Below are 72,089 nucleotides of genomic sequence, written 5' to 3'. Positions count from 1 at the left end.
CTTGTGATTACAGGGGCCATGGAACATTGTGATGACAAGGGACATGGAGTATTGTGATGAAAGGCGTAGTGGAGCATTTTGAGGAAAGCTGTCATGGATCATTGTGATTACAGTGATCATGGAGCATTGTTATGACCAGGGTCATGGAGTATTGTGATAACAGGGGTCATGGAGCATTGTGATCACAAGGACCATGTAGTATTGTGATGACAGGTGTCATGCGGCATTGTGATGTCAGGGGCATGGAGCATTGTGATGAAAGGGGTCATGGATGATTGTGATGACAGGGGTCATGGAGCATTGTGATGATAGGGCCATGGAGAATTGTGATGACAATGGTCATGGAGCATTGTGATGAAAGGGGTCCTGGAGCATTGGGGTGAAATGGATCATGGGACATTGTGATGACAAGCGCCATGGAGCATACTGGTGACAAGGGCCCTGGAGCATTCTGATGACACAAGCATGGAGCATTGTGATGACAAGTGTTCGGGAACATTGCCATGACAAGGGCATGGAGCATTGTGATGAATGGGATCATGGATCAGTGTGAATACAGGGATCATAGAGCATTGTGATGAAAGGGGTCATGGAGCATTCTGATTACTGGGGCCATAGAGCATGGTGATGACAAAGGCCATAGAGCATTCTGATGACAAGTGTCAAGGAACATTGTGATGAAATCGGTCATGGATCATTGCAATGACAGGGGTCATGGAACAATGTGATTTCAGGGGCCATGGAGCATTGTGATGACAAGGGCATGGAGCATTGTGATCACAATGATCATGGAGCATAGTGATGAAAGTGGTCATGGAGCTTTGTGATGAAAAGGGTCATGTGGCATTGTGAGGACAAAGTTCATGGAGCATTGTGAAGAAAGAGGTCATGAAGCATTGTGATGAAAGTTGTCATGGAGAATTGTGAAGAAAAACACCAGGGAGCATTGTGATGACAAGGGCCATGGAGCTTTGTGATGACAGGGGTCATGGAGCATTGTGATGACATAGGTCATGGGGCTTTGTGTTGACAGGGGGCATGGAACATTGTGAAGAAAGTGGTCAATGAGCATTGTCATGACAGTGCTCATTGAGCATTTTGATTACATGGTCATGGAACCTTGTGATTACAGGGGCCATGGAGAATTGTGATGAAAAAAGCCATGGTGCCTTGTGATGACAGGTGTCATGGAGCATTGTGATGAAAAGTGTCATGGGGAATTGTAATGACAAGGGCCATGGAGCATTGTGATGAAAGGGGTGAGCGAGGATTTTGATGAAAGTGGTCATTGAGCATTGTGATGAAAAGGGCCATGGAGAATTGTGATTACAAGTGTCATGAAGAATTGTGATGAAACGGGTCATGGATCATTGCGATGATAGGGGTCATGGAGCATTGTGATGAAAGAGGTATTGGGGAATTCTAATGACAAGGGCCATGGACAACTGTGATGAAAGGTGTCAGCCAGCATTGTGATGAAAGTGGTAATGGAGCATTGTGATGAAAAGCGCCATGGAGCATTGTGATGACAAGCGTCATGGAGCATTGTGATGACAAGTGTCAAGGAGCATTGTGATGACACGGGCATGAAGCATTGTGATGACAAGAGTTCTGGATTATTGTGATGACAAGGACATGGAGCATTGTGATTAAAGTGGTCATGGAGCATTGTGATGACAAGGGCATGGAGGATTGCCGTGACAAGTGACATGGTGCATCGTGATGAAACTGGTAGTGGAGAATTGTGATGAGAGAGGTCATGGATCACTGTGATTACAGGATTCATGGAGCATTGTGATGACAAGAGTCATGGAGCATTGTGATGACAGGGGTCATGGGGCCATGTGATGACAGGGGTTATGGAGCATTGTGATGAAAAGGGTCATGTGACATTGTGAGGACAAGGGTCATGGAGCATTGTGAAGAAAGTTGACATGGAACATTGTGATGAAAGGGGTCATGGAGCACTGTGATTACAGGGGCCATGGAGAATTGTGATGACAATGGCCATGGAGCATTGTGATGACAGTTGTGTGGAGCATTGTGATGAAAGGGGCATGGAGAATTGTGACGACAATGGTCATGGAGCATTGTGATGAAAGGCGTCATGAAGCATTGTGGTGAAAGGGATCATAGGGTATTGTGATGAAAAGCGCCAGGGAGCATAGTGATGACAAGGGGCCTAGAGCATTGTGATGACAGGGGCATGGAGCCTTGTGATGACAAGGGTTCTGGAGCATTGCCATGAAAAGGGCATGGAGCATTGTGATTACAGGTTCCATGGAGCATTGTGATGAAAAAAGCCATGGTGCATTGTGATGACAGGTGTCATTGAGCATTGTGATGACAAGGGCATGGAGCATTGTGATGACAAATGACATGGAGGATTGTGATGACAAAGGGCATGGATAATTGTGATGAATGGGGTCATGGATGATTCTGACTAAAACGATCGTGGAGCATTGTGATGACAGGGTTCATGGAGCATTGTGATCACAATGGCCATGGAGCATTTTGATGACAGGTATCATGAGGTAATGTGATGAAAGGGGTCATGGAAAATGTGATTACAGGGGCCATGAAGCATTGTGATGAAAAAAGCCATGGAGCATTGTGATGACAGGTGTCATGGAGCATTGTGATGAAAAGGGTCATAGGGAATTGTAATGACAAAGGCCATGTAACATTTTGATGAAAGGGGTGAGAGAGTATTCTCATGAAAGTTGTCATTGAGCATTGTGATGAAAAGTGGCATGGAGCATTGTGATGACAAGGGACATGGAGAACTGTGATGAAAGGGGTCATGGATCACTGCGATGATAGGGGTCATGGAGCATTGTGATGAAAGAGGTATTGGGGAATTCTAATGACAAAGGCAATGGAGCATTGTGATGAAAGGTGTCAGCGAGCATTTTGATGAAAGTGGTCATTGAGCATTGTGATGAAAAGCGCCATGGATCATTCTGATGACAAGTGTCATGGAACATTGTGATGACAAAAGTTTTGGAGACTTGTGATGACAAAAGCCATGGAGCATTGTGATGACAGGGGTCATGGATCATTGTGACGACAGGGGTCATGGAGCATTGTGATGATAGGGCCTTGGAGAATTGTGACGACAATGGTCATGGAGCATTGCGATGAAAGGGGTCAGGGAGCAATTGGGTGAAAGGGATCATGGGACATTGTGATGACAAGCGCCATGGAGCAAACTGATGACAATGACACTGGAGCATTCTGATGACACAGGCATGGAGCATTGTGATGACAAGAGTTCGGGAACATTGCCATGACAAAGGCATGGAGCATTGTGATTTCAGGGGCCATGGAGCATTGTGATTAAAAAAGCCATGGTGCATTGTGATGACAGAAGTCATGGAGCATTGTGATGACAAGGGCATGGAGCATTGTGATGACAAATGGCTTCAAGGATTGTGATGACAAAGAGCATGGATCATTGTGATGAATGTGGTCATGGATTGTTCAGACTACAAGGTTCATGGAGCATTGTGATGACAGCGTTCATGGAGCATTGTGATCACAATGGCCATGGAGCATTGTGATGACAGGTGTCATGGGGCAATGTGATGAAAGGGGTCATGGAGCAATGTGATTACAGTGACCATGGAGCATTGTGATGAAAAAAGCCATAGAGCATTGTGATGATACGTGTCATGGAGCATTGTGATGACATGTGTCATGGAGCATTGTGATGAAAATGGTCATGGGGAATTGTGATGAAAGGGGTCAGCAAGGATTCTGTTGAAAGTGGTCATTTAGCATTGTGATGAAAAGGGCCATGGAGCATTGTGATGACAAGGTCATGGAGAATTGTGATTAAAGGGGTCAGGGATCATTGTGATGACAGGGGTCATGGAGAATTGTGATGATAGGACCATGGAGAATTGTGATGACAATGGTCATGGAGCATTGTGATGAAAGGGGTCATGGAGCATTGGGGTGAAATGGATCATAGGACATTGTGATGACAAGCGCCATGGAGCATACTGATGACAAGGGCCCTGGAGAATTCTGATGACACAGGCATGAGCATTGTGATGAAAAGAGTTCGGGAACGTTGCCTTGACAAAGGCATGGAGCATTGTGCTTACAGGGGCCATAGAGCATTGTGATGAGAAGGGCCATGGAGTATTGTGATGACAGGTTTCATGGGGCCTTTTGATGACAGGGGTCATGGAGCATTGTGATGAAAGGGGTCATGGAGCACTCTGATTACAGGGGCCATGGAGCATGGTGCTGACAAAGGCCATGGAGAATTCTGATGACAGGTGTCAAGGAGCATTTTGATGAAATGTGTCATGGATCATTGTGTTGACAGGGGTCATGGAGCACTGTGATTTCAGGGGCTATGGAGCATTGTGATGATAAGGGCATGGAGCATTGTGATCCCAATGGTCATGGAGCATTGTGATGAAAGTGGTAATGAAGCATTGTGATGGAAAGGGTCATGTGGCATTGTGAGGACAAGGGTCATGGAGCATTGTGAAGAAAGACGACATGGAGCATTTTGATGAATGTTGTCATGGAGCATTGTGACGAAAAGCACCAGAGAGCATTGTGATGACAAGGGCCATGGAGCATTGTGATGAGCGGTGTCATGGAGCATTGTGATGAGAAAGGCCATGGAGCATTGTGATGACAGTTGTCATGGAGCATTGTGATTTAAGGGGCATGGAGCATTTTGATGACAATGGTCATGGAGCATTGTGATCAAAGGCGTCATGGAGCATTGTGGCGAAAGGGATCATGGGGTATTGTGATGAAAAGCGCCAGGGAGCCGAGTTATGACAAGGGGCCTGGAGCACTGTGATGACAAGTGTTCTGCAGCATTGTCATGAAAAGGGCATGGAGCACTGTGATTACAGGGGCAATGGATAATTGTGATGAAAAAAGCCATGGAGCATTGTGATGACAGGTGTCATGGAGCATTGTGATGACAAGGGTATGGAGCATTGTGATGAAAGGGGTCATGGAGCACTCTGATTACAGGGGCCATGGAGCATGGTGATGACAAATGCCATGGAACATTCTGATGACAGGTGTCAAGGAGCAATGAGATGAAATGGGTCATGAATCATTGCATTGACATGGGTCATGGAGCATTGTGATGACATAGGTCATGGGGCTTTGTCATGACAGGGGGCATGGAACATTGTGATGAAAGTGGTCAAGGAGCATTGTGATGACAGTGCTCACTGAGCATTGTGATGACACGTTAATGGAGCCTTGTGATTACAGGGGCCATGGAGAATTGTGATGACAAGTGGCATCGAGCATTGTGATGAAAGGGATACTGGAGCATTGTGAGGAAAGGAGTCATGGATTACTGTGATTACAGGGATAGTGGAGCATTGTTATGACAAGGGTCATGAAACATTGTGATGACAGGGGTCATAGAGCATTGTGATGACGAGTGCCATGGAGTATTGTGATGACAGGGGTCATGGAGCACTGTGATTACAGAGGCCATGGAGCATTGTGATAACAAAGGCCATGGAGCATTGTGAGGACAGGGGTTCTGGAGCCTTGTGATGACAATGGCATGCAGAATTGTGACGACAAGTGGAATGGAGCATTGTGATGACAGTGGTACTAGAGCATGTGATGAATGTGGCCATGGATCATTGAGTTTACAAGGATCATGGAGCATTGTGATGACAAGAGTCATGGAGCATTGTGCTGACAAGGGCCATGGAGCATTGTGATGACAGGTGTAATGGGGTATTGTGATGGCAGGGGTCATGGAGCATTGTGATGGCAGGGGTCATGGAGCATTGTGATGACACGGTCATTGAGCATTGTGATGACAAGTAATCTGGAGCATTGTGATGACAAGTGCATGGGGGCTTGTGATTACAGGGGCCATGGAGCATTGTGATGTCAACTGCATTGAGCATTGTGTTGACAAGGGGTGTAGAACATTGTGATGAAAGGCGTACTGGAGTATTGTGGGGAAAGATTTCATGGATCATTTTGATTACAGCGATCATGGAGCATTTTGATGACAAGGGTCATGTAGCATTGTGATGACAAGGGTCATGGAGCATTGTGATGAAACTAGTCCTGGAGCATTGTGATGAAAAACACCATGGAACATTGTGATGACAGGGGCCATGGAGCATTGTGATGACAAGAGTTCTGGATCCTCGTGATGACAAATGCATGGAGCATTGTGATGACAAGTGGCATGGAGCATTGTGATGAAAGGGTTCATGGAACATTGTGATGAAAGTTGTCATGGAGCATTGTGATGAAAATCACCAAGGAGCATTGTGATGACAAGGCCCATGGAGCATTGTGATGACAAGGGTCATGGAGCACGGTGATGACAGGGGTCATGGAGCATTGTGATGACAAAGGCCATGGAGTATTGTGAAGACAGGGGTCATGGGGTACTGTGATGACATGGGGCATGGAGCATTTGATGAATGGGGGCATGGAGCATTGTGATGAAAGGGTTCATGGAGCATTGTGATGAAAGTTTTCATGGAGCATTGTGATGAAAATCACCGGGGAGCATTGTGATGACAAGAGCCATGGAGCATTGTGATGACATGGGGCATGGAGCACTGTGATGAAAGTGGTCCTGGTCCATTGTGATGAAAAGCACATGGAGCATTGTGATGAAAAGGGCCATGGAGCATTGTGATGACAAGGGTCATGGAGCATTGTGATGACAACTGTCATGGAACATTGTGATGACAGGGGTCATGGAGTATTGTGATGACAAGGGTCAAGGAATGTTGTAATGACAAAGCCATGGAAAATTGTTATGGCATGGGTCATGGAGCATTGTGATGAAAGGGGTCATGGAGCATTGGGGTGAAAGAAATCATGGGATATTTTGATGACAAGCGCCATGGAGCATACTGATGACAAGGGCCCTGGAGCATTTTGATGACACAGGCATGGAGCATTGTGATGAGAAGAGATCTGGAGCATTGTGATGAAAAGGGTATGGAGCATTTTGATTACAGTGGCCAAGGAGCATTGTGCTGACTAGGGCATGGTGCATTGTGATGACAAGTGGCATGGAGCATTGTGGTGAAAGTGGATCTGGAGCATTGTGAGGAAAGGGGTCATAGATCATTGTGATGACAATGGTCATGGAGCTTTGTGATGACAAGGGCCATGGTGCATTGTGATAACAGGGGGCATGGGGCATTGTGTTGACAGGGGGCATGGGCATTGTGATGACAGGGGGCATGGAGCACTCTGGTGAAAATTGTCCTGGAGCATTGTGATGAAAAGCTCCATGGATCATTGTGATGACAAGAGCCATGGAGCATTGTGATGACAAGGGTCATGGAGAATTGTGATGACAGGGATCATGCAGCATTGTGATGACAAGGGAATGGAGCATTGTGATGCCATGGGTCATCAAGCTTTGTGATGACAGGGTTCATGGAGCATTGTGTTGACACAGGCATGGAGCATTGTGATGAGAAGAGTTCTGGAGCATTGTGATGACAAGGGCATGAAGCATTTTGATTACAGTGGCCAAGGAGCACTGTGCGAAAAGGGCATGGTGCATTGTGATGACAAGTGGAATGGATCATTGTGATGAAAGGGCTACTGGAGCATTGTGAGGAAAGGTGTCATGGATCATTGGGATGACAAGGGTAATGGAGATTTGTGATGACAAGGGCCATAGAGCATTCTGATGACGGGGTCCATGGGGCATTGTGATGACAAGGGGCATTGGGCATTGTGATGACAGGGTACATGGAGCACTCTGATGAACGTTGTCCTGGAGCATTGTGATGAACAGCACCATGGAGCACTGTGATAACAAGAGCCATGGAGCATTTTGATGACAGGGGTCATGGAGCATGGTGATGACACAATCATGGAACATTGTGATGACAAGAATTCTGGAGCATTGTGATGAAAAAGGCATGGAGCATTGTGATTACAGGGGTCTTGGAGCATTGTGATGAGAAGTGTCATAGAACATTGTGATGACCGGGATCATGGAGCATAGTGAAGAAAGGGGCCATGGAGCATTTTGATGACAGGCATCATGGGACATTGTGTTTACAGTGGTCATGGAGCATTGTGATGAATGGGATCATAGAGCAATGTGATTTCAGGGGCCATGGAGAATTTTGAATCCATAGACCATGGAACATTGTGATGAAAGTGGTCATGGATCATTGTGATGACAAGTGTCCTGGAATATTGTGATGACACGGTTCATGGAGCATTGTGATGACAAGGGCCATGGCCAATTGTGATCACAGGTGTCATGGGGCATTGTGATGACAGTGGTCATCTAGAATTGTGAAGAAAGGTATCATGGAGCACTGTGATGACAGGGGCCATGGAGCATTGTGATGACAAAGGCCAAGGAACACGCTGATGACAAGTGTCATGGAGCATTTTGATGAAACGGTCATGGAGCATTATGATGACAAGAGTTCTGGAGCATTGAGATGACAAGGGCATGGAGCATTGTCATTATAGAGGGCATGGAGCACGGGGATGAAAGTTGTCATGGAGCATTGTGATGAAAAGCACCCTGGAGCATTGTGATGACAAGAGCCATGGAGCATTGTTATGACATGGGTCATGGAGAATTGTGATGACATGGGTCATGGAGGCTTGTGATGACACAGTCATGGAACATTGTGATGACAAGTATTCTGGAGCATTGTGATGAGAAGGGCATGGAGCATTGTGATTACCAGGGACATGGAGAATTGTGATGCCATGGGCAGGGAACATTGTGATGACAGGGGTCATGTGGCATTGTGACGACAAGTGTCATGGAACATTGTGCTGACAGAGTTCATGGAGCTTTGTGATGAGAGGTGCTTGGAGCATTGTGATGACAGGCGTCCTGCGGCATTGTGATGACAGTGGTCATGGAGCACTGTGATTACAGGGGCCCTGGAGCATTGTGAATTCAAAGGCAATGGACCATTGAGATGACAGGGGTCACGGAGCATTGTGATGAAGGTGGTCATGGATCATTGTGATGACAAGTGTCATGGAACCTTGTGATGACACGGACCATGGAGCATTTTGATGACAAGGGCCATGGCGAATTGTGATGACAGTTGTCATTGGGCATTGTGATGACAGTGGTCTTCTAGTATTGTGATGAAAGGTATCATGTAGCACTGTGATGACAGGGGCCATGCAGCATTGTGATGGCAAAGGCCATGGAGCATTGTGATGACAAGTGTCATGGAGCATTGTGATAACACGGGCATGGAGCATTATGATGACAAGAGTTCTGGAGCATTGTGATGACAAGGGCATGGAGCATTGTGATTACTGGGGCCATGGAGCATTGTGATGACAAGGGCAGGGAATATTGTGATGACAGGGGGCATGGAGCATTGTGATAACAAGGGTCATGGAGCATTGTGATGACAGGGGTCATGGAACATTGTGATGACAAGGGTCATGGAGCATTGTGATAACAGGGGTCATGGAACATTGTGATAACAAGGGCATGGAGCATTGTGATGACATGGGTCATGGAGCATTGTGTTGACAGGGGTCATGGAAAATTGTGATGACAAGGTTCATGAAGCATTGTGATGACAAGGCCATGGAGCATTGTGATGACATGGGTCATAGAGCATTGTGATGACAGGGGTCACGGAGCATTGTGTTGACACGTGCATGGAGCATTGTGATGACAAGTGTTCTGGAGCATTGTGATGACAAGGGCATGGAGCCTTGTGATTCCAGGGGCCATGGAGCATAGTGATGACTGGTGCCATGGAGCATTGTGATGAAACGGTCAGCGAGCTTTTTGATGACAGGGTTCATGGAGCATTGTCATAACAAGGGCCATGGACATTGTGATGACAGGTGTCATGGGGCATTGTGATGACAGGGGCATAGAGCATTGGGAAGAAAGGGGTCATGGAACACTGTGATTACAGGGGACATGGAGCATTGTGATGACAAAAACCATGGAGCATTGTGATGACAGGGGTCATGAGGCATTTTGATGATAGGGGCATGGAGAATTGTGATGACAAGTGTTCTGGCGCATTGTGATGACAAAGGCATGGAGCATTGGGATTACAGGGGCCATGGAGTATTTGATGACAAGGGCATGCACCATTTTGACAACAAGGGGCATGGAGCATTTTGATGAAAGTGGCCATGGAGAATTGTGATGAAAGGGGTCATGGGGCATTGTGATGACAAGGGCCATGGAGCATTGTGATTAAATGGGTTATGGAGCTTTGTGATGAAAGTGGTCATGGAGCATTGTGATGAAATTCGCCGTGGACCATTGTGATGACAAAAGTCCTGGAGCATTGTGATGACAAGGACATGCAGCATTGTATTTACAGGGACCATGGAGAATTGAGACGACAAGGGCAATGACCACTGTGATGACAAGGGACATGGAGCATTGGGATGAAAGTGGTACTGGAGCATTGTGATGAAAGGTGTCATGGATCATTGTGATGGCAAGCGTCATGGAGCATTGTGATGACAGGGGTCATGGAACATTGTGATGATAAGGGCCATGACGCATTGTGATGACAGGGATCATGGGGCATTGTGATGACAGGGAGCATGGACCATTGTGATGAAAGTGGTCATGGAGCATTGTGATGAAAAGCGCCATGGATCATTGTGATGACAAGGGCCATGGAGCATTGTGATGACACTGGTCATGGAGCATTGTGATGACAAGTGAATGGAGCATTGTGATCACATGAGTTCTGGAGCATTTTGATGACAAACCATGGAGAATTGTGATTACAGGGGCCATGGAGCATTGTGATGACAACTGCATTGAGCATTGTGATGACAAGGGGTGTGGAGCATTGTGATAAAAGGCGTACTGGAGCATTGTGAGGAAAGGTGTCATGGATCATTGTGATTACAGCGATCATGGAGCATTGTGATGACAGGGGTCATGGAGCATTGTGATGACAAGGGCCATGGAGCATTGTGATGACAGGGGTCATGGGGCATTGTGATGAGTGGGGTCATGGAGCATTGTGATGAAATGGGTCATTTAGCATTGTGATGAAAAAGGCCATGGAGCATTGTGATGACAGGGGGCATGGAGCATTGTGATGAATTGTGTCCTGGAAAATGGTGATGAAAAGCACCATGGGGCATTCTGATGAAAATTGCATGGAATATTGGACTACAGTGGCCATGGAGCATTGTGATGAGAAGGGCAAGGAGCATTGTGATGACAAGGGTCATGAGTCATTGTGATGAAAATGGCTACGGAGCATTGTGATGCCAAGTGTCAAGGAACATTGTGATCACAGGTGTCATGGAGCATTGTGATGACAAGTGCGTGGAGCCTTGTGATTATAAGGGCCATGGAGCCTTGTGATGACAAGGGTCATGGAGCATTGTGAAAAGAGGTATCATGGGGCATTGTTATGACAGGGGCATGGAGCATTTTTGTGTTAGTGGTCATGGAGTATTGTGATGAAAGGGATCATGTGGAATTGTAATGACAAGGGCCATGGAGCATTGTGATGAAACAAATCTTGGAGCATTTTGATGAAAGTTGTCATGGAGCATTGTGATGAAAAGGACCAGGGAACATTGTGATGACAAGGGCCATGGAGCATTCTGATGATAGGTGCCATGGAGCATTGTGATGACAAATGCCATGGAGCATTGTGATGAGAGGTGGCATTGGGCATTGTGATGAAAGTGGTCATGGAGCACTGTGATTACAGGGGCCATGGAGCATTGTGATGACAAGTGCCATTTAGCATTTTGATGACAGGGGTCAACGGACATTGTGATGACATGGGCCATGGAGCATTGTGATGACAAGGGGCATAGAGCATTTTGATGACAATGTTCATGGAGCATTGTGATGATACGGGCATGGAGCACTGTGATTACAGGGGCCATGGAGCATTGTGATGACAAGTGCCATTTAGCATTTTGATGACAGGGGTCAACGGACATTGTGATGACATGGGCCATGGAGCATTGTGATGACAAGGGGCATAGAGCATTTTGATGACAATGTTCATGGAGCATTGTGATGATACGGGCATGGAGGATTGCGATGACAAGAGATCTGGAGCATTGTGATGACAAGGTCATGGAGCATTGTGATTTCTGGGGCCATGGATCATTGTGATGACAAGGGCATGGTGCATTGTGATGAGAATTGGCATGGAGCATTGTGATGAAAAGGGTATTGAAGCATTGTGAGGAAAGGGGTATGGGGCATTGGGATGACAATGGGCTTGGAGCATTGTGATTACAGGCGTCATGGAGCATTGTGATGACAAGTGCCATTTAGTATTTTGATGACAGGGGTCATGGGATATTGTGATGACAGTGGTCACTGAGCATTGTGATGACAAAGTTATGGAGCATTGTGATGACAGGGGTCATGGAACATTGTGATTAAATTGGTCATAGGTCATGCCGATGACAGTGGTCGATGAGCATTGTGATGTTAGAGGCATGGAGCATTGTGATGACAATGGTCACAGAGCATTGTGGTGAAAGGCATCATGGAGCATTGTGATGACAAGGACCCTGGAGCATTGTGATGATACGGGAATGGAGCATTGTGATGACAAGAGTTCTGGAATATTGTCATGATAACGGCATGGAGCATTGTGATTACAGGGGCCATGGAGCATTGTGATGACAAGGGCAGGGAACATTGTGATGACAGGGGGCATGGGGCATTGTGATGAAAATGGTCCTGGAGCTTTGTGATGACAGCGGTCACGGAGAATTGTGAAGACAGGGATCATGCAGCATTGTGATGACAAGGGTCATGGAGCATTGTGATGACAGGGGTCATGGAGCATTGTGATGACAAGGGCATGGACCATTGTGATGATAGGGGTCATGGAGCATTGTGGTGACAATGGCATGGAGCATTGTGATGAAAAGGGCCATCGAGCATTGTGATGACAGTGGTCATGGAGCATTGTGATGGCAAAAGCCATGGAGCAATGTGATGACAGGATTCATGGGGCATTGTGATGACAGGGGACATGGAGCATTGTGATGAAAATGGTCTTGGAGCATTGTGGTGACAGCGGTCACGGAGAATTGTGATGACAAGGATCATGGAGCATTGTGTTGACAGGTGTCATGGAAAATTGTGATGACAAGGTTCATGAAGCATTGTGATGACAAGGGCATGCAGCATTGTGATGACATGGGTCATCGAGGATTGTGATGACAGGGGTCATGGAGCATTGTGTTGACACGTGCATGGAGCATTGTGATGACAAGTGTTCTGGAGCACTGTGATGACAAGGGCATGGAGCCTTGTGATTCCAGGGGCCATGGAGCATAGTGATGACTGGTGCCATGGAGCATTGTGATGAAACGGTCAGCGAGCTTTTTGATGACAGGGTTCATGGAGCATTGTCATAACAAGGGCCATGGACATTGTGATGACAGGTGTCATGGGGCATTGTGATGACAGGGGCATAGAGCATTGGGAAGAAAGGAGTCATGGAACACTGTGATTACAGGGGACATGGAGCATTGTGATGACAGTGGTCATGGAGCATTGTGATGAAAGTGATCATGGATCATTGTGATGACAAATTTCCTGGACCATTGTGATGACACGGTTCATGGAGCATTGTGATGACAAGGGACATGGCGAAAATGATGACAGGTGTCATAGGACATTGTGACGGCTGTGGTCATCTAGAATTGTGATGAGAAGTATCATGGAGCACTGTGATAAGAGGGGCCATGGAGCATTGTGATGACAAATGCCATGGAACATTGTAATGATAAGTGTCATGGATCATTGTTATGACAAGTGTCCTGGATCCTTGTGATGACCCTGTTCATGGAGCATTGTGATGGCAAGGGCCATGGTGAATTGTGATGACAGGTGGCATGGGGCATTGTGATGACAGTGGTAATCTAGAATTGTGATGAAACTTATCATGGACCATTGTAATGACAGGGATCACAAACCATTGTGACGAAAGTGGTCATGGATCATTGTGATGACAAGTGTCCTGGACCATTGTGATGACACGGTTCATGGAGCATTGTGATGACAAGGGCCATGGCGAAATGTGATGACAAGTGTCATGGGCCATTGTGATGACAGAGGTCATCTAGAATTGTGATGAAAGTTATCATGGAGCACTGTGATGACAGGGGCCATGGAGCATTGTGATGACAAAGGCCATGGAACATTGTGATGACAAGTGTCACGGAGCATTGTGATGACACGGGCATGAAGCATTATGATGACAAGAGTTCTAGAGCATTGTGATGACAAGGGCATGGAGCATTGTGATTACAGGGGACAAGGAGCATTGTGATGAGAAGGGCAGGGAATTTTGTGAAGACAGTGTTCATGGAGCATTGAGATGACAACTGTCATGGAACATTGTGATGAAAGGGGCCATGGAGCATTGTGATGACAACTGTCATGGAACATTGTGATGACAGGGATCATGGAGCAATGTGATTACAGGGGCCATGGAGCATTGTGAATACATAGGCCATGGAGCATTGTGATGACAGTGGTCATGGAGCGTTGTGCTGAAAGTGGTCATAGATCACTGTGATGACAAGTGTCCTGGAACGTTGTGATGACATGGTTCATGGAGTTTTGTGATGACAAGGGCCATGGCGAATTGTGATGACAGGTGTCATGGGACATTGTGATGAGACGGGTATGGAGCATTATGATGACATGTGTTCTGGAGCATTGTGATGACAAGGACATGGAGCAATGTTATTACAGGGGCCGTGGACCATGGTGATGACAAGGGCATAGAACATTGTGATGACAGAAGTAATGGAGCATTGTGATGACAACTGTCATGGAACATTTTGATGACTGGGGTCATGGAGCATTGTGATGAAAGGGGTCATGGAGCATTGTGAAGTCAGGCATCATGGGGCATTGTGATGACAGTGGTCATGGAGCATTGTGATGAAAGGGATCATGGTGCAATGTGATTACAGGGGTCATGGAGCATTGTGAATACATAGGCTATGGAGCATTGTGATGACAGGAGTCAGGGAGCATTGTGATGTAAGTGGTCATGAATAATTGTGATGACAAGTGTCCTGGACGATTGTGATGAAACGTTTCATGGAGCATTGTGATGACAAGGGCCATGGCGAATTGTGATGACAGGTGTCAGGGGGCATTGTGATGACAGTGGTCATCTAGAATTGTGATGTATGGTATCATGGAGCACTGTGATGACAGGATCCATGGAGCATTGTGATGAAAAAAGGCCATGGAATATTGTGATGACAAGTGTCACGGAGCATTGTGATTTCATGGGCAAGGAGCATTATGATGACAAGAGTTCTGGAGCATTGTGATGACAAGGGCATGGAGCATTGTGATTACAGGGGCCATGGAGCATTGTGATGACAAAGGTATGGATCATTGTGATTACAGAGGACAAGGAGCATTGTGATTACTTGGGCAGGGAACATCGAGATGATAGGGTTCATGGAGAATGGTGATGACAAGTCTCATGGAACATTGTGCTTACAGGGATCATGGAGCAATGTGATTACAGGGGCCATGGAGAATTGTGACTACATAGGCCATGGAACATTGTGATGACAGGGGTAAAGTAGCATTGTGATGAAAGTGGTCTTGGATCACTGTGATGACAAGTTTCCTGGACCATTGTGATGACACGGTTCATGGAGCTTTGTGATGAAAAAGGCCATGGAACATTGTGTTGACAAGTGTCATAGAGCATTTGTGATTACACGGGCATGGAACATTATGATGACAAGAGTTCTGGAGCATTGTGATGACAAGGGCTTGGAGAATTGTGATTACAGGGGCATGGAGCACTGTGAATACATAGGACATGGAGCATTGTGATGACAGGAGTCATGGAGCATTGTGATGAAGTGGTCATGGATCATTGTGATGACAAGTGTCCTGGAACATTGTGATGACACTGTTCATGGAGCATTGTGATGAAAAGGGCCATGGCGAACTGTGATGACAAGGTCAGGGAACATTGTGATGACAAGGGCCTTGGAGCATTGTGATGACAAGGGTCATGTAGCATTGTGATACCAGGGGCCATAGAGCATTGTGATGACAAGGGCCATGGCTATTTGTGATGACATGTGTCACGGGGCATTGTGATGACAGTGGTCATCTAGAATTGTGATGAAAGGTATCATGGAGCATTGTGATGTTAGGTGTCATGGAGCATTGTGATGAAAGTGGTCATGGATCATTGTGATGACAAGTGTTCTGGAACCTTGTGATGACACGGTTCATGGAGCATTGTGATGACAAGGGCCATGGCGAATTGTGATGACCTTTGTCATGGGCCATTGTGATGGCACTGGTCATCTAGAATTGTGAGGAAAGGTAACATGAAGCACTGTGATGACAGGGGCATGGAACATTGTGATGAAAAAGGCCATGGAACATTGTGATGACTAGTGTCTTGGAGCATTTTGATGACACGGGCTTGGAGCATTATGATGACAAGAGTTCTGGAGCATTGAGATGACAAGGGCATGGAGCATTGTGATTACAGGGGCCATGGAGCATTGTGATGACAGTGGTCATGGAGCATTGTGCTGACCCTGGTCATGGATCATTGTGATGAGAAGTGTCCTGGAGCTTTCTGATGACACGGTTTATGGAGCATTATGATGACAAGGGACATGGCTAATTCTGCTGACAGGTGTCATGGAACATTGTGATGAAATGTAACATGGAGCACTGTGATGACAAAGGCCATGGAGCATTGTGATGACAAAGGCCATGGAGCATTGTGATGACAAGTGTCATGGAGCATTGTGATGAGACGCTAATTGAGCATTATGATGACAAGAGTTCTGGAGCATTGCGATGACAAGGGCATGGAACATTGTGATGACAGGGGCCATGGAGCATTGTGATGACAAGGAGAGGGAACATTGTGATGACAGCTGTCATGGAGCATTGTGATGACATCTGTCATGGAACATTGTGCTGACAGGGTTCATGGAGCATTGTGATTACAGGGGCCATGGAGCATTGTGATGACAGGGGTCAAGGAGAATTTTGATGAAAAGGATCATGGAGCAATGTGATTACAGGGACCATGGAACATTGTCAATACATAGGCCATGGAGCATTGTGATGACAGGTTTCAAGGAGCATTGTGATGTAAGTGGTCATGGATAATTGTGATGACAAGTGTCCTGGACCATTGTGATGACACAGTTCATGGAGCATTGTGATGACAACGGCTATGGCGAATTGTGACGAGAGGTGTCATGGGGCATTGTTATGACAGAGGTCATCTAGAATTGTGATGAAAGGTATCATGGAGCACTGTTATGACAGGGGCCATGGAGCACTGTGATGAAAAAGGCCATGGAATATTGTGATGATAAGTGTCATGGAGCATTGTGATGATACAGGCATGGAGCATTATGATGACAAGAGTTCTGGAGCATTGTGATGACAAGGGCATGGAGCATTGTGATTAAAGGGTCTATGGAGCATTGTGATGACAGGCGTCATGGGGCATTGTGATGAAAGGGATCATGGAGCAATGTGATTAAAGGGGCCATGGAGCATTGTGAATACATAGGCCATGGAACATTGTGACGACAGGGTAAAGTAGCTTTGGGATGTAAGTGGTCATGGATCATTGTGATGACAAGTGTCCTGGAACATTGTGATGACACGGTTCATGGAGCATTGTGATGACAAGGGCCATGGCGTATTGTGATGACATTTGTCATGGGGCATTGTGATGACAGTGTTCATCTAGAATTGTGATGAAAGGTATCCTGGAGCATTGTGATGACAGGGGTCATGGAGCATTGTGATGAAAGTGGTCATTGATCATTGTGATGACAAGTTTCCTGTACCATTGTGATGACACGGTTCATGGAGCATTGTGAAGACAAAGGTCATGCAACATTGTGTTGAGAAGGGTCATGGAGCATTGTGATTACACGGGCATGGGACATTATGATGACAAGAGTTCTGGAGCATTGTGATGACAAGGGCATGGAGAATTGTGATTACAGGGGCCCTGGAGCACTGTGAATACATAGGACATGGAGCATTGTGATGACAGGGGTCATGGAGCATTGTGATGACAAGTGACCTGGAACATTGTGATGACACTGTTCATGGAGCATTGTGATGACAAGGGCCATGGCAAACTGTGATGACAAGGGAAGGGAAAATTGTGATGACAAGGGCCTTGGAGCATTGTGATGACACGGATCATGGAAATTTGTGATGACAAGGGCCATGGCGAAATGTGATGACAGGTGTCATGAGGCATTGTGATGACAGCGGTCATCTAGCATTGTAATGAAAGGTATCATGGAGCACTGTGATGACAGGGACCATGGAGCATTATGATGACAAAGGCCATGGAATATTTTGATGACAAGAGTTCTTGAGCATTGTGATGACAAGGCCATGGAGCATTGTGATGACAAGGGCAGGGAACATTGTGATGACAAATGTCTTGGAGCATTGTGATGACACGGGCTTGGAGCATTATGATGACAAGAGTTCTGGAGCATTGTGATGACAAGGGCATGGAGCATTGTGATTACAGGGGACAAGGAGCATTGTGATAACGAGGGCAGGGAACATTGTGATTACAGGGGTCATGGAGCACTGTGATGACAAATGTCATGGAACATTGTGATGACAGGGGTCAAGGAGCATTGTGATGAAAGGGATCATGGAGCAATGTGATTACAGGGACCATGGAGCATTGTGAATACCTAGGCCATGGAACATTGTTATGACAGTGGTAATGGAGCATTGTGCTGAAAGTGGTCATGGATCATTGTGATGACAAGTGTCCTGGAACATTGTTATGATACAGTTCATGGAGTATTGTGATGACAAGTGTCATGGTGAATTGTGATGACAGGTGTCATGGGGCATTGTGATGACAGTGGTCATCTAAAATTGTGATGAAAGTTATCATGGAGCACTGTGATGACAGGGACCATGGAGCATTATGATGACAAAGGCCATGGAATATTTTGATGACAAGAGTTCTTGAGCATTGTGATGACAAGGCCATGGAGCATTGTGATGACAAGGGCAGGGAACATTGTGATGAGAGGGCTCATGGAGCACTGTGACGAAAGGCATCATGGAGCAATGTGATTACACGGGCCATGGAGCATTGTGATGACAGTGGTCATGGAGCATTGTGATGAAAGTGGTCATGGATCATTGTGATGACAAGTGTCCTGGAACCTTGTGATGACACGGTTCATGGACCATTGTGATGACAAGGGCCATGGCGAATTATGATGACAGGTGTCATGTGTCATTGTGATGACTGCGGTCATCTAGCATTGTGATGAAAGGTATCCTGGAGCACTGTGATGACAGGGGCCATGGAGCTTTGTGATGACAAGTGTCATGGAGCATTGTGTGACACGGGCATAGAGCCTTATGATGAGAAGAGTTCTGGAGCATTGTGATGACAATGGCATGGAACATTGTGATTACAGGGGCCATGGAGCATTGTAATGACAATGTCATGGAGCATTGTGATGACAAGGGTCATCGAGCATTGTGATGACAGGGGGCATGGAGCATTGTGATGAAAATGGTTCTGAAACATTGTGAGGACAGCGGTCACAGGGAATTACGATGACAGGGATCATGCAGCATTGTGATGAGAAGGGTCATGGAGCATTGTGATGACAGGGTTCATGGAATATAGTGATGACAAGTTTCATGAAGCATTGTGATGACTTGGGCATGGATCATGGTGATGATTTGGGACATGGAGCATTGTGTTGACACGGGCATGGAGCATTGTGATGACAAGTGGCAAGGAGCATTTTGATGAAAGTGGTACTGGAGCATTGTGAGGAAAGGGTTCATGGATCATTGTGATGACAGGCGTCATCGAGCTTTGTGAAGACAAGGGCCATGGAGCATTGTGATGACAGGGGTCATGGAGCATTGTGATGACAGGGGGCATTGGGCATTGTGATGTCAGAGGGCATGGAGCACTGTGGTGAAAGTTGTCCTGGAGCATTGTGATGAAAACACCATGGAGCATTGTGATGACAAGAGCTATGGAGCATTGTGATGAAAAGGGTCTTGTAACATTGTGATGAAAGGGGTCAAAGAGCATTTTGATTACAAGAATCATGGAGAATTGTGATGACAAGTGGCATGGAGCATTGTGGTGCCAAGGGCCATGGAGCATTGTGATGACAGGTGTCATGGAGCATTGTGATGATATGAGCATGGAGCCTTTAATGCAATTGTCATGGAGCATTGTGATGAAAGGGGTCATAGATCATTGTGATGAAAGGGGTCATGGGGTACTGTGATGAAAATGGTCATGGATCATTGTGATTAGAGGTTTCATGGAGTATTGTGATGACAAGCGCCATTGAGCATTGTGATGACAAGGGCCATTGATCATTGAAATGACAGGGATTATAGAGCATTGTGATGACAGGGGTCATGCTGCTTTGTGATGAAAAGGGTCATGGAGAATTGTGACGATAAGTGCATGGAGCCTAGTTAGGGACAGTCTAGCGGCCTTGGGACTAAATTCAGTGCCTGAGGTAGGCACAGCATAAGGTCTTTAGTTAGCATAAGTGGTAGGACATTAGCTCGGGACAGGGTTAAGGTAAAGGCTAGGAATCGTGTCAGGAAATGACCAAAGGATAGTGTGAAGACCTTTGTTTCTGAGACTATCAGGGCCTTATTCAGAACCAGTGTTAGGGCTTCAGGTAGGGACAGCATCAGAGACTGACTTAGGGAGAGCGACAGGGCCTGAGTGAGGCCTCATGTCAGGCCCTTAGCTGGGGACACTGTCAGGGAATGACTTAGGAACAAAATCAGTGCCTTTGTTGGATCAGCTTTAGGTTCTTAGTTAAAGACATGACCAGAGCCCTAGTTAGTCACAGCGTCAAGGACTCAGTTAGGGAAAGCTTCAGGGCCTGAGTTACGGACAACCTCAGGTCTTCACTTAAAGACAGCGACAGGGCTTTCTTAGGGAGAGTGTCAGAACCTTGGTTAGAAATGGGTCAGGATATTAGCTCAGGAGAGTGTCAGGATTTTAGTTATTGCTGGCAGCAGGGACTATATTAGGGACAGATTCCGGACCTTTGTTCGAGACAGTGTCATGGCCTTAGTTAGGAGTAGTCAGGGCCTTAGTTAGGGAAAGCATTAGGGTTTCAGTCAGCGTAAGATGCAGGAGATAATCTCGAGACAGAGTCAGGTTCCAGGCCAGAGATAGTGAAAGGAATTGACCAAGAGATAACGAGAAGACCTTAGTTATTGAGAGCATCAGGGCCTTAGTTAGCAGCAGCATGAGGACCTTAATCAGGGCCAGTGTCAGGGCTTGATATACGGACAGCGTCAGAGCCTAACTAAGGTACAGCAACAGGGCTTACATGAGGCTTATCTTTAGGGCCTGAGTAAGGGACAGTATCAGGGCATGACTTAGGAGTAGCATAAAGGCCTCTGTAGGATCAGCAGTAGGGTCTTCGTTAAACATATTATCAGGGCCTCTGTTAGGGACAGCCTCAAGGCCTCACTTAGGAACAGCGTCAGGGCTTACTTTGGGAAAGTTTCAGGACCTTGGTAAGACATGGGTCAGGATATTAGCTCAGGATAATATCAGGTGTTCAGATACTGACGACAGGAGGGCCTTAGTTAGAGGCAGTGTCAGGGCCTAAGTTAGGACTAGCATCAGAGCCTTTGTTAGGTACAGTGTCAGTGACTGAGTTAGGTGTAGTGTCAGGGCCTTAGTTAGGGACAGTGTCAGGGCCTGCGTTAGGACGAGCCTCCAGGCCTCAGTTAGGGACAGGTTCATGGCCTCGGACCTAAATTCAGGGCCTCATTTAGGGACAGAATCAGGGATTTAGCTAGCATAAGAGGATCTACAGCTGAAAGCAACCTGAACACCACCACAAGCAGATGCAGAAGTGAACCATGCACGCTCCTATGAAGGAATATTCCACAGCAGTTGAGTACATTTTGATTAAAGTTAGTAACACTATAAAAATTATGTTTTTAAGAAAACTATATTCAGAAGATGAAAGAATCTCGTTCTAAAGAATCTCTTTAGCTAATCTCGACATTAGCTAAAGAGAAGGTTAGGTTAAGGTCTAGGGATAGTGTCAGGAAATGACCTAGGGATAGTGTCAAGACCTTAGTTACTTAGAGCATCAGGGCCTAATTTAGGACCAGTGAGTGTCAGGGCTTAGGGTAGGGACAGCGTCAGAGCCTGACTTAGGGAGAGTGACAGGGCCTGAATGAGGCCTAGCGTCAGGGCCTTAGCTAGGGACTGTGTCAGGGCATGACTTAGGAGCAGCATAAGAGCCACGGTAGGATCAGCCTCAGGGGCTTTGTTAAAGATATTATCAGGGCCTCTGTTAGGGACAGCCTCAAGGCCTCACTTAGGGACAGCATCAGGGCTTCCTTAGGGACAGTTTCAGGACCTTGGTAAGAGATGGGTCAAGAAATTAGCTCAGGACAGTGTCAGGACTTTAGGTGTTGACGGCAGCAGGGCCTTAGTTAGGGACAGTGTCAGGCCCTGACTTAGGATGAACATCGAGGCCTTAGGTAGGGACAGGGTCACAGCCTCGAGACTAATTTCAGGGCCTTAGTTAAGGACAGCAGCAGGGCTTTAGTTAGTATAAGAGGCACGACATTTGCTAGGGACAGGGTCAGGTTACGGTCTAAAGATAGTGTCAGGAAAGGACCGAGGCATAGTGTCAAAACCTTAATTACTGAGAGTATCAGGTCCTTATTTAGAACCAGTGTGAAGGCTTCAGATAGGGACAGCATCAGAGCCTGACTTAGGGAGAGCGACAGGGCCTGAGTGAGGCCTATTGTCAGGCCCTTAGCTGAGGACACTGTCAGGGCATGACTTAGGAACAGCATTAGCGCCTCTGTTGGATCAGCCTTAGAGTCTTAGTTACAGACATGATCAGGGCCTGAGTTAGTCACAGCTTCAAGGCTTCAGTTAAGGAAAGCTTCAGGGCCTGAGTTAGGGACAGCCTCAAGTCTTCACTTACGGACAGCGTCAGGGCTTACTTTGGGATAGTTTCAGGACCTTGGAAAAACATAGGTCAGGATATTAGCTCAGGATAATGTCAGGACTTTAGATACTGATGGCAGCAGGGCCTTAGTTACAGACAGTTTCAGGGCCTGAGTTAGGCCTAGCGTCAGAGACTTTGTTAGGTACAGTGTAAGGGACTGAGTTAGGAGTAGTGTCAGGGTCAGAGTTAGGTGTACAGTCAGAGACCTAGTTAGGAACAGTGCTAGGGCCTGAGTTAGGATTAGTGTCAAGGCCTTATTTAGGACCAATTTCAGGGCCTTAGTTTGGACTAGCATCAGAGCCATTGTTAGGAATCGTATGAGGGCCTGAATTAGGGGTACTGTCAGGGCCTTAGTTAGGGACAGTGTTAGGGCCTGAGTTAGGATTAGTGTCAAGGCCTTATTTAGGACCAATTTTAGGCCTTTAGTTTGGACTAGCAACAGAGCCTTTGTTAGGTATCATGTCGGGGCCTAAGTTAGGTGTGGTGTCAGGGCCATTGTTAGGGACAGTATCAGGGCCTGACTTAGGAGAAGTTCAGGACCTTAGCCAGAGAAAGTGTCAGGGCCTTAGTTAGGGACATTATCTGGGCCTGAATTAGCAGTAGTGTCAAAAGTCCTTAGTGAGGAGAGTAAGGAGTTAGTCAGGACTCAGGCCCTGACACTGTCTTTAACTAAGGCCCTGACACTACTCGTAACACAGGCCCTGATCTGTTTCCTATCATAGTCCCTGATGCTGGTCTTAACTAAGTCCCTGATGCTGGTCTTAACTAAGGCCCTGACACTGGCCCTAACTAAAGCTCTGACACTACTCTTAACTCAGGCCCTGACACTGTCCCTAACAAAGCCTCTGACACTTCTTCTAACTCAGGCACTGACACTGTCCCTAACTAAGGCCCTGACACTACTCCCAACTCAGGCACTGACACTGTCCCTAACTAAGGCAGTGAAAATACTCCCAACATAGGCACTGACACTGTCCCTAACTAGGCCCTGATACTAATCCCACCTGAGGCACTGACACTGTCCCTAAATAGGCTCTGATACTACCCCCACCTAAGGCACTGACACAGTCCCTAACTAAGGCCGTGACATTACTCCCAACTCAGGCACTGACACTGTCGCTAAGTTAGGCTCTTACACTACTCACAACACAGACCCTGACACTGTCCCTAAATACCGCTCTCACACTACTCCTAAATCAGGCCCTAACACTATCCCTAACACAGTCACTGACACTGTCCCTAACTATGGCCCTGAGAATACTCCTAACTCATGCCCTGACACTCTCTCTAACTAAGGACCTGACACTACTCCCAACTCAGGCCCTGACACGATAACTAAGAAAGGCCCTCACACTACTCCTAACTCAGGCACTGAAACTGTCCATAACTTAGGCCCTAACACTACTCCAAACTCAGGCACTGACACTCTCCCTAACTAAGGCCCTGAGACTCCTCCACACTCAGGCCCTGAAACTGTCCCTAACTAAGGCTCTGACATTGCTCGCAACTCCGGCACTGACACTCTCCCTAACTAAGGCCTTAACACTACTCTTAGCTAAGGCCCTGACACTGTCCCTAACAAAGACCCTGACACTACTCCCAACTCCGGCAGTGACACTGTCCCTAACTAAGGCCTTGACATTACTCCCAACTCAGGTAATGACACTATCCCTAACTAAGGCCCTGTCACTACTGCCAACACAGGCACTGACACTGTCCCTAACTAAGGCCCTGAGACTACTCCTAACTCAGGTCCTGACACTGTCTCTAACTAAGGCCCTTATACTACTCCCAACTCACGCTCTCACACTGTCCCTAACTATGGCCCTGACACTACTCCCAACTCAGGCTCTGACAGTGTCCCTAACTGAGGCAATGATACTACTCACAACTCAGGCTCTAAGGCTCTGGATCATTGTGATGACAAGCACCATGGAGCATTTTGATGACAAGGGTCATGGAGAATTGTGATGACAAGGGCATGGAGCATTGTGATGACAAGGGTAATGGAGCATTGTGATGACAAAGGCCATGGAGAATTGTGATGACAGGGGTCATGGAGCATTGTGATGACAAGGGCCATGGAGCATTTTGATTACAGGGGTCATGGGGCATTGTGATGAAAATGGTCATGGAGCATTGTGATGAAAAGTGCTATGGAGCATTGTGATGAGAGGGGTCATGGAGCATTGTGATGACAAATGCGTGGAGATTTGTGATGATGAGGGCCATAGGGCATTGAGATTATAAGCGTCATGGAGCATTGTGATGACAGGGGCCATGGAGAATTGTGATGACAAGGGCCATGGAACATTGTGATGACAGGTGGCATGGGCATTGTGACGAAAGGGATACAGTAACGTTGTGATGAAAGGGTTCATGGATCATTGTGATTACAGGGATCATGAATCATTGTGATGAAAGGGGTCATGTATCATTGTGATGACAGCGGTAATAGGTCATTGTGGTGACAGTGGCCATAGAGCATTGTGATGATAAGAGTCATGGGGCATTGTGATGACAGGGATCATGGAGCTTTGTGGGGAAAGGGGTCATGGAACATTGTGATGACAACGGCCTGGAGCATTGTGATGACAATCGCCATGGATCATTATGATTAATGGGGTAATGGAGCATTGTGATGAAAGGGGTCATGGATCATTGTGATTACAGGGATCAAGGAGCATTGTTTTGACAAGCGCCATGGATCATTGTTATGAAAGGGGTAATGGAGAATTGTGATGAAAGGAATCATGGATCATTGTGATGACAGGGATCATGGAGCATTGTTATGACAAGCGCCAAGGAGCATTGTGATGACAAGGGCCATGGATCATTGTGATGACAGGGGTCAGGGAGAATTGTGATGACAGGGCTCATGGAGCATTGTGATGACAGTGATTATGGAGCATTGTGATGAAAGGGGTCATGGCTCAATGTGATGACAGCGGGCCTGGATAATTGTGATGACAGGGGTCATATGGCATTTTGAATGACAGGGGCCATGGAGCATTGTGATGACAAGTGTCATGGAGCATTGTGATGATAATGGCATGGAGCCTTTTGATGAAAGGGGTATGGAGCATTGTGATGAAATGGTTCATGGGGCATTGTGATGAAAGTGGTCATGGAGCATTGTGATGACATGGATCATGGAGCATTGTTATGACAAGCGAGAGGGATCATTGTGATGACAAAGGCCATCGAGCATTGCCATGACTAGTGGTATGGAGCATCGTGATGAAAGGGTCATGGAACATTGTGGCGAAATGGGTCATGGGGCATTGTGATGACAGGTGTAATGGAGCACTATGATGAAAGGGGTCATGGATAATTGTGATTATAGGGATCATGGAGCATTGTTAAGACAAGCGCCATGGAGCATTGTAATGACTAGGGCCATGGATCACTGTGATGACAGAGGTCATGGAGCATTGTTATGATATGGGGCATGGCGCATTGTGATACAACTGTCATGGAGCATTGTGTTCAGAGTGGGCTTGGAGCATTGTGATGACAAGGGCATGGAGCATTGTGAGACAAGTGTCAAGGAAAGATGTGATGAAAAGTGTCATGATGCACTGTGATTACAGGGGACATGGAGCATTGTAATGACAAAGGCCATGGATCATTGTGATGAAAGGACTAATGGAGCACTGTGATGAAAGGGGTCATGGATCATTGTGATGAAAGGGATCATGGAGCATTGTGATGACATGCGCCAAGGATCATTGTGAGGAAAGGGGTAATGGAGCATTGTGATCAAAGGGGTCATGGATCTTTGTGATTACAGCGGTCATGGAGCATTGTGATGACAGGTGTCATGGAGCCTTGTTATGACAGGGGCCATGGAGCATTGTACGGAAAAGGGTCATGGAGCATTGGGATGACAATGGTTTTAGAGCATTGTGATGAAAGTGGTCATGGAGCATTGTGATGAATGTGGTCATGGGGCTTTTTGATGACAAGAGGTCACGGAGCATTGTGATGATAAGGGCCATGGATCATTTGTGATTACAGGGATCATGGAGCATTGTGATGACAATGGTTATGGAGCATTGTGATGAAAGGGTCCATGGGGGATTATGATGATAAGGACTATGAAGCATTGTGATGAAAGGGGTCAGGGAGCATTGTGATGAAAGTTGTCATGGAGCATTGTGATGAAATGAGCCATGGAGCATTGTGATGACAGGGGTCATGGAACCTTGTGATGACAAGTGCTATGGAGCATTGTATATGGCATGGGTCATGGAGCATTGTGATGACAAGGGTCATGGAGCATTGTGCTGAGAAGGGCCATGGAGCGTTGTGATGACAGACATCATGGGGCATTGTGATGAAAGGTGCAATGGAGCATTGTGATGAAAGGGGTCATGGAGCTCTGTGATTACAGGGGTAATGGAGTATTGGGATAACAAAGGCCATGGAGAATTGTGCTTAGAAGTGTCATGGAGCATTGTGATTATAAGGGCCATGCAGCATTGTGATGACAGGGGTCATGGGGCATTGTGATGAAATGGGTCATGGATCATTGTGATTACAGGGATCATGGAGCATTGTGATGACAAGCGCCATGGATCATTGTGATGAAAGGGGAAATGGAACTTTGTAATGAAACGGGTCATGGAGCATTATGAAGACAGTGGTCATGGAGCATTGTGATGAAAAGTGTCATGGAGCATTGTGATGACACGGGCATGGAGCATTGTGAGGACAAGGGTTCTAATGTCAGGACTTTAGATATTGATGGTAGCAGGGCCTAAGTTAGGGACAGTGTCAAGGCGTTAGTTAGGAGTAGCGGGCCTCTGATAGGTCCAGTGTCAGGTCCTCAGTTAGCAATAGTGTTAGGGCCTTAGTTAGGGACAGTGTCAGGGCCGGATGTAGGACAAGCATCTAGGCCTTAGTTAGGGACAGTTTCCCGGTCTTGGGACTAAATTCAGTGCCTGAGGTAGGCACAGCCTAAGGGATTCAGTTAGCATAAGAGGCAGGACATTAGCTAGTGACAGTGTCAGTTTAACATCTAGGGATAGTGTCAGGAAGTGACCTAAGGATAGTGTGAAGACCTTTGTAACTGAGACTCTCAGGGCCTTATTCAGAACCAGTGTTAGGGCTTCAGGTAGGAACAGCATCAGAGCCTGACTTAGGGAGAGCGATAGGGTCTGAGTGAGGCCTAGCATCAGACCCTTAGCTGGGGACACTGTCAGGGCATGACTTAGGAGCAGCATCAGGGCCTCTGTTGGATCAGCCTTAGGGTCTTAGTTAAAGACATGATCAGGGTCTGAGTTAGTCACAGCATCAAGGCCTGAGTTAGGTAGGGAAAGCTTCAGGGCCTCACTTAGGGACAGAGTCAGGGCTTACTTTGGGACAGTTTCAGGACCTTGGTAAGACATGGGTCAGGATATTAGCTCCGGATAATGTCAGGACTTTAGATATTGATGGCAGCAGCCCTTAGTTAGAGACAGTGTCAGGCCCTGAGTTACGACTAGCATCAGAGCCTTTGTTAGGTACAATGTACGGGACTGAGTTAGGAGTAGAGTCAGGGCCTTAGTTAGTGACAGTGTCAGGGCCTGACTTAGGGACAGCAACAGGGCCTGAGTGAGGCCTAGCGTCAGGCCCTTAGCTGGGCACACTGTCAGGGCATGACTTTGGAGCAGCATCAGCGTCTTTGCTGGATCAGCATTAAGGTCTTCGTTAAATACATGATCAGGGCCTGAGTTAGTCACAGCTTCAAGGCTTCAGTTAAGGAAAGCTTCAGGGCCTCAGTTAGGGACAGCCTCAGGTCTTCACTTGGGGACAGCGTCAGGGCTTATTTGGGACAGTTTCAGGACCTTGGAAAAACATAGGTCAGGATATTAGCTCAGGATAATGTCAGGACTTTAGATACTGATGGCAGCAGGGCCTTAGTTACAGACAGTTTCAGGGCCTGAGTTAGGTCTAGCATCAGAGACTTTGTTAGGTACAGCGTAAGGGACTGAGTTAGGAGTAGTGTCAGGGCCTTGCTTAGGGACAGTGTCAGGGTTTGAGTTAGGTGTACTGTCAGAGACCTAGGTAGGGACAGTGCTAGGGCCTGAGTTAGGATTAGTGTCAAGGCCTTATTTAGGACCAATTTTAGGGCTTTAGTTTGGACTAGCAACAGAGCCTTTGTTAGGTATCATGTCGGGGCCTAAGTTAGGTGTAGTGTCAGGGCCATTGTTACGGACAGTATCAGGGCCTGAATTAGCAGTAGTGTCCAAAGTCCTTAGTGAGGAGAGTAAGGAGTAAGTCAGGACTCAGGCCCTGACACTGTCCTTACCTAAGGCCCTGACACTACTTGTAACACAGGCCCTGATCTGATTCCTATCATAGGCCCTGATGCAGGTCTTAACTAAGGCCCTGACACTGGCCCTAACTAAAGCTGTGACACTACTCTTAACTGAGGCCCTGACACTGTCCCTAACAAAGCCTCTGACACTACTCCTAACTCAGGCACTGACACTCTCCGTAACTACGGCCTTGACACAATATTTAACTCAGGCCCTGACACTGTCCTTAACTAAGACCCTGACACTACTCCCAACAGAGGCACTGACACTGCTCTACGGCCCACATTCTACTCCAAACTCAGACACTGACACTGTCCCTAGCTGAGGCCCTGACACTACTCCCGAATCAGGAACTGACACTGTTCCTAACTAAGGCCATGACACTAATGCCAACTCAGACACTGACATTGTCTATAACTAAGGCCCTGACACTACTCCCAACTCAGGCACTGACACTGTCACTAAATAAGACCCTGACACTTCTCCCAACTCAGTCACTGACACTCTCCCTAACTAAGACCCTGATACTATTCCCAACTCAGGCCCTGACACTGTCCCTAACTAAGGCAGTGAAATTAATCCCAACATAGGCACTGACACTGTCCCTAACTAGGCCCTGACACTACACCCACCTCAGGCACTGACACTGTCCCTAACTAAGGCCCTGACATTACTCCCAACTCAGGCACTGACACTGTTGTTAACGTAGTCCCTTACACTACTCACAACACAGGCCCTGACACTGTCCCTAAATACCACTCTCACACTACTCCTAAATCAGGCCCTAACACTATTCCTAACAGAGTCACTGACACTGTCCCTAACTAAGGCCCTGAGAATACTCCTTACTCTGGGCCTGACTCTGTCTCTAACTAAGACCCTGACACTACTCCTACCTCAGGCCCTGACACGATAACTAAGAAAGGCCCTCACATTACTCCTAACTAAGGCACTGACACTGTCCATAACTTAGGCCCTGACACTACTCCAAACTCAGGCACTGACACTCTCCCTAACTAAGGCCCTGAGACTACTCCAACCTCAGGCCCTGAAACTGTCCCTAACTAAGGCTCTGACATTGCTCGCAACTCCGGCACTGACACTGTCCCTAACTACGGCCTTAACACTACTCTTAGCTAAGGTCCTGACACTGTCCCTAACAAAGACCCTGAAACTACCTCCAACTCTGGCAGTGAGGCTGTCCCTAACTAAGGCCTTGACACTACTCCCAACTCAGGTAATGACACTATCCCTAACTAAGGCCCTGTCACTACTGCCAACACAGGCACTGACACTGTCCCTAACTAAGGCCCTGAGACTACTCCTAACTCAGGCCCTGACACTGTCCATAACTTGGGCCCTGACACTACTCCTAATTCAGGCACTGACACTCTCCCTAACTAAGGCCCTGAGACTACTCTTACCTTAGGCCCTGACACTGTCCCTAACTAAGGCCCTTATACTACTCCCAACTCAGGCTCTGACACTGTCCCAAAATATGGCCCTGACACTACTCCCAACTCAGGCTCTGACAGTGTCCTTAACTGAGGCAATGATACTACTCCCAACTCAGGCACTAAGGCTCTGGATCATTGTGATGACAAGCACCATGGATCATTGTGATGACAAGGGTCATGGAGAATTGTGATGACAAGGGCATGGAGCATTGTGATGACAAGGGTAATGGAGCATTGTGATGAAAGGCGTCAGGGAGCATTGTGATGAAAGAGGCCATGGGACATTTTGAGGACAAGGGCCATGGAGCATTGTGATGACAGGGTTCCTGGAGCATTGGGATGGCAGGGGTCATGGAGTACTGTGATGAAAGGGTTCATGGATCATTCTCTTGACAGGGGTTCCAGAGCATTGTGGTGACAGGGGGTATGGAGAATTGTGATGAAAAGTGTACTGGAGCGCTGTGATTAGAGGGGTCCTTGATCATTGTGATGACAAACGCCATGGAACATTATGATGACCAGTGTCATGGAGCATTGTGATGACAAGGGCCAGGAGTATTGTAAAGATAAGTGTCATGGAGCATTTTAATGGCAAGGGACATGGAGCATTGTGATGACAAAGTCATGGAGCATTGTGAGACAAGTGTCATGGAGCATTTTGATGAGAAGGAGTATGGAGAATTTTGATGACAATGGCATGTAGCATTGCGATGACAAGGGTCATGGAGCCTTGTGATGACAGGGGTCATGTGGTATTGTGATGCAATGGGGCATGGAGCATTGCGATGAAAGTTGTCATGGAGCATTGTGATGACAAGGGCGTGGCTGTTTGTGATGACAAGGGCCATGGAGCATTAAGATTACAAGGGTCATGGAGCATTTTGATGACAGTAGTCATTGAGCATTGTGGTGACAGGGGGTATGGGCATTGTGATGAAAGGGGTCATGGATCATTGTGATTACAGTGATCATGGGGCATTGTGATGACTGGGGTCATGGAGCATTGTGATGACAAGGCATGCAGCATTGTGAGGACAGGTGTCATGGAGCTTTGTGATGCTAAGGGTCATGGAAAATTGTGATGACAAGGGTCATGGAGCATTGTGATGACAGGTGGCCATGGAGCATTGTGATGAAGGGGATCATGGAGCATTGTGATTTAAGTTGTCTTGCAGCATTGTGGTGACAAGGGCGTGGAGCTGTGTGATGACAAGGGCCATGGAGCATTGTGATGTCAGTGGTCATGGAGCATTGTGATGATAAGGGCCATGGAGCATTGCCGTGACAAGTGCCATGGAGCATCATGATGAAAGTGTCGTGGAACATTGTGGTGACAGGGTCCATGGAGCATTGTGATGACGGGGGTCATGGAGCACTGTGATGGCAAGTGTCATGGATCATTGTGATGTAAGGGGTCGTGGAGAACAGTGATTACAGGGGCCATGGAGCATTGTGATGATAAGGGCATGGAGGAATGTGATGACAATGATCAAGGAGCTTTGTGATAAAGGGATCATGGATCATCTTGATTAGAGGGATCATGGAGCATTGTGATGAAAGGGGTCATGGAGCAATGTGATGATGATTGTGTGGAGCATTGTGATGACAGGAGTCATGGAGCATTGTGATGAAAACGGCATGGAGCCTTGTGATGACAATGGCATGTAGCATTGCGATGACAGGTGTCATGGAGCATTGTGATGACAATGGCATGTAGCATTGTGATGACAAAGGTCATGGAGTATTGTGATGTCAGGGGATATGGAGCATTGTCATGAATGCGGTAACGGAGCATTGTGATGAAAGGGGTCATGGATCATTGCAATGACTGGGATTATAGAGCATTGTGATGACAGGGGCCATGGAGCATTGTGATGAAAGGGGTCATGAATGATTGTGATGAGAGGTGTCATGAAGCATTGTGATGATAAGGGCATGGAGCCTCGTGATGACAATAGTCATGGAGCATTTTGGTGAAAGGGGTCATGGAGCATTGTGATGAAATGGTTCACGGGGCATTGTGATGAAAGTGGTCACGGGGCATTGTGATGAAAGTGTTCATGGAGCATTGTGATGAATGTGGTCATGGAGCATTGTGATGACATGGATCATGGAGCATTGTTATGACAAGCGAGTGGGATCATTGTGATGACAAAAGCCATGGAACCTTGCCGTGACAAGTGGCATGGAGCATTGTGATGAAATGGTCATGGAGCATTGTGATGACAGGGGGCATGGAGCTTTGTGATGACAAGGGCATGGAGCATTATGAGAAAAGTGTCAAGGAGAGTTGTGATGAAAGGGGTCATGGAGTACTGTGATTACAGGGGACATGGAGCATTGTAATGACAAAGGCCATGTAGCATTGTGATGAGAGGTGTCATGGGGCATTGTGATGAAATGGGGCATGGAACATTGCGATGAAAGAGGTACTGGATCATTGTGATGAAAGAGGTCATGGATCATTGTGATAAAAGGGATCATGGAGCATTGTGATGACAATGGTCATGAAGCATTGTGATGAAAGGGGTCATGGACATGCTTATTCCAAAGGCCATGGAGCATTGTGATGACAAGTATCATGGAGCACTCTGATGAAAGGGGTAATGGATCATTGCGATGACAGGGGTGATGGAGCATTGTGATGACAAGAGCCATGGAGCATTGTGATGAAAGGTGTCATGGAGCATTGTGATGAAAGGGGTCATGGAGCATTGTAATTACAGAGTTCATGGAGGATTGTGATGACAACGTTCATGGAGCATTGTGAGGATAAGGGATTTGAGCATTATGATGACAAGAGTAATGGAGCATTGTGAAGACAGGGGTCATGGAACATTGTGATGACAAGGGCCATGGAGCATTGTGATGTCAGTGGTCATGGGGCATTGTGATGATAAGTGCATGGAGCAATGTGATGACAATGATCAAGGAGCATTGTGATGAAAGGGATCATGGATCATCTTGATTAGAGGGATCATGGAGCATTGTGATGACAATGGTCATGGGACATTGTGATGAAAGGGGTCAGGGAACATTGTGATGAAAGTGGTCATGGAACATTGTGATGAAAAGCGCCATGGGGCATTGTGATGACAGGGCTCCTGGAACATTGGGATGACAGGGGTCTTGGAGCATTGTGATGAAAGGGGTCATGGGGCATTGTGATGACAAGGGCCATTGAGAATTGTGATGAAAGGGGTCATGGAGCAATGTGATGATAAGTTTGTGGAGCATTGCGATGACAGGGGTCATGGAGCATTGTGATGATAACTGCATGGAGCCTTGTGAAGACAATGGCATGTAGCATTGCGATGACAAAAGTCATGGAGCATTGTGATGGCAATGGCATGCAGCATTGCGATGACAGTGGTCATGGAGCATTGTGACGATAAGGGCATGGAGCCTAGTTAGGGACAGTCTAACGGCCTTGGGACTAAATTCAGTGCCTGAGGTAGGCACAGCATAAGGTCTTTAGTTAGCATAAGAGGTAGGACATTAGCTCCGGACAGGGTTAGGGTAAAGCTAGGAATCGTGTCAGGAAATGACCTAAGGATAGTGTGAAGAACTTTGTTCCTGAGAATATCAGGGCCTCATTCAGAACCAGTGTTAAGGCTTCAGGTAGGGACAGCATCAGGGCCTGACTTAGGGAGAGCGACGGGGACTGAGTGAGGCCTAATTTCAGGCCCTTAGCTAGCGACACTGTCAGGGAATGACTTAGGAGCAGCATCAGTGCCTTTGTTGGATCAGCTTTAGGCTCTTAGTTAAAGACATGACCAGAGCCCTAGTTAGTCACAGCGTCAAGGCCTCAGTTAGGGAACGCTTCAGGGCCTCAGTTACGGACAGCCTCAGGTCTTCACTTAAAGACAGCGACAGGGTCTTCTTAGGGACAGCGTCAGGACCTTGGTTAGAAATATGTCAGGATATTAACTCAGGCTAGTGTCCAGTTTTTAGTTATTACTGACAGCAGAGCCTATATTAGGGGCAAATTCTGGGCCTTACTTAGAGACAGTGCCAGGGCCTGAGTTAGGACTAGCATCAGAGCCTTTGTAAAGTCCAGTGTCAGGGACTGAGTTAAGTGTAGTGTCAGGGCTTTAGTTAAGGACAGTGTCAGCGCCTCAGTTAGGATGAGCCTCCAAGCCTCAGTTAGGGGCAGGTTGACCGCCTCGGGACTAATTTCAGGCTCTTAGTTAGAGACAGCATCAGGGATTTAGTTAGCATAAGAGGCTCGACAATAGCTAAAGACAAGTTTAGGTTAAGACCTAGGGATAGTGTCAGGAAATGACCTAGGGATAGTGTCAAGACCATAGCTAATTAGAGCATCAGTGCCTAATTTAGGCCCAGTGTCAGGGCTTCAGGTAGGGACAGAGTCTTAGCCTGACTTAGGGAGCGCGACAGGGCCTGAGTGATGCCTAGAGTCAGGGCCTTAGCTAGGGACAGCGTCAGGGCATGACATAGGATCAGCATAAGGGTCTCTGTAGGATCAGCATTAGGGTCTTAGTTAAAGACATTATCAGGACCTCTGTGAGGGACAGCGTCAGGGCCTCACTTAGAGACAGTGTCAGGGCTTACTTTGGGAGAGTTTCAGGACCTTGGTAAGACATGGGTCAGGATATTAGCTCAGGATAATGTCAGGACTTTAGATATTGATGGCAGCAGCGCTTAGTTAGAGACAGTGTCAGGCCCTGAGTTACGACTAGCATCAGAGCCTTTGTTAGGTACAATGTACGGGACTGAGTTAGGAGTAGAGTCAGGGCCTTAGTTAGTGACAGTGTCAGGGCCTGACTTAGGGACAGCGACAGGGCCTGAGTGAGGCCTAGCGTCAGGTCCTTAGCTGGGCACACTGTCAGGGCATGACTTTGGAGCAGCATCAGCGTCTTTGCTGGATCAGCATTAAGGTCTTCGTTAAATACATGATCAGGGCCTGAGTTAGTCACAGCTTCAAGGCTTCAGTTAAGGAAAGCTTCAGGGCCTGAGGTAGGGACAGCCTCAGGTTTTCACTTAGGGGCAGCATCAGGGCTTACTTTGGGACAGTTTCAGGACCTTGGAAAGACATAGGTCAGGATATTAGCTCAGGATAATGTCAGGACTTTAGATACTGATGGCAGCAGGGCCTTAGTTACAGACAGTTTCAGGGCTTGAGTTAGGCCTAGCATCAGAGACTTTGTTAGGTACAGTGTCAGTGCCTGAGTTAGGAGTAGTGTCAGGGCCTTAGTTAGGGAAAATGTCTTTGCCTGTGTTGGGATTATTGTCAGGGCCTTAGTTAGGGATAGTGTCAGGGTGTGAGTTAAGAGTAGTCTCAGGGCCTTAGTTAAGGACCGTGTCAGTGGCTGTGTTAGGAATTGTTTCAGGGCCTGTGTGAGGCATAGTGTGAGAGTGGTAGTTTGGGACAGTGTCAGGGATTGAGTTGTGAGTAGTGTCAGTGCCTTAGTTAGCGACAGTGTCATTGCCTGAGTTGGGAGTCATGTTAAGGCCTTAGTTGGGGATAGTGTCAGGGCCTATTTAGGGACAGTGTCAGTGCCTATGTTGGTAGTAGTTTCACTGCCTTCTTTAGGGACAGTGTCAGTGCCTGAGTTGGGAGTAGTGTCAGAGCTTTAGTTAGGGACATCTTCAGTGCCTGACTTGTGAGTAGTGTCAGGGCATTAGTTAGGGATAGCTTCAATGCCTGAGTTGTGAGTAGTGTCAGGGTCTTTGTAAGGGAGAGTGTGAGGGCCTGAATTAAGAGTAGTATCAAAGCCTTAGGGCGAGTGTCAGTGCCTGAGTTGGGAGTAGTGGAAGATCGGTAGTTAGGGACAGTGGCAGGGCCTGAGTTGTGAGTAGTGTCAGGGCATTATGAAAGACACTGTCAATGCCTGACTTGGGAGTAATGTCAGGGCTCTACTTACGGACAGGGTCAGTGATTGTGTTGGGAGTACTGTCAGGGCCTAGTTAGGGGCAGTGTCAGTGTCTGAGTTGGGACTAGTGTCAGGGCCTTAATTAAGCAAAATGTCAGTGCCTGAGTTGGGAGTAGTGTCAGGGCCTTAGTTATGGACAGTGTCAGTGCCTGAGTTGGGAGTACTGTCAGGGCCTAGTTAGGGACAGTGTCAGTGCCTGAGTTGGGAGTTGTGTCAGAGCCTTAATTAGGCAAAATATCAGTGCCTGAGTTGGGAGTAGTGTCAGGGCCTTAGTTACGGACTATGCCAGTGCCTGAGTTAGGAGTATTCTCAGGGCCTTAGGGACAGTGTCAGTGACTGTGTTAGGAATAGTGTCAGGGCCTGAGTGAGGCAGAGTGTGAGAGCGGTATTTAGGGACAGTGTCAGTGCCTGATTTGGGAATAGTGTCATGGACTTAGAGACAGTGTCAGTGGCTGACATGAGAGTAGTGTCAGGGCCTTAGTTAGGGAGAGTGTCAATGTCTGAGTTGGGAATAGTGTCAGGGTCTTTGTTAGGGACAGTGTGAGATCCTGAGTTAAGAGTAGTGTCAATTCCTTAGTTAGTGACAGCTTCAGTGCCTGAGTGGGTGTAGTGTCAGGACCTTAGTTAGGGACAGTGTCAGTGCCTGAGTTGGGAGTAGTATCAGGGCCTTAGTTAGGGAGAGTGTTAGTGCCTGAGTTAGCAGTACTGTCAGGGCCAAATTTACCGACAGTGTCAGTGCTCGAGTCCCCATGGAGTCACCAAGACCGCTTTCACCACAATGCTTCATGATCCCTGTCATCACAGTGCCCCATGACCCTAGTCATCACAATGCTCCATGGCTATTGTCTTCACAATTCTCCATGACCACTGTCATCACAATGCTCCATGACCCAAGTCATCACAATGCTCCATGATCCCTGTCATCAGAATGATCCCTGACCCCTTTAATCACAATTCTCCAGTACCCCTTTTATCACAATGTTCCATAACAGCTGTCATCACAATGCTCTATGCCCTTGTCATCACAATGCTCCAGAACCGTTGTCAACACAATGCTCAATGACCGTGTCATCAAAATGCTTCATGACCATTTTCATCACAAAGCTCCATGGCCCTTGTCATCACAATGCTCCATGACTCCTTTCATCATATACTCAATGAACCCAGTCATCATAATGCTCCACAACAGCTGTCATCACAATGCCGCAGGACCCCTGTCATCACGATGCTCCATGGCCCTTGTCAGCTCAATGCTCCACGACGCTTGTTGTCACAATGCTCCACGATCCCTGTAATCACAGTGCTCCATGCCCTTGTGATCACAATGCTGCAGACCCCATGTCATCACAATGCTCCATGCACTTGTCATCACAATGATGCATGACACTTGTCATTACAATGCTCCAAGTGGCTTGTCATCACAATGCTCCATGATCCCAGTAATCACAATGATCCATGACCCATTTCATCACAATGCTCCAAGACCCCTGTCAGCACAATGCTCCATGATCACTGTCATCACAATGTTCCATGATAGTTGTCTCACAATGCTCCTTGTCCCCGGTCATCACAATCTTCCATGACCCTTGTCATCACAATGCTCCATGAACACTTTCATCACAATAATCCATGACCCCTTTCCTCACAATTCTCCAGGACCGCTTTCATCACAGTGCTGCATGCCACTTGTCATCACAATGCTCCATGCCCTTGTCATCACAGTGCTCCTGAACTCTTGTCATCACTATGCTCCATGCCCATGTCATCACAATGTTGCATGACCCCTGTCATCACAATGCTCCATGACAATTGTCATCACAATGCTCCATGTCCCATGTCATCGCAATGACCCATGACCCCTTTCATCACAATGCTCCATGACACCTGTCATCACAATGCTCCATAGCCCTTGTCATCACAATGCTCCATGATCCCTGTAATCACAATAATCCATGAACCCTTTCCTCACAAAGCTCCAGTACCCCTTTCATTGCAAGACTCCATGCCACTTGTCATCACAGTGCTCTGTTCTCTTTTCATCGCAATGCTCCTTGGACCCTGTAATCACAATGCTCCATGCCCTTGTCATCAAAATGCTCCAGAACTTTTGTCATCACAATGCTCCATGCCCAGGTCATCACAATGCTCCATGACGTCTTTCATCACAATGGTCCATGACCCTTGTCATCACAATGCTCCATGCCCGGGTCATCACAATGCTCAATGACACCTGTCATCCCAATGCTGCATGACACTTGTCATCACAATGCTCCATGAGCATTGTACCATGAACCCTTTCATCACAATGCTCCATGCCGCTGTCTTCACAATGCCCTATGACCCATGTTTTCACAATGCTCCATGACCCCTGTCATCACATTGCTCCATGTCCCCTGTCATCACATTGCTCCATGGCACTTGTCATCACAAAGTTCCTTGTCCACTGTAATCAAAATGCTCCATGCCCGTGTCATCACAATGCCCCATGACCATTGTCATCAAATTCCCCATGATCCTTGTTATCACAATGCTCCATGGCACTTTTCATCACAATGCTCCATGGCGCTTTTCATCACAATGCTCAATGACCACTTTCATCACAATGATGGCTGACCCCCTTCATCACAATGCTTCATGGCCCTTATCATGACAATTCCCCATAACCCCTTTCATCACAAGGCTCCATGAACCCTGTCATCACAATGCGCCTTGCCCCTATCTTCACAATGCTCCGTGACCCTTGTCATCACAATGCTCCATGCCCCTATCATCACAATGACCCATGACCCCTGTCACCACAATGCTTCATAGCCCTTGATATCACAATGCTCCATTATCCCTGTCATCACAATGTTCCATGCCAATTATCATCAGAGTGCTCCATTCTCTTTTCATCACAATGCTCTATGGCCCCTGTAATCACAATTCTCCATGCCCTTGTCATCACAATGCTCCATAACTCTTGTCGTCACAATGGTCCAAGACCCTGGCCATCACAATGCTCTATGCCCGTGTCATCACAATTCTCCTTGACCGTTGTCATGACAATGCTCCATGACACTTTTCATCACAATTCTCCATGGCGCTTTTTATCACAAAGCTCAATGACCACTTTCATCACAATGCTTCATGACCCTTATCATGACAATTCCCATAACCCCTTTCATCACAATGCTCCATGACCCCTGTCATCACAATGTTCCCAGCCCTTGTCATCACAATGCTCCATGGCCCCTGTAATCATAATGCTCCATGCCCTTGTCATCACAATGCTCCAGAACTCTTGTCATCATAATGCTCCATGCCCGTGTCATCACAATGCTCTATGACACTTGTCATCACAATGTTCCATGGCCTTTGTCATCACATTGCTCCATGGCCCCTGTCATCACAGTGCTCCATGATACCTTTCATCACAATTCTAGATGACCACTGTCATGACAATGCCCCATGACACCTGTCATCACAATTCGCCATGGCCCTTGTCATCACAATGCTCCATGAACCGTGTCATCACAATGGTCCAGCACACATGTCATCACAATAATTCATGACCACTTTCATCACAATGCTCCATGACCCCTGCCATCACAGTGCTCCATGATACCTTTCATCACAATTCTAGATGACCACTGTCATGACAATGCCCCATGACACCTGTCATCAAAATTCGCCATGGCCCTTGTCATCACAATGCTCCCTGAACCGTGTCATCACAAGGGTCCAGGACACATGTCATCACAATGATTCATTACCACTTTCATCACAATGCTCCATGACCCCTCTCATCTCAAAGCTCCATGGCTTTGCATTCACAATGCTCCATGGCCCCTGTAATCACGGTGCTCCATGACACATTTCATCACAATGCTCCATGACCACTGTCATCACAATGCCCCATGATGCCTGTCATCACAATGTTCCCTGCCCATATCATCACAATGCTCCATGTCCCCTGTAATCATAATGCTCCATGCCCTTTTCATCGCAATGCTTCCGAATTCTTATCATCACAATGTTCCATGACCGTGTCATCACAATGCTCCATGACCCATGTCATCACAATTCTCCATGACCCTCGTCATAACAATGCTCCATGGCTCTTGTCATCACAATGCTCCATGGTGATTTCATCACAATGCTCCAGGACAACTTTCATCACAGTGCTCCATGCCCCCTGTCATCACATTGCCCAAGGCCCCCAGTCATCACAATGCCCCATGACCCCTGTCATCACAATGCTCCACGGCCCCTTTCATCACAATGCTCCATGGCCTTTGTATTCACAATGCTTCATGGCCCCTATAATCGCAGTGCTCCTTGACCCCTTTCATCACAATGCTCCATGACCACTGTCATCAGAATGCCCCGTGACGCCTGTCATCACAATGCTCCAACGCCCCTCTCATCACAGTGCTCCATGATCCCAGTCAGCACAATGTTCCATGACCCCTGTCTTCACAATGTTCCCTCTCCATGTCATCACAATGCTCCTTTTCCCCTGTAATCACAATGCTGCATACCCTTGTCATCACAATGCACCATGGCCCCTGTAATCACAATGCTCCATGCCCTTGTCATCACAATGCTCCAGAACTCTTGTCATCATAATGCTCCATGCCCGTGTCATCACAATGTTCCATGGCCTTTGTCATCACAATGCTCCATGGCCCCTGTCATCACAATTCTCCATGAAGCCTTTCATCACAATTCTAGATGACCACTGTCATCACAATGCCCCATGACACCTGTCATCACAATTGGCCAAGGCCCTTGTCATCACAATGATCCATGAACCGTGTCATCACAATGCTCCATGACCACTTACATCACAATGCTCCTTGACCCCTGTCATCACAATGCTCCATGGCCTATGTATTCACAATGCTCCATGGCCCCTGTCATCACAATGCTCGATTACCCCTGTCATCACAATGCTCCATGCCCTTGTCATTACAATGCTCCAGAACACTTGTCATCATAATGCTCCATGGCCGTGACATCACAATGCTCCATGACACGTCATCACAATGTTCCATGACCTTTGTCATCACAATGCTCCATGTCCCCTCTCATCACAGTGCTCCATGATACCTTTCATCACAATTCTACATGACCAGTCATCAAAATGCCCCATGACACCTGTCATAACAATTGGCCATGGCCCTTGTCATCACAATGCTCCATGAACCGTGTTATCACAATGTTCCAGAACACTTATCATCACAATGATCCATGACCACTTACATCACAATCCTCCTTGACCCCTGTCATCACAATGCTCCATGGCCTATGTATTCACAATGCTCCATGGCCCCTGTAATCACATTGCTCCATGATCCCTTTCATCACAATGCTACTTGACCACTGTCATCACAATGCCCCATGACGCCTGTCATCACAATACTCCATGACCCCTTTCATACAATGATCCATGACAGTTGTCATCACCATGCTCCATGAACCCTGTCATCACAATGTTCCCTGCCCTTGTCATCAGAATGTCCCATGGCCCCTGTAATCACAATGCTCTATGCCCTTGTCATCACAAGGCTCCAGAACACTTGTCATCATAATGCTCCATGCCCGTGTCATCACAATGCTCCCTGAACCGTGTCATCACAAGGGTCCAGGACACTTGTCATCACAATGATCCATTACCACTTTCATCACAATGCGCCATGACCCCTGTCATCTCAATGCTCCATGTCCTTTGTATTCACAATGCACAACTGCCCCTGTAATCACAGTGTTCCATGACCCTTTTAATCACAATGCTCCATGACCATCGTCATCACAATGCCCCATGATGCCTGTCATCACAATGCTCCAAGGCCCCTCTCATCCCAATGCTCCATGATCCCTGTCAGCACAATGTTCCATGACACTTGTCATCACAATTCTCCATGACCTTTGTCATCACAATGCTCTATGGCTCTTGTCATCACAATGCTCCATGGTGCTTTTCATCACAATGCTCCAGGACAACTTTCATCACAGTGCTCCATCTCCCCTGTCATCACAATGGTCAATGCCCCCTGTCATCACAATGCCCCATGACCCCTATCATCACAATGCTCCATGGCCCTTGTCATCATAAATCTCCATGACCCCTGTCATCACAATGATCCATGACCCCTTTCCTCACAATGCTCCAATACCTCTTTCATCCCAGTGCACCATGCCTTTTCAGCACAATGCTCCTTGGGTCTATAATCAAAATGCTGCATGCCCTTGTCATCACAATGCTCCAGATCTCTTATCATGGCAATGCTCAATGCCCGTGTAAACAAAATGCTCCAGGACCCCTGTCATTACAATGCTCGATGACCCATGTCATCACAGTGCTCCATGCCCTTGTCATCACAATGCTTCATGAAACTTGTCATCACAATGTTCCATGATCCCTGTCATCCCAATGCTCCATGACCCTTGTCATCACAATGCTGCATGATCCCTGTTATCACAATTCTCTGTGACCGCTGTCATCACAATGCTCCAGGACCATTTTCCTCACAATGCTGCAAGCTCCCTGTCATCACAATGCCCCTTGACCCCTGTCATCACAATGCTCCATGGCCTTTGTCATCACAATGCTCCATGGCCCCTGTCATCACAGTGCTCCATGATAACTTTCATCACAATGCTAGAGGACCACTGACATCACAATGCCCCATGACACCTGTCATCACAATTCGCCATGGCCCTTGTCATCACAATGCTCCATGAACCGAGTCATCACAAGGTTCCAGAACACATGTCATCACAATGATCCATTACCACTTTCATCACTATGCTCCATGACACCTGTCATTTCAAATCTACATGGCCTTTGTATTCTCAATGCTCCATACCGCTGTAATCACAGTGCTCCATGACCACTTTCATCACAATGCTCCATAACTCCTGTCATCACAATGTCCCATGACGCCTGTCATCACAATGTTCCAAGGCTCCTCTCATCACAATGCTCCATGATCACTGTCAGCACAATGTTCCATGACAATTGTCATGACAATGCTCCATGAAACCCTGTCATCACAATGTACCCTGCCCATGTCATCACAATGCTCCATGTCCCCTGTAATCACAATGCTCCATGGCCCCTGTAATCAAAATGATCCATGGCCCCTGTAATAACCATGCCCATGCCCTTGTCATCACAATGTTTCATGAACCTTGCCATCACAATGTTCCATGATCCCTGTCATCACAATGCCCCGTGACCCCTGTCATGACAGTGCTCCATGGCCTTTGTCATCACAATGCACCATGACCCTTGTCGTCACAATGCTCCACGACACTTGTCATCACAATGCTCCATGACCCTTGTTATCACAATGCTCCATGATCCCTGTAATCACAATGATCCAATACCCCTTTCATCACAATTCTCTAGTACCACTTTCATCACAATGCTCCATGCCCTTTGTCATCACAATTGTCCATGCACTTGTCATCAAATGCTCCATGGCCCCTGTAATCACAATGCTCCATACCCTTGTCGTCTCAGTGCTCCAGAACTCTTCTCATCACAATTCTCCATGCCCGTGTCATCACAATGCTCCATGAAAATGTCATCACTATGCTCCAGGACACTTGTCATCACAGTGCTCCATGACTCCTGTCATCACAATGCACCATGGCCCTTGTCATCACAATTCTCCATGATCCCTGTAATCACAGTGATCCATGATCCCTTTCATCACAATGCTCCAGTACCAATTTCATCACAATTCTCCAGTACCAATTTCATCACAATTCTCCATGCCTGTTTCATCACAATGCTCCATGACAATGTCATCACAATGCTCCAGGACTATTGTCATCACAATTCTCGATGGCGCTTTTCATCACAATGCTCCATGACCACTCTCATCACAATGCTCCATGACCATGAGTAGTGTCAGGGCCTTAGTTAGAGACAGTGTCAGTGCCTGAGTTGGGTGTAGTATCAGTGCCTTAGTTAGGGACAGTGTCAGGGCCTGAATTGGGAGTAGTTTCTCGGCCTTTGGTAGGAACAGTGTCAGTGACTGAGTTGGGAGTGGTGTGAGTGTCTTAGTTAAGGACAGTGTCAGGGCATGAGTTAAGTATTGTGTCAAAGCCTTAGTTACGGAGAGTGTCATTTCTTGAGTTAAGAGTAGTGTAATGGCCTTAGTTAGGGACAGCACCAGTGCCTGAGTTGGGAGTAGTGTCAGGGCCATTGTTAGGGATGGTGTTAGTGGCTGAGATGGGAGTAGTGTCAGGGCCTTAGTTACGGACAGTGTCAGTCCCTGAGTTGGGATTAGTGTCAGGGTCTTTGTTATGGACAGTGTCGTGGCCTGAGTTAAGTGTAGTGTCAAGGCCTTAATTTGGGAGAGTGTCAGTGTCTGAGTTGTGAGTAGTGTCAGACCCTTAGTTCGGGACAGCGTCAGTGCCTGAGTTGGGAGTAGTGCCAGGGCTTAAGTTATGGACAGTATCAGGGCCTGAGTTAGGAGAATTCTCAGGGTCTTAGTTAGGGACAGTGTCAGTGACTGTGTTAGGAAGAGTGTCAGTACCTGAGTTGGGAGTAGTATCAGGGCCTTAGTTAGGGTCAGTGTCAGGGCCTGAGGTAGAACTTGTCTCAGGGCTTTAGTTAGTGAGTGTGTCAGTGCCTAAGTAAGTAGTAGTGTCAGGGCCTAAGTTAGGGACAGTGTCAGAGCCTGAGTTAGGAGTAGTGTGAGGGCCTTATTTAGGAACAGTGTCAGTGCCGGGGTTGGGAGTAGTGTCAGGGCCTTAGTTAGGGACAGTGTCAGTGCCTGAGTTGGTTGGTTCAATTGTCTGGGCGTTAGTTAGGGACAGTGTCAATGCCTGAGTTGAGAGTAGTGTTATGGCCTTAGTTAGAGACAGTGTCAGTGCCTGAGTTGGGAGTAGTGTCAGAGCATTTTTAGGGACAGCGTAAGTGCCTGAGTTGGGAGTAGTGTCAGGGCCTTACTTAGGGACGGCGTCAGTTCCTGAGTTGGGAGTAGTGTGAGGGCCGTAGTTAGAGACACTGTCAGTACCTGTGTTTGGGTTAGTGTCAGGGCCTTTGTTAGGGACTGTGCCAGGGCCTGAGTTAAGAGCAGTGTGAAGTCCTTAGTTAGGGACACTGTTAGTGCCTGAGTTGAGAGTAGTGTCAGGGCCTTAGTTAGAGACAGTGTCAGTGCCTGAGTTGGGAGTAGTATCAGGGCCTTAGTTAGGGACAATGTCAGGGCGCGAGTTAGGAGTAGTCTCAGGGCTTTATTTAGGGATAGTGTCAGTGCCTGAGTTGGGAGTACTGTTAGGGTGTATTTAGGGACAGTCTCAGTGCCTATGTTGGGAGTAGTGTCAGGGCCAATGTTAGGAACAATGTCAGTGCCTGAGTTGGGAGTAGTGTCAGGACATTAGTTAGGGACGGTGTCAGTGGCTGAGATGGGAGTAGTGTCAGGGACTTAGTTACAGACAGTGCCAGTGCCTATGTTTGGTGCAGTTTCACTACAATATTTAGGGACAGTGTCAGTGCCTATGTTCGGAGTTGTGTCAGGGTCTTAGTTAGGAACAGTGTCAGCGCCTTTGTTGGGAGTAGTGTCAGGGCCTTAGTTAGGGACAGTGTCAGTTCCTGAGTTGGGAGTATTGTCAGGGCCTTAGTTAGGGACAGTGTCAGGGCCTGAGTTAGGAGTAGTGTCAGGGCTCTAGTTAGGGTCACTCTCAGTGCCTGAGTTAGGACTACTGTCAGGGCCTTATTTAGGAGGAGCATCAGTGCCTACGTTAGGTATTGGATCGGCACCTGAGTTAGAAATAATGTCAGGGCTTTAGTAAGGGACAGTGTCAGTGTCTGAGTTAGGAGTACTGTCAGGGCCTTAGTTAGGGAGAGTGTCAGTTCCTGAGTTAAGAGTAGTGTCAGGGCCTTACTTAGGGACAGGGTCAGGGCCTGAGTTAGGAGTAGAGTCAGGGCCTTATTTAGGGACAGTGTCACGGCCTTAGTTAGGGCGAATGTCAGGGCCTAAGTGAGGAGTAGCATCAGTGACTTCGTTAGGTATGTTACCAGCGCCTGATTTAGGAGTAGTTTCAGAGACTTCGTTTGGTGTTGTATCAGCGCCTGAGTTAGGAGACGTGTCAGGGCCTTATTTTGGGACAGTGTCAGTGCCTTCTTTAGGAATTGTATCAGCACCTCAGTTAGGAATACTGTCAGGGCTTTAGTTAGGGACAGTGTCAGTGCCTGAGCTAGGAGTAGTGTGAGGGCCTTAGTTAGGGACATTGTCAGGGCATGATCTAGGACCAGTGTCAGGGCCTATGTTTGGAGTAGTGTCAGAGCCTATGTTAGGGACAGTGTCAGGGCCTGAGTTAGGAGTAGAGTCAGGGCCTAAGTTAGGGACAGTGTCAGTGCCTGAGTGAGGACTAGAGTGAGGGACTTAGTTAGGGACAGTGTCAGGGCCTGAGTTAGGAGTAGTGTCAGGGCCTTAGTTAGGGACAGTGTAAGTGCCTGAAATTGGAGTAGTGTCAGGACCTTACTTAGGGACAGTGTCAGTTCCTGAGTTAGGAGTACTGTCAGGGTCTTAGTTAGGGAGATTGTCAGTGCCTGAGTTAGGAGTAGAGTTAGGGCCTTAGTTACGGACACTGTCAGGTCCTGAGTTAGGAATACTGTCAAGGCCTTATTTAGGGTAAATATCAGGGCCTAAGTGAGGAGTAGAATCCTTGCCTTCGTTAGTTATGTTATCAGTGCCTGAGTTAGGAGTCGTGTCTGTGTTTAAGTTAGGATCTTTGTCAGTGCCTGAGTTAGGACTAGTTTCAGGGCCTTATTTAAGGAGAGTGTCAGGGCCTTGTTATGAGAAACATCAGTGCCTACATTAGGTATTTTATCGGCGCCTGAGTTAGGAATAGTGTCAGGGCTTTAGTTAGGGACAGTGTCAGGGCCTGAGTTAGGAGAAGTGTCAGGGCCTTAGTTAGGGACTGTGTCAGTGCCTGAGTTAGGAATAGAGTCAGGGTCTTAGTTAGGGACAGTGTCAGGGCTTGAGTTAGGAGTAGTGTCAAGGCCTACGTTTGGGCCAGTGTGAGTGCCTGATTTAGGAATAGCATCGTTGCTTTTTTTGGGTATTGTATCAGTGCCTGAGTTAGGAATAATGCCAGGGCCTTAGTTAGGGAGAGTGTCAGTACCTTATTTAGGAATAGTGTCAGGGCCTTATTTAGGGGCAGTGTCAGTGCCTGAGTTAGGAGTAGAGTCAGGACCTAAGTTAGAGACAGTGTCAGTGCTTGAGTTAAGAGTACTGTCAGGGCCTTAGTTAGGGACAGTTTCAGGGCCTGGGGTAGGAGTAGTGTCAGGGCCTTAGTTAGGGACTGTGACATTGCCTGAGTTAGGAGTAGTGTCAGGGCCTTAGTTAGGAGTAGCATCAGTGCCTTCGTTAGGTATTGTATCAGCGCCTCAGTTAGGAATAGTTTCAGGGCCTTATTTAGGGACAGTGTCAGTGCCTGAATTAGGAGTAATGTCAGGGCCTTCCTTAGGTATTGTGTCAGCGCCTGAGTTAGGAATAGTGTCAGGGCCTTAGTTAGGGACATTGCCAGGGCATGATTTAGGAGTAGTGTTAGGGTGTGAGTTATGAATAGTGTCAGGGCCTTAGTTAGTGACAGTGTCAGTTCCTGAGTTAGGAGTAGAGTCAGGGCCTAAGTTAGGGACAGTGTCAGTGCTGCGTTCAGAGTAGTATCAGGGCCTTAGTTAGAGACAGTGTCAGGGCCTGAGTTAGCAGTATTGTCAGGGCCTTAGTTAGGAACAGTGTCAGTGCCTGAGTTAGGAGTAGTGTCAGAGGCTTTGTTAGGGACAGTGTCAGGACCTGAGTTAAGAGTAGTGGCACAGCTTTAGTTAGGACCAGTGTCAGGGCCTTAGTTAAGACCAGCATCAGGGCCTATGATAGGAATAAGATCACGGCCTGTGATACGAGTAGTGTCAGGGCCTTAGTTAACGACAGTGTCAGGGTCTGAGTCCTGATTTACTCCTTACTCTCGTCACTAAGGACTTTTGACACTACTGCTAATTCAGGCCCTGAAAATGTCCCTAACTAAGGCCCTGACACTTTCCCTGGCTAAGGTCCTGAACTTCTCCTAAGTCAGGCCCTGATACTGTCCCTAACAATCGCCCTGACACTACACCTAACTTAGGCCCCGACATGATACCTAACAAAGGCTCTGTTGCTAGTCCAAACTAAGGCCCTGAAATTGGTCCTAAATAAGGCCTTGACACTAATCCTAACTCAGGCCCTAACACTCTCCCTAACTAGGTCTCTGACAGTACACCTAACTCAGACCCTGACACTGTCCCTAAGCAAGGCCCTGACACTTCTCCTAACTCAGATCCTTACACTGTACCTAACAAAGTCTCTGATGCTAGTCGTAACCTAGGCCCTGAAACTCTCTGTAACTAAGGCCCTGCTGCCATCAGTATCTAAAATCCTGACATTATCTTGAGCTAATATCCTGACCTATGTCTTTCCAAGGTCCTGAAACTGTCCCAAAGTAAGCCCTGATGCTGTCCCTAAGTGAAGACCTGAGGCTGTCCCTATCTCAGACCCTGAAGCTTTCCTTAACTGAAGCCTTGAAGCTGTGACTAACTCAGGCCCTGATCATGTATTTAACGAAGACCTTAATGCTGATCCAGCAAAGACGCTGATGCTGCTCCAAAGTCATGCCCTGACAGTGTGCCCAGCTAAGGGCCTGACGCTAGGCCTCACTCAGGTCCTGTTGCTCTCCCTAAGTCAGGCCCTGACACTGTCACTACCTAAGGCCTTGACTCTACTTCTAACTCTGTCCCGTACACTGTACCTAACAAAGGCTCTGATGCTAGTTGTAACTCAGGGCCTGACACTGTCTCTAACTAAGGGCTGCTGCCATCAATATCTAAAGTCCTGACATTATCCGGAGCTAATATGCTGACCCATGTCTTACCAAGGTCCTGAAACTGTCCCAAAGTAAGCCCTGATGCTGTCCCTAAGTGAGGCCCTGAAGCTTTCCCTACCTAACTCAGGCCTTGATGCTGTGACTAACTCAGACCCTGATCATGTCTTTACCTAAGACCCTAAGGCTGATCCAACAAAGGCCCTGATGCTGCTCCTAAGTCATGCCCTGACAGTGTCCCCAGCTAAGGGTCTGATGCTAGGCCTCACTCAGACCCTATCGCTCTCCCTAAGTCAGGCTCTGATGCTGTCCCTACCTGAAGCCCTAACACTGGTTCTGAATAAGGCCCTGAGTCTCAGTAACAAAGATCTTCACACTATCCTTAGGTCATTTCCTGACACTATCCCTAGATGTTAAACTGACACAGTCACTAGCTAATGTCCTGCCTCTTATGCTAACTGAAGCCCTTAGGCTGTGCCTACCTCAGACACTGAATTTAGTCCCAAGACCGTGAAACTGTCCTGAACTAAGACCTAGATGCTCATCCTACATCCAGCCCTGACACTGTCCCTAACTAAGGCCCTAACACTATTGCTAACTGAGGACCTGACACTGGACCTATCAGAGGCCTGCTACTCCTAACTAATGCCTTGCCACTGTCCCTAACTTAGGCCCTGCTACCATCAATATCTAAAGTCCTGACATTATCCTGAGCTAATATCCTGACCCATGTCTTACCAAGGTCCTGAAACTCTCCCAAAGTTAGCCCTGACACTGTCCCTAAGTGAGGCCCTGAGGCTGTCCCTCACAGAGGTCCTGATAATGTCTTTAACTAAGACCCTGATGCTGATCCTACAGAGACCCTTATGCTGATCCTATGTCATGCCCTGACGCTGTCCCTAGCTAAGGCCCTGACTCTAGGCATCACTCAGGCCCTGTCACTCTCCTTAAGTCAGGCTAACACTCTGTCCCTACCTGAAGCCCTGACACTGGTTCTAAATAAGACCTGATACTCTCAGTAACTAAGGTTTTGACACTATGCCTCGGTCCTTTCCTGACAGTATCCCTAGACCATAACCTGACCCTGTCCCTAGCAAATGTTGTGCCTCTTATGCTAACTAAAGCCCTGCTGCTGTTCTTACCTTAGTCCCTGAAATTAGTATCGAGGCTGTGACCCTGTCCCTACCTAAATCCTCGATGTTCGTCCTAACTCAGGGCCTGACACTGTCCCTAGCTAAGGCCCTGACGCTAGGCCTCACTCAGGCCCTGTCGCTCTCCCTAAGTCAGGCTCTGACGCTGTCCCTACCCAAAGCCCTGACACTCGCTGGTCCTAAATTACGCCCTGATGCTCTAAGTAACTAACGTCTTGACACTATCCCTAGGTCATTTCCTGACACTATCCCTAGACCTTAACCTAACCTTCTCTTTAGCTAATGTCGAGATTAGCTAAGGAGACTCTTAAGAACGAGATTCTTTGGAACGAAATTCTTTCATCTTCTGAATATATTTTTCTTAAAAACATAATTTTTATAGTGTTACTAACTTTAAACAAAATGTAATAAACTGCTGTGGAATATTCCTTCATAGGAGCGTGCGTGGTTCACTTCTGCATCTGCTTGTGGTGGTGTTCAGGTTGCTTTCAGCTGTAGATCCTCTTATGCTAGCTAAATCCCTGATTCTGTCCCTAAATGAGGCCCTGAATTTAGGTCCGAGGCCGTGAACCTGTCCCTAACTGAGGCCTGGAGGCTCGTCCTAACGCAGGCCCTGACACTGTCCCTAACTAAGGCCCTGACACTACACCTAACTCAGTCACTGACACTGTACCTAACAAAGGCTCTGATGCTAGTCCTAACTTAGGCCCTGACACTGCCTCTAACTAAGGCCCTGCTGCCGTCAATATCTGAACACCTGATATTATCCTGAGCTAATATCCTGACCCATGTCTTACCAAGGTCCTGAAACTTTCCCAAAGTAAGTCCTGGCGCTGTCCCTAAGTGAGGCCTTGAGGCTGTCCCTAACAGAGGTCCTGATAATATCTTTAACGAAGACCCTACTGCTGATCCTACAGAGGCCTTTATGCTGCTCCTAAGTCATGCCCTGATACTGTCCCTTACTCAGGCCCTAAAGATAGGCCTCACTTAGGCCCTGTTGCTGTACTTTAGTTAGGCTCTGACGCTGTCCGTATATCAAGCCCTCGCACTGGTCCTGATTAAGGCCCTCACGCTGCTGCTAACTAAGGCCCCGATGCTCTCAATAACTAAGGTCTTCTCGTTATCCCTTGGTCATTCCCTTTCACTATCTCTGGCCTGGAACCTGACTCTGTCCTGAGATAATCTCCTGCATCTTATGCTAACTGAAACCCTAATGCTCTCCCTAACTAAGGCCCTGACTACTCCTAACTAAGGCCATGACACTGTCTCTAACAAAGGCCCGGAATCTGTCCCTAATATAGGCCCTGCTGCCAGCAATAAATAAAATCCTGACACTCTCCTGAGCTAATATCCTGACCCATTTCTAACCAAGGTCCTGACACTGTCCCTAAGAAAGCCCTGTCGCTGTCTTTAAGTGAAGACCTGAGGCTGTCCGTAACTCAGGCCCTGAAGCTTTCCCTAACTGAGTCCTTGACGCTGTGACTAACTAGGGCTCTGGTCATGTCTTTAACTAAGAGCCTAAAGCTGATCCGACAAAGGCACTGAGGCTGCTCCTAAGTCATTCCCTGACAATGTCCCTGACAGTATCCCCAGCTAAGGGCCTGATATTAGGCCTCACTCAGTCCCTGTCGCTCTCCCTAAGTCAGGCCCTGATGCTGTCCCTACCTGAAGCCTTAACACTGGTTCTGAATAAGGCCCAAATATTCTCAGTAACAAAGGTCTTCACACTATCCTTAGGTCATTTCCTGACAGGATTCCTAGCCTTTACCCTAACCCTGTCCCGAGCTAATGTCCTACCTCTTATGCTAACTAAAGACCTTATGCTGTGCCTACCTCAGGCACTGAATTTAGTCCCAAGGCCCTAGACTGTCTCTAACTAGGCTCCATGTGCTTATCGTCACAATGTTCCATGACCACTGTCATCACAGTGCTCCACGCCCTTATCATCACAATGCTCCATGACTCCTTTCATCACAATGCTTCCTGACCCCTGTCATCACAACGCCCCATGACCCTTTCATCACAATGATCCATGACCCTTGGCATCACAATGCTCCATGGCCCCTGTCATCACACAGCTCCACGCCCTTGTCATCATAATGCTCCCTGAACACTTTAATCACAATGCCCCCTGACCCCTGTCATCACAGTGCTCCAGGACCCCTTTCATCACAATGCTCCATGATCCCTCTCATCACGATGCTCCATGATCCTTGTAATCACAATGATCCATGACTCCTTTGATTACAATGTTCCATTACTCCTTTCATCAAAATGATCCATGGCGCTTGTCATCACAATGCTCCATTATCCCTGTAATCACAATGATCCATGACCCTTATAATCACAATGCTCCATGACACTTGTCATCTCAATGATCCATGGCCTTTGTCATCCCAATGCTCCATGGCCCCTTTAATCTCAGTGCTCCCCGACCCCTTTCATCACAATGATCCATGGCGCTTGTCATCACAATGCTCCATGATCCCTGTAATCACAATGACCCATGACCCCTTTCATCACAATGCCCCATGACCCATTTCATCACAATGCCCCTTGATCCCTTTAATCACAATGTCCCATAACCCCTGTCATCACACGGCTCCATGACTTTTGTCATCACAATGCTACATGCCATTGTCATCAAAATGCTCCATGACCCATGTCATCACAATGCTCCACGCCCTTATCACCACAATCCTCCATGATCCCTGTAATCACAATGATCCATGACCACTTTCATCACAATGCCCCATGACCCATTTCATCACAATGCCCCTTGATCCCTTTAATCACAATGTCCCATAACCCCTGTCATCACACGGCTCCATGACTTTTGTCATCGCAATGCTACATGCCATTGTCATCAAAATGCTCCATACCCCCTCTCTTCAAAATGCTCCATGACACTTGTCTCACAATGCTCCATGACCTTATCATCACAATTTTCCATCTCCCCTGTCATCACAATGCTCCATGGCCCTTGCCATTACAATGCTCCATAACACTTATCTTTACAATACTCCAGGCCCTTGTCATCACAGTGCTCCATGACACTTGTCATCAAAATATTCCATCGCGTTTGTTGTCACAATGATCCAGGACCTCTGTAATCACAGTGCTCCAGTACACTTTTCATCACAATGCTCCATGCCCCCTGTCACCACAATGCCCTGTAACCCCTGTCATCAGAATGATCCATGACACCTTTCATCAGAATACTCCATGACCCCTGTCATCCCAATGCTCCAGGACCCCTGTCATCACAATGCTCCATGACCCTTGTCATCACAATGTTCCATGACCCCTGTCCTCACAATGCTCCATGATCCCTGTCATCACAATGCCCCATGATCACTGTAATCACAATGATCCATGACCCCTTTCATCACAATGCCCATACACCCTGTCACCACAATGCTCAATGACCCCTGTCATCACAATATTCCAGACCCTTGTCATCACAATGCTCCATGGCCCCTGTCATCAAAATGCTCCATGACCCTTCTAATCACAATGCTCCAAGCCCTTATCCTCACAATGCTCCATGACCCATGTCATCACAATCCTCCATGAACTCTGTAATCACAATCCTCCATGAACTCTCTAATCACAATGATCCATGACCAATTTCATCACAATGACCCAATACCATTTTCATCACAAAGCTCCATGAACCCTTTCATCACAGTACACCATGACCATTGTCATCACAAGTCTCCATGCCCTTATCATCACAATGTTCTATGACCCCTTTCATCACAATGATCCCTGACCCTTGTCATCACAATGCTCCATGAGCCCTGTCTTCACATTGCTCCATGACCCTTTTCATCACAATGCTCCATGGCCTTATCATCACAATGCTCCATCACCCCTGTCATCGCAATGATCCATTACCCCTTTCATCACAGTGCTCCATGACCCTTGTCATCACAGTGCTCCATGGTCTTTGGAATAACCATGTCCATGACCCCTTTCATCACAATGCTCCATGACCATTGTCATCACAATGCTCCATGATCCCTTTTATCACAATGATCCATGACCTCTTTCATCACAATGCTCCAGTACCTCTTTCATCCCAATGCTCCATGCCCCATTTCATCACAGTGCCACATGACCCCTGTCATCACAATGCTCCATGACTCCTGTCCTCACAGTGCTCCATGACACTTGTCATCCCAACGCTCCATGGACCTTGTCATCAAAATGCTCCCTAGCGCTTTTCATCACAATGCTCCATGACGACTTTCATCACAAAGCTCCTTGACCCCTTTCATAACAATGCTCCATAGCACTTGTCATCACAATGCCCCATGACCCCTTTCATCACAATGCTCCATGACCCTTGTTATCACAATGTTCCATGGCTCTTGTCAGCACAATGCTCCATGGCCCTTGTCATCACAATGCTCCTAGGTGCTTTTCATCACAATCCTCGGTGATGCCTTTAATCACGATGATGCATGACCCCTTTCAGCACAATGCCCCATGACCAGTTTCATCACAATGCTCCATGTCCCCTTTTCATCACAATGCTCCATGACCCCTTTTCATCACAATGCTCCATGACCCCTGTCACCACAATGCTCCATGCCCCATTTCATCACAATGTTCCATGCCCCCCGTCATCAAATTCTCCATGGACACTGTAATCACAATGCTCCAAGACCCCTATAATCACAATGCTCCATGGCACTTGTCCTCACAATGTTCCATGGCCCTTGTCATCACAATGCTCCATAGCACTTCCCATAACAATGCTCCATGATCACTGTCATCACAATGGTACATGACCACCTTCATCACAATGCCCCATAACTCCTTTCATCAAAATGCTCCGTGGCCCTTGTCATCACAATGCTCCTAGGCGCTTTTCATCACAATCCTCCATGATCCCTTTAATCACCATGATGCATAACCCCATTCATCACAATGCCCCATGACCACTTTCATCACAATGCTCAATGATGTCTCCTTTTCATCACAATGCTCCATAACCCCTTTTCATCAAAATGCTCCATGAAAATTTTCATCACAAGGCTCCATGCCCTTATCATCACAGTGCTCCATGAACGCTTTTATCACAATTCTCCATGTCCCTTGTCATCAAAATGCCCCATGACCCATTCCATCACAGTGCTCCATGACTCCTTTCATCAAAATGCACCATGACCATTGTCATCACAATGCTCCATGACCCCTGTCATCGCAATGCTCCATGACCCTTGTCATCGCAATGCTACATGCCATTGTCATCACAATGCCCCATGCCCCCTGTCATCACAATGCTCCATTAATCCTTTCAACGCACTGCTCTATGACTTTTGTCATCACAGTGCTCCATGCCCTTCTCATAACAATGCTCCTTGGCCCTTGTCATCACAATGCTCCATGCCCTTGTCATCACAATACTCCATGCCCGTGTCATCACAATGCTCCATGACACTTATCATCACAATGCTCCATGACCCGTGTCATCACAATGTTCCATGAACCCTGTCATCACAATGCTCCATTGCTTTTGTCATCACAATGCTCCATGGCCCTTGTAATCACAGTGCTCCATGACCCCTTTCATCACAATGCTCCATGACCATTGTCATCACAATGCTCCATGGCCTTTGTCATCACAATGCTCCATGACGCTTGTCATCATAATGCTCCTTAACCCTTGTAATCACAATGATCCATGACCGCTTTCCTCACAATGCTCCAGTACACCTTTCATCTCAATGCTCCATGCCACCTGTCATCACAATGCTACATGATCCCTATAATCACAGTGCTCCATGACCACTTTCATTACAATCCTCTATGTCCCTGTCATCACAGTGCTCTATGACCCCTGTTATCACAATGCTCCATGAAACCATTCATCACAATGATCCATGAACATTGTGATCACAAGGCTCCATACCACTATCATCACAATGTTCCATGACCCCGGTCAACGCAATGATCCATGACACCTTTCATCACAATGCTCGATGACACCTGACATCACCATGCTCCATGGCTTTCGTTATCACAATGCTCCATGGCCCCTGTAATCACAGTGCTCCATGACACATTTCATCACAATGCTCCATGACCACTGTCATCACAATTCCCCATGACCGCTTTCATCAAAATTCTCCATGACACCTGTCATCACAATGCTCCATGACTTCTGTCATCACAATGTTCCATGACCCTTGTCATCACAATGCTCCATGATCCCTATAATCATAATAATCCATGACCCCTTTCATCACAATGCTCCATTACCACTTTCATCACAATGCTCCATGCCACTTGTCATCACAATGCTCCAAGCTCTTGTCATCAGAATGCTCCAGAACTCTTGTCATCACAATGCTCCATGCCCGTGTCATCACAATGCTACATGATCCTGGTCATCACAGTTCTCCATGACCCTTGTCATCACAATGCTCTATGGGACTTTTCATCACAATGCTCAATGACCACTTTAATCACAATGCTCGCTGACCTCTTTCATCACAATTCTCTATGGCCCTTGTGATTACAATTCCATATGGCTCCTTTCAGCACAGTGCTCCATGATCACTGTCATCACAATGCTCCATGGCTTTTGTCATCACAATGCTACAGGACCACTTTCATCACAATCTTCCATCACCCCTGTGCGCCCCGCCACAGTGCGCCATGAAACCCGTCATCACAATGCTCCATGACACTTGTCATCACAATGCTCCATGGCCTTTATTATCACAATGCTCCCTGGTACTTTTCATCACAATGTTCCATGACCCCTTTCATCACAATGCTCCATGACCCTTTTCATCACAATTCTCCATGCCCCTATCATCACAATGCCCAATGAACCCTGTCATCACAATGCTCCATGGCTCTTCTCATCACAAATCTGTATAACTCTTCTTATCACAATGCTCCCTGATCCCTGTAGCCACAATGATCCATGACCCTTTTAATCACAATGCTCCAGTACCCCATTCATCACAATGTTCCATGCGCTTGGTCATCACAATACTCCATGCCCTTGTCATGACAATGCTCCAGAACTCTTGTCATCACAATGCTCCATGACCCCTTTCATCACAATGCTCCAAGACAATTGTCATCACAATTCTCCATGGCCCTATCATCACAATGCTCCATGACCAATGTCATCACAATGATCCATGACACCTTTCATTACAATGCTCCATGACCCCTGTCATCACAATGCTCCATGGCTTTTGTCATCAGAATGCTCAATGACCCCTGTCATCACAATGTTCCATGCCCATGTCATCACAATTCTCCATGAAACTTGTCATCACAATGCTCCATGCCATTTTCATAACAATGCTCCAGAATTCTTGTCATTACAATGTTCCATGACCGTGTCATCACAATGCTTCATGACCCATGTCATCACAATTCTCCATGACCCTTGTCATCACAATGCTCCATGCCCTTGTCATCACAATATTCCATGGCCCCTGTAATCACAAGGCTCCATGCCCTTGTGATCACAATGCTGCAGAACTCTTGTCATCATAATGCTACATGCCCGTGTCATCAAAATGCTCCATGACACTTGTCAACACAATGCTCCATGGCCTTTGTCATCACAATGCTCAAAGGCCCTGTCATCACAGTGCTCCATGATAACTTTCATCACAATTCGAGATGACCACTATCATCACAATGCCCCATGACACCTGTCATCACAATTCGCCATGGCCCTTTTCACCACAATGCTCCATGAACCGTGTCATCACAATGTTCCAGGACACTTGTCATCACAATGCTCCATGACCACTGTCATCACAATGCTCCATAGCCTATGTATTCACAATGCTCCATGTCGCCTGTCATCACAATATTCCATGACAGTTGTCATCAAAATGCCTCATGACCCCTGTCATCACAATGTTCCCTGCCCATTTCTTCAGAATGCTCCATGTCCCCTGTAATCACAATGCTCCAGACCCTTGTCATCACAATGCTCCATGGCCTCTGTCATCACAATGCTCGATGACCCTTGTCATCACAATGCTCCATGGCCCCTGTCATCACAGTGCTCGATGACCCTTGTCATCACAATGCTCCATGCTGTTTCATCACAATGCTCCATGGCCCCTTTAATCACAATTGTCCATGACCTTGTCATCACAATGTTCCAGAACTCTTTTCATCATAATGCTCCATGCCCATGTCGTCACAGTACTCCTTGACACTTGTCATCACAATGTTCCATGGCCTTTATCTTCACAATGCTCCATGGCCCCACACATCACAGTGCTCCATGATACCATTCATCACAATTCTAGATGACCACTGTCATCACAATGCCCCATGACACCTGTCATCACAATTGGCAATGAACCTTGTCAACAGAGTGCTCATGAACCGTGTCATCACAATGTTCCAGGACACTTGTCATCACAATGATCCATGAACACTTACATCACAATGCTCCTTGAACCCTGTCATCACAATGCTCCATGGCCTATGTATTCACAATGCTCCATGGCCCCTGTAATCACAATGCTCCATGCCCTTGTCATCACAATTTTGCAGAACGCTTGTAATCATAATGCTCCATGCCCGTGTCATCACAATGATCCATGACCCCTTTCCTCACAATGTTCCAGTACCTCTTTCATTACAATGCTCCAATCCACTTGTCATCACAATGCACCATGCCTTGTCAGCACAATGCTCCTTGGCCCCTATAAACAAAATGCTCCATGCCTTTGTCATCACAATGCTCCAGATCTGTTCTCATCACAATGCTCCATGCCCATGTAAACACAATGCTCCAGGATCACTGTTATCACAATGCACGATGACACATGTCATCACAATGCTCGATGCCCTTGTCGTCACAATGTTTCATGAACCTTGTTATCACAATGTTCCATGATCCCCGTCATCACAATGCTCCATGACCCTTGTCATCATAATGCTGCATGATACCTGTCATCACAATTCTCCGTGATCGCTGTCATCACAATGCTCCAGGACCATTTTTGTCACAATGCTGCATGCCCCTTGTCATCACAATGCACTGTGACCCCTGTCATCACAAGGCTTCATGGCCTTTGTCATCACAATGCTCCATGACCCATGTCATCACAAAGCTCGATGACCCTTGTCATCACAATGTTCCATGCCGTTGTCATCACAATGCTCCAGAACTCTTGTCATCAAAATGTTCCATGGCTTTGTCATCACAATGCTCCATGGCCCTCGTCATCACAGTGCTCCATGATATATTTCATCACAATTTTAGATGACCACTGTCTTCACAATGGCCCATGACACCTGTCATCACAATTCGCCATGGCACTTGTCATCAAAATGCTCCATGAAACGTGTCATCACAATGTTCCATGACAGTTGTCATCACAATGCTCCATGAGCCCTGTCATCACAATGTTCCCTGCCCATACATCAGAATGCTCCATGTCCCCTGTAATCACAATGCTCCATGCCCTTGTCATCACAATGCTCTAGATATCTTGTCATCATAAGGCTCCATGCCCGTGTCATCACAATGCTCCATGACACTTGTCATCACAATGCTTCATGACACCTGTCATCACAATGCTCCATGCCCCCTGTCATAAGAATGCCCCATGACCCCTGTCATCACAATGCTCCATGGCCTTTGTCATCACAATACTCCATGACCGCTGTCATCACAATGCTTGATGACACTTGTCGTTACAATGCTCCGTGCCCCCTGTCATCACAATGCCCCATGACCCCTGTAATCACAATGCTCCATGCCCTTGTCATCACAATGCTCCAGAACTCTTGTCATCATAATGCTCTATGCCCGTGTCATCACAATGACCCATGACACCTGTCAACACAATTCGCCATGGCCCTTGTCCTCACAATGCTCCATGAACCGTGTCATCACAATATTCCAGGACACTTGTCATCACAATGATCCATGACCACTTTCAGCACAATGCTCCATGGCCCCTGTAATCCCAATGTTCCATGACCTTGTCATCACAATGCTCCAGAACTCTTGTCATCATAATGCTCCATGATACTTGTCAACACAATGTTCCATGGCCTTTGTCTTCAGAAAGCTCCATGGCCCCTGTCATCACAGTGCTCCATGACCCTTGTCATCACAATGCTCCATGGTGTTTATCATCACAATGCTCCAGGACAAATTTCATCAGAGTGCTCCATGCCCCCTGTCATCACAATGCCCAATGCCCCCTGTCATCACAATGCCCCATGACCCCTGTCATCAAAATGCTCCATGGCCCTTGTCATCACAAAGCTCCATGAACACTGTCATCACATGGTCCATGACCGCTTTCCTCAAAATGATCCAGTATCCCTTTCATCACAATGCTCCATGCCACTTGTCATCACAATGCACCATGCCCTTGTCAGCACAAGGCTCCAGATCTCTTCTCATCACAATGCTCCATGCCGTGTCAACACAATGCTCCTTGACCCCGTCATCACAATGCTCGACGACCCATGTAATCACAATGCTCTATGCCTTTTTCATCACAATTCTTCATGAACCTTGCCATCACAATGTTCCATGACGCCTGTCATCACAATGCTCCATAACCCTTGTCATCATAAAGCTCCATGACCCCTGTCATCACAATGATCCATGACCACTTTCATCACAATGCTCCATGACTCCTGTCATCTCAATTCTCCATGGTCTTTGTATTCACATTGCTCCATGGCCCTTGTAGTCACAGTGCTCCATGACCACTTTCATCACAATGCTCCATGACCACCGTCATCTCAATGCCCCATGATGCCTGTCATCACAAATCTCCAAGGCCCTTCTCATGACAGTGTTCCATGATCCCTATCAGCACAAGGTTCCATGACACTTGTCATCACAATGCTCCATGACCACTGTCATCACAATGTTCCCTGCCCATGTCATCTCAATGCTCCATGTCCCCTGTAATCACAATGCTCCATACCCTTGTCATTACAATGCTCCATGGCCCCTGTAATCACAATACTCCATGCCCGTGTCCTCACAATGCTCCAGAAGTCTTGTGATCATAATGCTCCATGCCCTTGTCATCACAATGCTCCATGGGGCTTTTTATCACAATGATCCATGACCCCTGTCATCACAATGATCCGTGACCCCTATCATCACAATGCTCCATGACACCTGTCATCACTATGCTCCATGGCCCCTGTAATCACAGTGCTCCATGACCTCTTTCATCACAAGGCTCCAAGGCCCTTCTCATCGCAATGCCCCATGAGCCCTTTCATCACAATGCTCCATGACAATTGTCATCACAATGATCCATGCCCCTATCATCACAATGCTCCATGACCCCTATCATTGCAATGATCCATGACCCATTTCATCACAATGTTACATGACACCTGTCATCACAGTTCTCCATGGCCTTTGTCATCACAATGCTCCATGGCCCCTGCAATCACAGTGCTCCATGACCCTTGTCATTGCAATATTCCATGATCACTGTAATCACGATGATCCATGACCCCTTTCCTCAAAATGCTCCAGTATCCCTTACATCAAAATGCTCCATGCTACTTTTCACCACAATTGTCCATACCCTTGTCATCACAATGCTCTATGGCCCCTTTCCTCACAATGCTCCAGTATCCCTTTCATCTCAATGCTCCATGCCACTTGTCATCACAATGCTCAAAACCCTTGTCATCACAATGCTCCATGGCGCTTTTCATCACAATGCTCCATGACCACTTTCATCACAATGCTCCTTGACCCCTTTCATCACAATGCACCATGGCCCTTGTCATCAAAATTCTCCATGACCCGTTTCATCACAATGCTCGATGACACCTGTCATCACAATGCTCCATGGCTTTTGTCATCACAATGCTCCATGGACCCTGTAATCACAGTGCTCCATGACCTCTTTCATCACAATGCTCAATGCCTCTGTCATCAGAATGCCTTCTGTCCCCTGTTATCACAGTGCTCCATGCACCTATCATCACAATGCTCCATGACCCTTGTCACGTTATGATCCAAGACCCCTTTCATCACAATGCTCCATGACAATTGTCATCACAATGCTCCATGGCCTTTGTCATCACAATGATTCATGGCCTCTGTAATCACAGTACTCCATGTCCCTTTTCAACAAAATGCTCCATCACCCTTGTCATCACAATGCTCCATGACCCCTGTCATCACAATATTCCATGACACTTGTCATCACAATGCTCCATGATCCCTGTAATTACAATAATCCTAACCCCTTCCTCATAATGCTACAGTACCCCTTTCATCATTTCACACCATGCCACATTTCATCACAGTGCTCCATGACACCTTTCATCACAATGCTATATGACCCAATCATCACAATACTCCATGACCCCTGTCATCAAAGTGATCCATGACCCTTTCATCACAATGCTCCATGACACCTGTCATCACTATGCTCCATGGCCTTTGTCATCACAATGCTCTATGGCCCATGTAATCACAGTGCTCCATGACACCTTTAATCACAATGTTCCATGACCCTGTCATCACAATGCCCCATGCCCCTGTTATCACAATGCTCCATGACTCCTATCATCACAATGCTCCATGACACCGGTCATCACAATGCTCCATGGCCTTTGTCATAACAGGGCTCCAGGACCACTATCATCACAATGTTCCATGCCCCCTGTCATCACAATGCCCCATGACCACTGTCATCACAATGCTCCATGACTTTTGTCATCACAATGCTCCATGACCCCTGTCATCACAATGCTCCATGAAACTTGTCATCACAATGCTGCATGGCCCGTGTCATCACAATGCTCCCTGGTGCTTTTTTTCACAATGCTCCATGACAACTTTCATCACAATGCTCCATGACTTCTTTCATCACAATGCTCCATAACCACTTTAATCACAATGCTCCATGACCACTTTCATCACAATGCCCCATGACCCCTGTCATCATAATTCTCCATGGTCCTTGTCATCACAATGCTCCATTACCCTTGTCATCACAATGCTCCATGCCCTTGTCATCACAATTCTCCATGACCCTTGTCATCACAATGCTCCATGGCGCTTGTCATCACAATGATCCAGAGCCTTAGTGCCTGAGTTTGGAGTAGTATCATTGCCACAGTTAGGGACAATGTCAGTGCCTGACTTAGGAGTAGTGTCAGGGCCATAGTTAGGGACATTTTCAGAGCCTGATTTGGAAGTAGTATCAGGGTCTTAGTTAGGGGCAGTGTCAGGGCCTGAGGTAGGAGTAGTCTCAGGGCCTTAGATAGGGAGAGCGTCAGTGCCTGAGTTGGGATTAGTGTCAGGGTCTTTGTTAGGGACCATGTCAGGGCGTGAGTTACGAGTAATCTCAGGGCCTTAGTTAGGGCCAATGTCAGTGACTGTGTTAGGAATAGGGTCAGGGCCTGCATTAGGAGTAGTGTGAGAGTGGTAGTTAAGAACAGTGTCAGGTCCTGAGTTGTGAGTAGTGTCAGGGACATAGTTAGTGACAGTTTCAGTGCCTGATCTGGGAGTAATGTCAACGCCTTAGTTCTGGACAGTGTCAGTGCCTGAGTTGGGAGTAGTGTCAGGGCATAGTTAGGGACAGTGTCAGTGCCTATGTAGGGAGTAATTTCACTGCCTTATTTAGCGAAAGTGTCACTGCCTGTGTTGGTAGTTGTGTCAGGGCCTTAGTAAGGGACAGTGTCAGTGCCTGAGTTGGGAGTAGTGTCAGGGTCTTAGTTAGGGACAGTGGCAGTGACTGAGATAGGAATAGTGACAGGGCTTGAGTTGGAGTAGTGTGAGAGCGGTAGTTAGGGACAGTGTCAGTGCCTGAGTTGGGAGTAGTGCCAGGAAATTGTTAAGGACAGTGTCAATACCTGAGTTGGGAGTAGTGTCAGGGTCTTAGTTAGGGATAGTGTCAGTGCCTGAGTTGAGGGTAGTGTCAGGGCCTAAGTTATGGACAGTGTCAGTGCCTGAGTTAGGAGTAGTGTGAGGGCCTTTCTTAGTTATCGTGTCAGTGCCTGATTTAGGAGTAGTGTCAGGGCCTTAGTTAGGGACAGAGTCAGAGGCTGAGTAAGGAGTATTCTCAGGGCCTTAGTTAAGGACTGTGTCAGTGACTGTGTTAAGAATAGTGTTAGGGCCTGATTTAGGAGTAGTGTGAGAGTGGTATTTAGGAACAGTGTCAGGGCCTGTGTTGTGAGTAGTGTAATGGCCTAAGTTAGCGACAGTGTCAGTGCCTGAGTTGGGAGTAATGTCAGGGCCTTAGTTAGGGACAGTGTCGGTGCCTGAGGTGGGAATTTTATCAGGGCCTAGTTAGGGACAGTGTCAGTGCCTATGTTGGGAGTATTCTCACTGCCTTAGTTAGGGACAGTGTCAGTGCCTGCGTTGGGAGTAGTATCAGTGCCTTAGTTAGGGACAGTGTCAGGGCCTGAATTGGGAGTAGCCTCTGGGCCTTAGTTAGGAACAGTGTCAGTGACTGATATGTGAGTAGTGTCAGGGTCTTAGTTAAGGACAGGGTCAGGGCATGAGTTAAGTATTGTGTCAAAGCCTTAGTTACAAAGAGTGCCAGTTCTTGAGTTAAGAGTAGTGTAATGGCCTTAGTTAGGGACAGTGGCAGTGCCTGAGTTGTGAGACGTGTTATGGCCTTAGTTAAGGACAGTGTCAGTGCCTGAGTTAGGAGTAGTGTCAGGGCGGTAGTTAGGGACAGTGTCAGTGGCTTAGTTGTGAGACGTGTTATGGCCTTAGTTAGGGACAGTGTCAGTGCCTGAGTTGGGAGTAGTGTCAGGGGCTTTTTTAGGGACAGTGTCAGGGCCTGAGTTAAGAGTATTGTCAAGGCCTTAGTTAGGGAGAGTGTCAGTGCCTGAGTTTGGAGTAGTGTCAGAGCCTTAGCTAGGGACAGCGTCAGTGCCTGAGTTGGGAAGAGAGTCAGGGCCTTAGTTAGGGACAGAGTCATTGCCTGAGTTGGGAGTAGTGTCAGGGCTTTAGTTAGGAACAGTGTCAGTGCCTGAGTTGGGATGAGTGTCAGGACATTAGTAAGGGACCGTGTCAGTGCCTGAGTTAGGAGTAGTGTCAGGGCCGTAGTTAGGGACAGTGTCAGTGCCTGAGTTGGGAGTAGTGTCAGGGTCTTTTTTTTTTATAGTTTTTTAAAAAATATTTTTATTGCAGTGTAGTAGACTTACAATATTGTATTAGTTTCAGGTTTACAGAAAAGTGAATCAGATATAGATACATATATATATATATATATAGATGTAGATATAGATATATATACACACACACATATCCATTCTTTTCCAGATTCTTCTCCCATATAGGTTATTACAGAAAATTGAGTAAACTTCCCTGTGCTATACAGTAGGTCCTTATTAGTTATCTATTTTATATATAGTAATGTGTATATGTTACTCCCAACCCAATCTCCTAATTTATCACTTCCCCTCACATTTCCCCTTTGGTAATCCTAAATTTGATTTCGAGACCTGTGAGTCTGATTCTTTTTTGTAAGTAAGTTCATTTGTATCATTTTTCTAATCAGATTCCACATATAAGTGATATTTGTCTTTCTCTTTCTGACTTACTTCACTTAGTATCATAATCTCTAGGTCCATCCATGTAAACATCGGAAGTTTAGTGACATTGCCCAAGGCTTTGCACTCGTTACAGGTTAATCACTGGTTTCAAGAGTGGTTTTTGTATATTTTCAAGGACAGGTAGTCAGAAACAAAAACCTCACATGTATTTCCATCTCACTGGCTTGTTTTTTAGTTGATATTTGCTGGAAGTTATTGTTTTGGATGTCCTTTAATTTCAGAGTCACTGAGTAAAATGAATCCAAAGGTTTGGGGTCTACTTTTAGCAGTTTGTTGTATCAAGGGTGTGCTGCAAAAATTGAGAAGGTTTTGTTGAGAGGCTCACTTCAGCTAGAAGAGAAAAGGGGCTTTTGCATATAGGAGCTGTCTTCTGTGAAGACAGCATTTCCAGCTTTTTCCAATTGGGTACTCTTGCTAATTAGTAGGTTAAACACACTAGGGTGGTAATTGCTTGTTCGTTCAGCATATGGGTATTTTTATTGGTAGATTCATGTCTTGATTATTTGAGCCTGTTCTTAATTATTTACCCATAGAGAGCCATGCCTGATTCAGGAGTCTTCACGTTGGTTCTGTTAGTTACAACTGTATCATGTTCTGATTATCATTTGCAAAAGAGGAGAGCCTGAGGTTCTAGCGTATTAGGTCTAAATTAGTTAGCGACAGTGTCAGTGCCAGAGGTGGGAGAAATGTCAGGGCCTTAGTTGGGGACAGTGTCAGTGCCAGAGTTGGTAGTAGTGTCGGGGCCTAGTTAGGGACAGTGTCAATGCCTGAATTGGCAGTACTGTCAGGGCATTAGTAACAGTGTTAGTGCCTGAGTTGAGAATAGGGTAAGGGCCTTAGGTAGGGACAATGTCAGTGTCTGAGTTGGAAGTAGTGTCAGGGCATTAGTAAGAGACAGTGTTAGTGCCTGAGTTGAGAATAGGGTCAGGGCCTTAGGTAGGGACAATGTCAGTGCCTGAGTTGGAAGTAGTGTCAGGGCCATAGGGACAGTGTCAGTGGCTGAGATGAGAGTAGTGTCAGGGTTTTAGTTAGGGAGAGTGTCAGTGCCTGCGTTGGGAATAGTGTCAGGGTCTTTGTTAGGGACAGTGTCAGGGCATGAGTTAAGAGTAGTGTCAGGCCTTAGTTAGGGAGTGTGTCAGTGCCTAAGTAAGGAGTAGTGTCAGGGCCTAAGTTAGGGACAGTGTCAGAGCCTGAGTTAGGTGTCCTGTGAGGGCCTTAGCTAGGGACAGTGTCAGTGCCTGGGTTGGGAGTAGTTTCAGGGCCTTAGTTAGGGACAGTGTCAGTGCCTGAGTTGGTTCTATTGTCTGGGCCTTATTTAGGGACAGTGTCAGTGCCTGAGGTGGGAGTAGTGTTATGGCCTTAGTTAGGGACAGCGTCAGTGCCTGAGTTCGGAATAGTATCAGTGCCTTAGTTAGGGACAGTGTCAGGGCCTGAATTGGGAGTAGTTTCTGGGCCTTAGATAGCAACAGTGTCAGTGACTGAGTTGGGAGTAGTGTCAGGGTCTTAGTTAAGGAAGGTGTCAGGGCATGAGTTAAGTATTGTGTCAAAGCCTTAGTTACGGAAAGTGTCAGTTCTTGTGTTAAGAGTAGTGTAATGGCCTTAGTTAGTGACAGTTACAGTGCCTGAGTTAGGAGTGGAGTCAGGGCATAATTTAGGTTAGTGTCAGTGCCTGAGTTAGAAGTAGTGTCAGGGCCTTAGTTCGGGACAGTGTCATTGCCTCAGTTGGGAGTAGTGTCAGGGCCTTAATTAGGGAGACAGTCAGTGCCTGAGTTGGGAGTAGTGTCAGAGCCTTAGTTAGGGACGGTGTCAGTGGCTGAGATGGTGGTAGTGTCAGGGCCTTAGTTACGGACAGTGTCAGTGCCTGAGTTGGGATTAGTGTCAGGGTCTTTATTATGGACAGTGTCAGGGCCTGAGTTAAGAGTAGTGTCAAGGCCTTAATTTGGGAGAGTGTCAGTGTCTGAGTTGGGAGTACTGTCAGACCCTTAGTTAGGGACAGTGTCAGTGCCTGAGTTGGGAGTAGTGCCAGGGCCTAAGTTACGGACAGTGTCAGGGCCTGAGTTAGGAGTAGTCTCAGGGCCTTAGTTAGGGACAGTGTCAGTGACTGTGTTAGGAGTCACTGTGTTAGGAGCATTGTGATGACAGGGGGCATTGGGCATTGTGATGACAGGGGACATGGAGAACTGTGATGACATGGGGAGGGAACATTGTGATGACAGGGGTCATGGAGTATTGTGATGACAAGTGTCATTGAACATTGTGCTGACAGGGATCATGGAGCATTTTGATGAGAGGGGCCTTGGAGCATTGTGGTGACAGGCGTCATGGGGCATTGTGATGAATGTTGTAATGGATCATTGTGATGACAAGTGTCCTAGAACCTTGTGATGACACGGTTTATGGAGCATTGGGATGAAAAGGGCATGGATCATTTTGATTACAGGGGCCATGGAGCATTGTGATGACAAGGGCAGGGAACATTGTGATGACAGGTGTCAGGGAGAATTGTGATGAAAGGGATCATGAAGCAATGTGATTACAGGGCCCTTGGAGCATTGTGAATACATAGGCCATGGAGTATTGTGATTACAGTGGTCATGGAGCATTGTGATGAATGTGGTCATGGAGCATTGTGATGACAAGTGTCCTGTAACCTTCTCATGACACGATTCATGGAGCATTGTGATGACAAGGGCCATGGCGAATTGTGATGACAGGTGTCATGGGGGATTGTGATGACAGTGGTCATCTAAAATTGTGATGAAAGGTATCCTGGAGCATTGTGATGACAGGGGCCATGGAGCATTGTGATGACAAAGGACATGGAGCATTGTGCTGACAAGTCTCATGGAGCATTGTGATGACGTGGGCATGGAGCATTATGATGACCAGAGTTCTGGAGCATTGTGATGACAAGGGCATGGAGCATTGTGATTACAGGGACCATGGAGCATTGTGATGAAAAGGGCAGGGAACATTGTGATGACATGGGTCATGGAGCATTGTGATGACAAATTTCATGGAACATTGTGATGACAGGGGTCATGGAGCAATGTGATGAAAGGGTCCATGGAGCATTGTGATGACAGGCGTCATGGGGAATTGTGATGACAAGTGTCCTGGACCATTGTGATGACACGGTTCTTGGAGCATTGTGATTACAAAGGCCATGGCGAATTGTGATGACAGGTGTCATGTGGCATTGAGATGACAGTGGTCATGGAGCATTGTCATGAAAGGGGTCATGGAGCAGCATGATTATAGGGGCCATGGAGCATTGTGAATACAAAGGCCATGGAGCATTGAGATGACAGGGGTCATGGAGCACTGTGATGAAAGTGGTCATGGATCATTGTGATGACAAGGGCTATGGCAAATTGTGATGACAGGTGTCATGGGGCATTGTGATGACAGTGGTCATCAAGAATTGTGATGAAAGGTATCTTGGAGCACGGTGATGAGAGGGGCCTTCGAACATTGTGATGACAAATGCCATGGAACATAGTGATGACAAGTGTCATGGAGCATTGTGATGACACGGGCATGGAGCATTACGTTGACAACAATTCTGGGGCACTGTGATGACAAGGGCAGGGAACATTGTGATGACAGTGGTCTTGGAGCATTGTGATAAAAGGGGCCATGGAGCATTGTGATGACAGGCGTCATGGGACATTGTGATGACAAGGTTCATGGAGCATTGTGATGAAAGGGATCATGGAGCAATGTGATTACAGGGGACATGGAGTATTGTGAATACATATGCCATGGAGCATTTTGATGACAGGGGTCATTGAGCATTGTGATGAATGTGGTCATGGATCATTTTAATGATAAGTGTCCTAGAGCATTGTGATGACAAGGGCCATGGCGAAATGTGATGACAGGTGTCATGGGCCATTGTGATGACAGTGGTTGTCTAAAATTGTGATGAAAGATATCATGGAGCACTGTGATGACAGGTGCCGTGGAGCATTGTGATGACAAAGGCCATGGAACATTGTGATGACAAGAGTTCTGGAGCATTGTGATGACAAGTGCATGGAGCATTGTGATTACAAGGGCCATGGAGCATTGTGATGACAAAGGCATGGAGCATTGTGAGGACAGGGGTCATGGGGCACTGTGATGACCAGTGGCATGAAACATTGTGATGAAAATGGTCCTGGAGCATTGTGATGACAGCGATCTCAGAGAATTGTGATGAGAGGGATCATGGAACATTGTGATGACAAGGTTCATGAAGCATTGTGATGACAAGGGCATGGAGCATTGTGATGACAGGGGTCCTGTAGCATTGTGTTTACACGGGCATGGAGCATTGGGATGAGAAGAGATCTGGAGCATTGTGATGACAAGTGCATGGAGCATTTTGATTACAGAGGCCAAGGAGTATTGTGCTAAAAAGGGCATGGTGCATTGTGATGACAAGTGGCATGGAGCATTGTGAAGAAAGGGGTACTGGAGCATTGTGAGGAAAGGGGTCATGGATCATAGTGATGATAGGGGTCATGGAGCTATGTGATGACAAGGGCCATGGAGCATTGTGATGACAGGGTTCATGGAGCATTGTGATGACGGGGGTTAAGGGGCATTGTGATGAAAGGGGGCATTGGGCATTGTGATGACAGGGGGCATGGAGCAGTGTGATGAAAGTTATCCTGGAGCATTGTGATGAAAAGCACCATGGAGCCTAGTGATGACAAGAGCCCTAGAGCATTGTGATGACAATGGTCATGGAGAATTTAGATGACATGTGTAATGGAGCATTGTGATGTCACGGTCATGGAACATTGTGATGACAAGAATTCTGGAGCATTGTGATGGAAAGGGCATGGAGCATTGTGATTACAGGGGCCATGGAGCATTGTGATGACAAGGGCAGGGAATATTGTGATGATAGCGGTCATGGAGCATTGTGATGACAGGCGTCATGAGGCATTGTGATGACAGTGGTAATGGAGCATTGTGATGAAAGGGATCATGGAGCAATGTGATTACAGGAGCCAATGAGCATTGCGAATACTTAGGCCTTGGAGCATTGTGATGACAGTGGTCATGGAGCATTGTGCTGAAAATGGTCATGGATCATTGTGATGACAAGTGTCATGGAGCACTGTGATGACACGTGCATGGAGCATTGTGATTACAGGGGCCATGGAGCATTGTGATGACAAGGGCATGGAGCATGGTGATTACAGGGGACATGGAGCATTGTGATGAAAGGGTCATGGAGCATTGTGATGATAGGCGTTATGGGGCATTGTGATGAGAGTGGTCATGGAGCACTGTGATGACAAATGTCCTGGAACATTGTGATGACACGGTTCATGGAGCATTGTGATGACAAGGGCCATGGCGAATTGTGATGACAGGTGTCTTGGGGCATTGTGATGACAGTGGTCATCTAGCATTGTGATGAAAAGTATCATGGAACACTGTGATGACAGGGGCCATGGAGCATTATGATGACACGTGTCATGGAGCATTGTGATGACACGGGCATGGAGCATTATGATGACAAGAGTTCTGGAGCATTGTCATTACAAGGGCAGGGAACATTGTGATGACATGTGTCATGGAGCATTGTGATGACAACTGTCATGGAACATTGTGATGACAGGGGTCATGGAGCATTGTGATGAAAGAGGCCATGGAACACTGTGATGACAGGCGTCATGGGGCATTGTGATGACAGTGGCCATGGGGCATTGTGATGAAAGGGATCATGGAGCTATATGATTACAGGGGCCATGGAGCATTGTGAATACATAGGCCATGGAGCATTATGATGACAGTGGT

Source organism: Eubalaena glacialis, chromosome 1 (assembly GCF_028564815.1).
Source record: "Eubalaena glacialis isolate mEubGla1 chromosome 1, mEubGla1.1.hap2.+ XY, whole genome shotgun sequence".
Classification (NCBI taxonomy): domain Eukaryota; kingdom Metazoa; phylum Chordata; class Mammalia; order Artiodactyla; family Balaenidae; genus Eubalaena; species Eubalaena glacialis.
This window is presented reverse-complemented; position numbering follows the sequence as displayed.